The sequence below is a fragment of the Lactuca virosa genome, chromosome 1, assembly GCF_052849685.1.
Source record: "Lactuca virosa cultivar CGN04683 chromosome 1, Lactuca_virosa_CGN04683_v6, whole genome shotgun sequence".
In the NCBI taxonomy this organism is placed as follows: Eukaryota; Viridiplantae; Streptophyta; class Magnoliopsida; order Asterales; family Asteraceae; genus Lactuca; species Lactuca virosa.
The window spans coordinates 148,037,177-148,109,265 of record NC_136426.1 but is presented as its reverse complement, the minus strand read 5'-3'; the positions used below and the strand labels follow the sequence as shown (position 1 = coordinate 148,109,265).

General features: G+C 34.5%; 3 protein-coding genes across 3 annotated transcripts; 1 reads left to right on the top strand and 2 right to left on the bottom strand.

Annotated features, from left to right (window-relative positions):
• The first annotated feature begins 50,434 nt into the window (after positions 1–50,434).
• On the top strand, positions 50,435–51,577 carry LOC145159916 (transcription factor MYB7-like). Its single transcript, XM_079078976.1, has 2 exons — positions 50,435–50,825; positions 50,988–51,577. Exons 1-2 carry the CDS (start codon positions 50,563–50,565, stop codon positions 51,472–51,474), a joined length of 750 nt encoding a protein of 249 aa, XP_078935102.1. The 5' UTR covers positions 50,435–50,562; the 3' UTR covers positions 51,475–51,577.
• A 513-nt stretch (positions 51,578–52,090) lies between these two features.
• LOC145159906 (20 kDa chaperonin, chloroplastic-like) lies at positions 52,091–54,016 on the bottom strand. Its single transcript, XM_079078965.1, has 6 exons — positions 53,867–54,016; positions 53,491–53,667; positions 52,928–53,107; positions 52,678–52,833; positions 52,510–52,587; positions 52,091–52,420 (listed from the first exon to the last, which is right to left on the bottom strand). Exons 2-6 carry the CDS (start codon positions 53,656–53,658, stop codon positions 52,247–52,249), a joined length of 756 nt encoding a protein of 251 aa, XP_078935091.1. The 5' UTR covers positions 53,659–53,667; positions 53,867–54,016; the 3' UTR covers positions 52,091–52,246.
• Positions 54,017–54,213: 197 nt separating this feature from the next.
• LOC145159895 (RING/U-box superfamily protein) lies at positions 54,214–59,713 on the bottom strand. The gene is made up of 15 exons (XM_079078954.1): positions 59,508–59,713; positions 58,441–58,591; positions 58,235–58,332; positions 58,071–58,132; positions 57,840–57,931; positions 57,643–57,766; positions 57,482–57,568; positions 57,266–57,365; positions 56,902–57,009; positions 56,651–56,751; positions 55,789–55,854; positions 55,432–55,519; positions 55,016–55,076; positions 54,701–54,764; positions 54,214–54,455 (listed from the first exon to the last, which is right to left on the bottom strand). The coding sequence occupies exons 1-15, from the start codon at positions 59,563–59,565 to the stop codon at positions 54,321–54,323; spliced, it is 1,395 nt and encodes a 464-aa protein (XP_078935080.1). The 5' UTR covers positions 59,566–59,713; the 3' UTR covers positions 54,214–54,320.
• Positions 59,714–72,089: the final 12,376 nt, after the last annotated feature.

Below are 72,089 nucleotides of genomic sequence, written 5' to 3'. Positions count from 1 at the left end.
TTGATTTTTCAACCCATTTTCTTTGTGGTTTTTGACGTTGCAAAACATACGAATTCTTTGTTAAGTTGTTTTCAACTGTGCTTTGATTTGCGAAAAAACCTTCATCAGTTGTTTTTGAATTATCCTCTTCAACTAACTTCTTTAATTCTGGTTTAATTTTCTCAACATTTCCAGTAGTTACGAAAACTTGATTTGGAAAAATGACATCATCTGTACACTTAAAATTTGGATAAACCACTGTATTCGTTTCAAGATAGTGTTCACCTTTTTCATTCATCACTTTTTCGAACTTTTGTGTATCACCATACACCTGATCAACCACTATTCGTGGATTTTCTTCTTCCTTTAAAGATTTCTTTTCTTTTGAAATTTTCTCTTCATCTTCATCATCACTATCATCAGTTTGACTGTCTTTGAGATCCACGAAGTTCATATCACTAACTTTCGAAGTTGAGGGTATATCGGTTTCATTTTCAACCATCAAATCCTTAACTTTTTCTTTCCCTTTAGATGTTGATGCAACATTAATAACAGACAACTGAGAACAATCAACATCTTCAAGTTCACTAATTTCACTAATATTGTCAGAATTATCTTCAATATCAGCAAAATTAGATTGAGAATCAGATGTTGAATTCTCAGTCTTTTTCAAAATTTGAATTTGTTCAGATTTAGTCAAAGTATCATTCACGATGTTAACTAATTCTTTTGCATCAAGACATTCATCAATTTTGACAATTCCATATTTATATATATCATCAGGAACTTTGTCAAAATCAGCTATTATTTGCTCACAATCATACGAAATATTATCTACCTTAGCTCTTTCGAATGCTAGAAAAGGTAGTAATTTTCTATGTTGCTCTTTACTTATGTCACTTGAATGATGTAAATCAATTAATTTGCCATAAAGTCTTTTCGCAGAATTACAGTACATGTTTCTTTGTGCTAGCAAAAGTTTGACTTCACTCGTTAAAGTATCTCTATCACACATAATGTTTGTAATTTGTAATTCCAAACATTCAATTTTGCTTATTTTCAAGTCTAATCTCTTTTTGGTCACTAACAACTCCATGGACAATTTGTTGGCCTTATTACTAGCAGACACAACAATTGAATCAAAATAAGTAACCGTCTCATCAAAAGATATTAGTTCAGAATCATAAGCACGAGTAGGAATATTAAAAGATTCGAGAATTTTACGTACCTTTGTTGTCATTGGAGATTTGTCTGCCGCTTTGGATACGAAGCATCGTCCTTTTACTTCAAATTCCTCATCATCTGAGTCCACCTCCATTTTCGCATACAACGCTCCATGTGTCGGATTTCACATTTCTTCATCGTCTGATCCAGATGACCAGATTTGATAAGTTCCATCTTCATCCTCATGTTCACCCTTTGCAACTAATGACAAACTCTTAGCTTTCGCACGAACCTCTTCCAGCTTCTCTGCATAATACGCCTCCTCCTTGACTTTATTCTTCCTCTCATCTTTCTTTCGAAGCATACAGTCATTTGCAAGATGATTCGCACCGTTGCAATAATGACAATCTATTCCAGTATCACCTTTCAACTTTTTCTCAATCTTTCCTTCAGACATTTTTGAATCTTTCTTCTTAACTTTATTTTTCTCCTCATCAGCAGTTTTACTCACAACACTTCCTTTTCCCTCGGCAAGCTTAGTTTTCGGATTGAACGGCTTTTTGAAAAACTTCTTAACACGATTATTCGAGTAAAAAGCTATTGCCTCATCATCCGAATTCATGATGAATCCTTCTTCTTCCTCAGAATCACCATTTTCAGCTTCTTTCTCAGATATCTTTGATACCAGTGCCATTGGACCTCCCAAATTCAGCTTCGTTTCTTCAGCAATTTCATTTACCTTAGTTTCGTGTGTTTTCAACTGATTGTACAAATCATTGAGAGTTGATGTATCAAAACTTTGCTGATTCTTCACCATCATACTTACGCTTCTCCATTCTTTTTGAAGACCCATCACAAATATGAGATTGAATTCCATTGAAGTCCTGGTAATTCCATAGCGATTACAACGATAGATTAACTCGTTCAGCCAATCATAGTAGACTTCGATTGTTTCACCTTCTTTTTGTCTGAAATCTTTCAGCTCAACTAAACACTGTTTGACTGAATTGATTTTCGTCTTCTCACTTCCTTGAAACTTATCTTTCAGATTGTTCCAGACCTCCTTTGCAGTTGTACAACTCCTAATGTAATTGTACACAACTGGAGGTAAAGCACCTCGCAGTTCCCTCAAACACCTTTTCTCCAGTTTCTTCAGACGATCAGATTGATTATCACCACCAGAATTTGTTGTAGAAGATCCGATTGGTTGAACATTCACTGGAGCATTGACATTTCCAGTGATACATGTCCATAATTCTTCATCAAGACCATTCAGATAATCCTGCATACAATCAGCCCACTGATCATAGTATTCAGGGATTAGCATTGGAATTTTGGTTGATGAACCTAACAGATGAGAAAATGAGGTCATCGAATTGAGATTGAAACTCGCCATTGTTGTACGGAAGATGATTTTGAGAAGTTTGAAAAGATTTGAGAATTTGAAAACAAACTAGATGAATCAAATCGAATTGATGAGAATAACACTCGATTCAACAATTCAAATGCAGAATCGAATCATAGACTAAGATCTAGACAATTTTTCACTTTCAAAAAGTGCGGAAACTTTTGAATCAAAAAGTTGATTCAAAAACCTTTTGAACAGCGTGAAAATCAGATCAGATATATGATTCCTGCTCTGATACCAATTGATGAACTAATGAACCGAGTATTGAATTAATCAGAGTATGAATTCAAGTAAGAATGCGAGATTGAACACCGGATGTAAATATTATCTTGTTTCAGCTTGATTTACGCTTTCGAATGTTTATAGAGAAAATAGACAGGTCTGTAAAAACTCTTATCTAACTCTAGTAAAATATCCCTATTTATAGGGAACAGAAAGCGTACAAAAAATATACTAAGGCCTAGACACTTAAGCTTAGAATGAAAGTGCCCTAGTAAAATATGTTACAAAATATTCGAAGAGTTCAAAATACATTTCGACTAATTACAACAATTCGACCCTTACAATGGGGATGGGTAATCGGGTTAATTGTTTGATGTTTAAACATAATAACTATATTATTGTGGGTTGAAAACCCTATGTACTCACCAGGTTTTCCAACCTCACCCACTCAGTTTATTTGTATCACGGGTGTTGATATAAAGTTGCATTACACTGAGAGATTAAAGTGATGTAGATCACTAGTGTAAATGAATGTAAGTTCTGTTTATGCTTATGTTTCTGTATTGACGTTGACATCCCAAAGTTTTAAAATGAATAAAATACATTTCTTCGGAAATGCTTTGATAACATATTTATCATGTTTTTCTGGGAACAAAAATTCCGCAACACTTTTCTTTAAAAGTATACTCTGATTTTGAAAATGAAGCATAAACAAATCGGTCTTTTCTGGCCGTGAAAATGGGGATGTCACAGTTGGTATCATAGAATTAGTTTACGTGAACTAGGAATTTGTAGGATTTCTAGACTTAAACTAAGAATGCTAAGCGATGATTGTGAGATGAGTGTCTGCTACGTTTTAGACACAAGCACTAGATTATTTTAGGAAAGATGCCTAAAATACTTTTAATGTGCTAAATGCTTTATGTTATTATTTGTTCGGGTCCATGGTCTGTTGCCGACCGAATCTGGAAACCTTACGTGTTTAGGATTCTAAGCGTTCGATTATGATATTAGAACTAGCATGTAACATTTCGGAGTGATAAAGGGGATTTAAACGTCAATCGCAAGTAAAGATCTAAGTTCACCTACTTTAGTGTATAGATCAACATGGTGGGAACCCGAAGCGAAGCTAGAAATGCTAATGAAAACAGGAATCAACAACCTCAACCCCAAGTGATTGAGCAGGTGCCAATAGTAGAAGTTACACCTGATCCAGTCACTATGGCTGGAGTACAAGCCATGATACGAGCTATGATGGCTGAACAAAGGGAAGAAATGAGACAACGAGACAACTATTGCTGAATGACAGGGACGAACCTTCGATGCCTGTTGAACAACCAGAACTAAATGACGGACAGTCAGAGGAAGGGAATTACAGTCGCAATGTCAGTCAAGTGGAACCCCCAGTGGTGAGAAGGAATGACCCGGAGAGGGAAATCGACAAAGATGGATGTATGTATAAGAACTTCTGGGGTGCGAAACCATCGAGTCTTTCCGGAAGTCCAAAGCCAGTAGAGATTATGGACTGGATCTCCGAAATGTAGATGGTATTTGAAAGTTGCAACTGTAGCGATAAGCAAAAAAACCGTCTTTGCATTCAGACAATTAAAGACCGCAGTTTTAAGCTGGTGGAAGTTATTAGCAGATAGAATGCCACAAGGAGAAGCTCTGAAAATGTATTGAGCAATTGAAGATGCAGTACTGCTCCGAAATAGATCTGATAGATCTAAACAATGAGTTCCAGAACTTGAAGAAGGGGAGAATGAGTATTGATGACAGTGCTACTGCATTCACCGCAAAGATGAAGTTATTTCCATACCTGGTGCCGACTGAACTCGCCAAGATAGAGAAATTTGCTAACAGATTACCATCAGACTTTGGCCCAACAGTCAAAATGGCAAGCACGTTGAAGGCAGCTGTTAGAGCAGCCAAGAATGTTGAGACCCAGTTAAGAGAAAGGGGTCTAGAGGAAACTAAAGTCGGCGAGAAAATGAAGTTCGATGGATCTTCAAGGTCTAACGAGAAGAGAAAATTATCAAAGTATGGTTTGAAGAAGTTTGAAGGAGGAAACGGTGAAGTGAGATGGTGTGATAAGTGCAAGAAGAAACACTCTGGAAAATGTGGCGATGAGGTGACATGTTTCAAGTGTGGGAAGAATGGGCATTACGCCAATTAGTGTACATTCAACAAAAGGGTGTGTTATGGATGTAATGAAGAAGGGAACTAAAAGCAAGACTGCCCAAAGAGGGAAGGAGCTACAAAGCCAAATGCACTGCCAAAGGCAAGAGCATTTCAGATGATCCTTGATGAAGCAGGCGACGATGTAAGGAATTAAGAGGAAGGATATATAGAGTATCCGTATAAATAGGATCATGTGATGTAGCCTAATATACGAGGCATAGTCTAGGGTGAACATGAACATCTTGTTGGATTAATGTCTAAGTCCATAACTATATTTGGTATGTACTTGACCCGACCCGGCATGGTCCATTTGGGTTGCACTTCACCGACACAATTTATATGGATAGTCTTTTGAGAATAGTATATTTATGATTTATATTAATATATTATAAGTTCTAATATATTAATATATAATCATATTATTTAATTAGTATTGATCAAGAATTAATTTATAATTAATTAAGTGATCAAAAGGAACTAATTAAATATGGACTCTTAGATATATATATGTGTAGTGGGCCAAGTTCATTTAGGTTGGGCTAAGTCTTCATGGATAGTCCATGGAGCTTTAACCCATGGATCCTAGGAAATGAAAGGTCATGGGTATTAGGGTTTAACCCTAATCCTCCACACTATATAAAGGGTCTTATGGTTCATGAAATTAGGCTAGTGGCTAGTGTGGATACACTAAAGAGGGCAATAACTGATTTCATAGTGTGAGCCAAGTATCCATATTCTCTAAAGGTTTTCCAAGGTGTTTTGGTGATTTGTAATTCCACTTGAGGCCTCCACACTATTGGGGCTAAGCTCTTAAAGCTTGAAGACATCAAGCTACATCAAAAGGTATGTCATCTAACTAGAACTTTGTAGTATAGGTGCTTCATAATATGCTAGTTAGGATGAAACTTGGAATATTTAATATTTGCATGTATAATAGAGAAAACATAGATCCAAGGTTTATAGGGTTGCATGTACACCATAGGAGTGTTAGAATGCTCAAAACCCAACACATATATGTAATCGTTTTAGGAGATAATATAAAACCTTGGTTTTGCCATCTGATATGTTAAATGATTGTGTGAAATTCTTGAATGGTGACTTAGAGAACTGCGAGACAATACTTGGGACGAGTATGAGTAGGTGTGAATGGTAGTAGAGGCCTATACTACCGGAAGCACATGACTCACACTTTGATCAGGGAAGGTCACAAGGTTACCAAGAAGCTAGTAAATGATTCCGTTTTGTTCATGTCTGTCGCTACCATCATTTCAGTAATGACTAAGAAGATGATTTTTATTCCGACCATAGTGGTCATATCAATTGAGTCCGAATAGGATGAGTATGTTACGTGGTGCATAGAACCAAGTTCGATGTAGCATCTGATCTAAGCCAGAAGATTGAAGTAAAAGATAATCGAAACAATCAATAAAGGTTGTCATAACGATCGTGGAAAGCATCAATAAAGCTCGGGAGGAAGCTTCATAGGAGAATGACCGAAAGGAAGAACGTATAGGCAAAACATTGGTGTTCGGTACGAATAATCAAGGATTGAAGGTATTCAAAGATTGGCGAAGTAAGAGATCTTCTGATGGAAGGAGCCACAAGACCATGTACTCAATTCATCCCGGCAGCAATAAAATGTATAGGGGTCTAAAACCCTACTACTGGTGGCTGACGATGAAGTTCGATGTTGCGAGGTATGTGGCCGAGTGTGTGACATGTGTGAGAGTTAAGGCACAACACTAGAAACCGTATGGGAGTTTAGAATCTTTACATGTACCCGTGGGTAAATGGTAAGACATCACTACAGATTTTGTCACTAAACTGCCCACAACAAAGGACGGTCACGACATGGTTTGGGTAGTCGTTGATCGGTTCACTAAAAGTGCACACTTCATAGCAGCCAATGAAAGATAGTCTATGGATGAGCTCGCCAATGCTTACGTGAAGGAGGTAGTAAGACTTCACGGTGTTCATTTAACGATTGTATCAGACCGTGATAGTCATCTCATATCAAGTTTTTGGAGGAGTGTACAATAGGAAATGGGTACGAAGTTGTGTCTAAGTACAACCTACCATCCACAGACCGATGGTCAGAGCGAAAGGACGATTCAACCACTGGAAGAAATGATAAGAGCATGTACCCTAGAGTTCCAAGGTAACTAAGATGAGCGCTTACCTCTGGTAGAGTTTTCCTACAATAATAGTTACCATTCGAGCATCAAGATGGCACCTTACCACGCTATGTATGGACAAAAGTGTCATATGCCGTCTTGTTGGCTTGAAGCTGGAGAAAAGCAGTTTATGGGCCCCGAGATAGTCCATTAGACCGCCGAAAAGTTGAAAGTAATTAGCGAAAGGATGCTGGCAGCTCAGGATCGTCAAAAGAGTTATGCTGACAAGAAGAGACGACCAGTGGCATTCGAAGTTAGAGACTCGGTTTTGCTTAATGTCTAACCATGGAAGGGACTTATAAGAGTCGGGAAAATAGGAAAGTTGATTCCAAGATTCATTGGACCGTTCAAAGTTCTTCAGAAGATTGGGAACCAAGTCTACAAGCTAGAACCACCAGAAGAACTAGATGGTATTTATAACACTATCCATGTGTGCTATTTAAGGGAGTTCACGGGAGAAGTTCCCGACATAATTCCAATTTTTTAGTTAAGGATGGATGAAAATAAGAGGCTAATTGAAGAACCGGAGGCGATTGTTGACCGTAAGACTAAGAAATTGCGACGCAAGATGGTCGTTATCCGCATTTGTTTGCTGATGCATGATTCCGGGAGGGAATCATCCTAAGGGGGAGAGAATTGTAACACCCGTGTTTTGAGGCTAAGCATTGATGCGCTAATGTAATAGTTATGTTCAACAAATATAACTCATTTTGAAGTAATAAAAAAAGAATTATTCGAGTATTATGTGAATTATGTGAATTTATGTGTTTTATGCTTGTTTATTATGATATAATAAATCAAGAATGAAAATAAGCGCCAGAAATAATAATATAGATAGACCTGATATCTATGAAGAAAGTTGTAGTGGTCGTGACAAGGATTCCGTGGATATAAAGAACGCCGAAATCCGAGTTATAACGAAGAAGCTATGGTCTGTCGAAGTTTCGAGACAGAACCGACACGACACTGCGTGACAAAGATAGTGAATTTATGATAGAGGACTTTTTAGCCTTAATAATCTAAAAGAAAGTCGTAGCATACGTTAAATCGAGATCGTGCATGAAAAGAACGCCCAAATCTGACTTCATATGAGGAAGTTATGATTTTTCTAAGTTTCGGATTAGCAGTATGCAGCCCGGAGTTCGAATATTAGACCGACCGATTTTTAGCCGACACAACCTAAACGAGAATCGAAGATCTCGTTAATAGTAGCGTAACGGTAAAAAGACAGACGAAAACGGTCGTCGGATGAAGAAGTTATGAATTTTTAACGGACTTTCCCTGTCCCGGCTTGTTAAAAATAAAACTTTAAAAATAAAGTCAAAATTAGCCGACGGAGTCCAAATGAAAATTGTAGAGTACAGTCCTGCCTACGCGTGGATATAAAGAACGTCGAAAACGGAGCTTGTATGCGAAAGTTATGAATTTTAGAAGTCGGGAAATGAAAATGTGTGTGTTGTCCGAAGACTACGCACCGCGTAACCGAGGAACACCTCACGTTCGGAAAGCGCCCTGCATACGAACACGGAGCGTGCAGCGTACGCCCAACCCTCAGTCTCGGATCGGCCACGAAGACCCAGCAGCTTTCGGACACGTGTTCGTACGAGCGCTGAGCGTAGCCGAGAACGCCCTGCGTCCGAGGAACGCCCAGCGTACCCTCGCATGAATGCGCAGCGTTCCCAGCAGGTCTCGGCCTATAAAATGAATGTGAAGTCTGCCGCTTTTTCTCACAAATTCACCACTTCTTTCTCTCTCTACTCTCTCTCTCTCTCTAGCCACCCTAAACCACCCCGAAGCCTAGGGAACCTCCCTAGCACTAGAGGAAAGCCCCGGAGCGCCCGAAGGCTCCGAGAAAAAGAGTTTTTCGGTTTGAAACTCTGTCCGCGCGGAGCCCAGTTTTCAAGCAAACTTCCCGGATTCGTCAAAAGTAATTATTTTAAGAAGCGAAGCACTGTCCGAATCACCCCCTTATCAGGTGAGTGCATAGTTACTTTCATCTTACACATAAATATAAAGTATTTTATATAGTTACGTGCTATGTGTGCATATTTACTTGAGATCTGTGCTAGATGAAAGATTTAAACTTCTTTGTTTTTCAGATCTAAACCGTGTATGTAGTTTGTTCTAAAATCTGAACCTTTTCTTCAGATCTAGACTATAGAAGTACTTTCTTTTCAGATCTGAACCTTTTTCTCCAGATCTAAGTTCTACATGTATTTTATACTTTGAGATCTATGTTGGATGAAAGATCTGACTTCTTTCTTCTTCTTCAGATCTAGGCTGTAGATGTATTTTGTTTTCAGATCTGATCCTTTTTCCTTCAGATCTAGGCTGTAGATGTATTTTGTTTTCAGATCTGAACCTTTTTCTTCAGATCTAGGCTGTAGATGTACTTTGTTTACAAACCTGAACCTTTTTCTTTAGATCTGGACAGTAGATGTATTTTGTTTTCAAGATCTGAACCTTTTTCTTCAAATCTAAAGTTATAGATGTATTTTATATCTACAAAAATGTTGGGTAGAACATGGGTAGATAGATGATGAGGTATGAAAGATGATATAGATGAATATTGGTAGCCGCACCACAACCTGTAGATGATTTTGAAACGTGATGTACTCTAAACATCCTAGCAGATGCGCCTATAGGATAATATCGGCAGTTGCGCCTAATAGAGAACATCATAATCCTGGTAGCTGCGCCTAATAGATGATATTGGCAGTTGCGCCTAGTTGAGAACAACACAATCCTGGCAGTTGCGCCTAAAGGATAATATTGGCAGCTGTGCCTAATAGATGACAATAGCAGTAATGGACTTCGCGCGTATTCCCTAGGATAAACCTTAGGAATGTATGAACGAAGGATAGCTGATTCTTAGGGTAGATCCTTAAGAATAAAGAAGATAATGAGGATGGGTAATCGGGTTAATTGTTTGATGTTTAAACATAATAACTATATTATCGTGGGTTGAAAACCCTATGTACTCACCAGGTTTCCCAACCTGACCACTCAGTTTATTTGTATCACATATGTCGATATAAAGCTGCATTACATTGAGAGATTAAAGTGATGTAGATCACTAGTGTAAATTAGGGGTGAGCAGAAACCGAACCGAAACCCAAAAAAACCTAAGTAACCGCATAAACCGAAGCCGAATAACTGAAACCGAAATAAAAACCAATGGTGCGGTTTTTAATTTTGAAAAAACCAAAAAATTGCGGTGCGGTTCGGTTTTATGTTGAATAAACGCACCAAATTAACCGAAATAACCGCCTAATTTAATGTATAATTTAAATATTTATAATAATTATATTTAATTAATAAAAACAAATTAGCTGAGAAATTGAAGGAAGGCGCATCTTTCATTTGACGAGCGGAACCCCAAAAAAATTGAATCAACTCTCACTCATTTGTCTTTTCCTTTTGATCTAGCATTCGCCGCCCAAGCCTCCTACGATGGTGCGGTTTTGAATGAAATGAATTTAATATAACATAATAAAATGCAACTTGAACGAATAAAAATGGACAAAAATTGTGATTTATTTGCAATGAAAATCTAGAAATAAATGAAAGTCGACTAAAACTTTTGTTTTGAGGATGAAAAACCGCAACTTTTTAACTGAAAAACCGCACCACCTCATTTTGTGGTTAAAAACCGAAACCGCACCGAAATAACCGCAAAAATAACCGCAAAACCGAACCGAATCAAAACCGCAATTTTCGGTTTTTGACTTTAAAAAAAACCGCAATTTGCGGTTGCGGTTTTATACAAAAACCGCACCCAACCGCACCATGCTCACCCCTAGTGTAAATGAATGTAAGTTCTCTTTATGCTTATGTTTCTGTATTGACGTTGACATCCCAAAGTTTTAAAATGAATAAAATACATTTCTTCGGAAATGCTTTGATAACATATTTATCATGTTTTTCTGGGAACAAAAATCCCGCAACACTTTTCTTTAAAAGTATACTCTGATTTTGAAAATGAAGCATAAACAAATCGGTCTTTTCTGGTCGTGAAAATGGGAATGTCATATATATATATATATATATATATATATATATATATATATATATATATATATATATATATATATATATATATATATATATAACACATCAACGTGTTGCGTCCATGTGTTTATCTGAGACTATGCCACGTAGTTTGTTCCCTTGTAACGCATCCCATTCTCCTACCATGTGTCACGTCGCTGCTTACATGTGTCCATCAACTAGGACACATTGGCGCTCCTCGTTTTAGCTTTTGACCATTGTTGACTTGCTACTTTGACCTACACATTGTGCCTAGTAATACATGCGTTACATTCTCCTGTGACATATCATGTTTAACTTAAAGTAGATTGTCATTCTTAGAATGGAAATCGACTTTAATATCTACACCAAGATTGGTTCTATGTACGAAATAGAGTATAATCAAATAATCAAATTTCCAGGTCATTGGAAGGTAATCTTCATACAAAAATCCTGAATCCAAATCTAGGAACTCATTTCTCAAGTTTTTTTCCTTCTTCCTCTCAATGTTTTTAAGTTGATGGAAATGATTTTTGGTTACAATTCAAGAAGACGGCATGGGTCCATATGTTTTCCGAGTGAGCATTCAACCTTGACAATACAATAATGAACAACGAAAAAAGTATCAATGTTCGATATGTTGCTTTGGTTGATTTTGCAGCAGAATATAAGTTCTTGCTGGAAGAGGTTTCTACCATTAAAGCTTGAAAACATTATGGGTTTTTATACATACACAAATTAAAAAAAAATGTGTGTTTTAATTGAGGTAAGATATCTTGTGTTTTGTCGATTAAGGAATAGAAAAAAGGAGGTGTCAGGCATCGTCTGTGATTTTGATCAAATGGTGAACATGTTATTAAGAGAGAAAGATGAGGATGGGAAATAGTAAAAGGGAAGCGGTTAAGTGAAAGATAAAGGGTTGTGGGTCTATTTATTATTTAATTGAAAATAAACAAGATAAAACAAAATAGGAAAGGGCATAAATGTGTTTTACGTTGCTAAGGACCATTCACGCAAGTTTTGAAAACCACAATGACCATGTTCGTAAAAAAAAGTTAGCGGAAACTGAGTTTGTGACATTTGGTAAACCACGGTGATGTTATATATATATATATATATATATATATATATATATATATATATATATATATATATATATATATATGTGTGTGTGTGTGTGTGTGGGGGGGGGGGGGGGGAGTGGAGTGGTTCAAAAACGAATCGCAAAAGATTAGGAGCCCCTATTTCATAAGTAAATATGTATTGAATACTTATCAAATATGTTAAAATCCTTTTTTTTTTTTGTCTTTTTGGTAATAAAATGGTAAAATCTTAATTTTTATAGTCTAATATTTCCATTCATATTTTAACACAAAAAAATATATATAATACACAACTTTATACAGTTCATTCATAGTTTAGTAGACAAAATTAACAACTTAATACAATCTATTATACACTAATTCATAGATTCAGAGAAGTTAAACTCAAAATCTACCACTATCAACAACAACTAACATACACCGCCACCAACCACTTGTGCCAACATATCAACCATCATTTCTTACAAATCATATATGTATATAAAATCATAGATTGACAGCTTAAATACTATATTCACAATTTAATAAATCAATTAATTCATTAATTCAGAAATAGCGAAAAAAATATAAAAACTAATACATTCGTACATATTTATCGAACACAAAAAATAAATATATTCACATGAAAATTTATAAACATTCATACATAAATCATTCGTATTTTGACACAAAATTAATAAAAACTTCACAACTTAATACAGTCAATTCAAATCTTAATACATTCAGTTCACAATTCAATATATAAAAATTAACAGTTTAATATAATAAATTTAATACAAAAAATTATACAATCACAACTATATTCTCTACTTAAAACTTATATTTATACATTCAGATCTTGAGGGCAATGCATCTTTAAAAGTTTAATTTATACAATATTTAAAGTTTAAAATTTACATTATTCAAAATTAGAGAAAACCATATCTATGTATAATGCTTCTTTTATCTCATTTTTCTGGAGCAAACACTAAATTCATAAAAAAATCACAGATTAATACAATTACTTCACAACTTATTGAGAAGCTTTCGTTTACCTTTTTCTATTTTTCTTTGTGCTACAAGTATACCATATTTTATAGTATTTGAGTCTAATTAGGATTTATTATTTGTTTCCTTTTTCTAATTTACCTTTCGGCTATATATAGCCTTTTGTATTCATCAGATTTTGAGAATCAGAAAAGTGAATTGTTTTAGTTTCTTTACTTCTAAATTTTACATGGTTTCAGAGCATACCTAGGAATAATCAATTGAAGCTATGACCGGAGGAGGAGAAAAGTCTAAAGGTTAATCAACCAAGAAGACCACCATCAACATAATTACTCCTTACTTCCTTACCGCTTCTGATCATCCATGTCAAAACTTCGTCGAAGATAATCTTCTCCATGATGGGAACTTAGTGATTGGCAATGCGAGATGACGAATATCTTGTTTGCCACGAATAAAATAGGATTCGTTGATGGTAGTCTTCCAATGTCGGATGAAAACTCAACCGACTTGATGAACTGGAAGAGATGCAATGCAATGGTGAGAGTTTGGTTAGTAAGTTCGATGGAGAAGGATATAAAAGCAAGTGTCAAGTATGCCACAACATCTCGAGACATACGGCTTGATATAGAAGAAAATTTCGGAAAAGAAAACACTACAAGAGCATACGAACTCAGAAGAAAAGTCACCACCATTTGACAAGAAGAGCTAACTGTGTCGGCTTACTACATCAAACTTAGAGAAGTTTGGGATGAAATTCAATACATAAATCCTACATTGGATTGCACATGTTATGGCTGCACCTGTAACTTATCAAAAGAATTTGCAAAATTAAGAGAAAATGAGAGACTATATGATTTCTTAATGGGATTGAATGAAGAATATGGGGCTGTCAAAACACATATACTAAGTACAAAGCCACTACCCAAACTAGGAATTTATTATCATTTTGTTAGTCAAGACGAAAAAAAAGACAAATCGCCACCTCTCACGCTTCCAATAATGATTTGGTTTCCTTCCAAGCCTATGGAAAATCCAACTCAAAACCCACAGGAAAGTTTTCAATCAATCAACTGACAAAAGAAGACTATGATAAGCTCATCAAGCTTTTGTGTGGCACACAAATCAATGACAACACTCGAAAACGAACTTCAACTAAAAACATGACAAGTAAAGTTTCTAATTTTCATGATCCTTGGATAATAGATTCAGGAGCTAGAAATCATATTACACATCATGAGAAATTATTAAACAATATAAAAAATAGTGTTGATTGTTTTTCTGTTATCATTCCTAATGGTAAAATCATGGATGTTAAGAAAGTTAAATGTTCACTTGTCTGATAAGCTTAAGTTATGATATGTATGGGGTGTTCCATAAATCAAGTGCAATTTGTTATCGGTAAGCAAAATTACACAAGATTTAAACTGCTTCTTAACCTTTTACCCGGATAAATTCTTCATTCAGGACTTACCTTCGAGGAACCTAATTGGGATGGGTCTGAATTCAAATCTAGTTACATGTTGGGATTTTATAAAGAACGTGGAATCTTATTGGAAACCTCTTGTCCTTACACCCCACAACAAAATGGGGTTATTGAAAGAAAACATCAGAATTTGTTGGAAATTTCTGGGGCACTTCGATTTCAAGCCTCTCTTCCAATCGAGTTTGGGGGTGACTTTGTATTGACTGTTGCTTACATTTTAAACAAATTACCAACACAAGTTCAAGAGAATAAAACACCTCATGAACTTTTTCTCAGAAAGGTTCCATCATATAACCATCTTAGAGTTTTTGGTTTCTTAGAATATGCCCATGACAACGCTAAGAAAAATGACAAGTTCAGAGAAATAGGGAGTGCTTGTGTTTTCGTTGGATATTCAATGGGACAAAAGGAGTACAAACTCTATGATTTAAAATCTCATAAACTACTAACCACTCGTGATGTAACATTTGTAGAAAATGCTTTTCCTTTTGGAAAAAAATCATGAAGAAAACAGGTATATTGACAATGAGACATTTGTAGAAGCGTTAAATAAGGTTGAAGAGTTAATTATCACTTTTGACTCAACCGTAGAGGATCTAGACTTCGGGAGCAACCAAGATGAAGGAAGAGAAGAAATAGAAAATGATGTATCGGGCCGAGACCAATGAAGAAGAACCAAGCACCCACTTTCATGAATCACCTAATCAAGATCACGGTAAGACTCGTAGATGTCTCCACACAGAAGACCTTCGGTCCTCTACACATGTTACGTCAAAACCAAAATACCTAGAAGATTTTGTCACTAGTCTTCCACCTTCAATCGATCAATCCACAAATGCAAGCTCATCAAGACCACACTCCATGTCATAATTTGTTACTTATGATAAGTTCTCTCATTCTCATCATGCTTTCCAACAACTATTACTTCAACTAAAGAGCCCAAAAGTTTTTTGCAAGCTTCAAAAGATCCAAATTGGCAAGAAGCGATGAAGAAAGAAATCCAAGCATTAGAAGAAAATGGCACTTAGATCATAACCAAGCTCCCTCCCGGAAAAAAATAAATTGAATCAAAATGGGTTTATAAGATAAAATTTAAACCTAATGGAGAAGTAGAAAGATACAAGGCACGGTTTGTAGCAAAAGGATACGCACAAGTTGAGGGTATAGATTTTCATTAAACCTTTTCTCCGGTTGAAAGATCTAATATGCTCAAGAGTCATATTTGAATGATATTTCTAAATAACATGTGATCCTAAGGGACATACTAACAACAACTTGATACAAGTTATTATTCCTTAGAAATTGATTTTAATAAATATTCATAAACTCTTATAATACATTAGGAAAATATTTATTTCATGGAAATAATTATTTTACAATAACAGGTAACATATTATTTCATATGGTATGAATTGATAAGTCATGCACAACCTTTTGGACTAGTTGAATCCATTTTTATCCTACTTAAAGACAAAGTTTATATTTTATAAATTTTGAATTAATAAAAATAAACAACTCTTGTCTTTTTCTTCTCTATGGTCGAAGATTGCTTAGGGCTTGGCTGGATTGTATTTTGAATTGTTTAATCAAAAGAAATGGGCATGGGTTGTAAGCACAGAGGGACAATCTAGCTAGTAGATTTATGGGGCTTAATGGTTAAAGACTTGTGTGTAATGTTTATGCTTTAAGGGATGAGATAAAGGCTTTTATTTTGATTCATTCTCACTAGCAAAAGATGAGATCACCTCTTGTTTTTTCTCCATATCTTCTCTTGTCTTGAATACTTGAAGAATTGTTACTTGGTTTACACTCTCTTGGATCAAATACTTGGGTATTTGTTTCCAGGCTTAAGAGCTTATAAAGAACTAGCATTCTCATCAAGTTGGTACATTGTTGGTGTCTCAAAGGTTCAACCATCTTCATCAAAACTCAAGCCTCCCAAGAGGACTCAATGGATAACAAAGGTTGTTATCATATTCTTTTTTCTATGGTTGTGTTTTTATCTTTCCGTTACTTGCAAGATGATCCTTGGTGGGTTGTAACATGCTTATTAAGTTCGAAATTTTAGGACTTTCGTTGCCATTTTCATGAGTTTTTTGAAACTAATTTTGAACTAAAACCCAATAATTGGTATCAAGTGCCACCTTGCAAGTTTGGTTAGATTTTATGATTTTTGGAAATCTTAGTTTTTGGAGAATATGGATAACTTGGTTTTGTATAAAAACAAGTTCATACATATTTTCTTTGACAACTTCTTAATTGTTATTTTTACGTGACAAAAACTTATATGAATTTTTTGTCACTTAAAGTTTTCTTAGAAAAACAAATGTTGTTTTATGTTTATATGTATTTTAGAGTGCATAAACAAGCCTTAGACCATTTGTGTTGTTGTTTGTATGATTTGGTTAAAAATTGTTTGTAATATTCTTTTATTCATAAAGTATGTAATAAAAGTAGCTAGTTTTTATTCTTGGTATTTTTATGTAATAGATTAGTTTTAGACTAGATTTATTTTATAAAATATATAACAAGATGAATATGGAGGCCATTTTTGAAGATATCAAGAGGAGGCCATGGTTTTGTAAATATTTTATAAAAGTGATAACTTTTATAAAGTTTTTATAAAATTGTAACAAAGTTGGTTGTCATTGCAAGTGGGAGCTTGAAGATCACATGTAGAACAAGTTGTAATATTTTGTCCCTTTGTCCCTTAGGAAGGACTTAACACTATTTTGTTGGGTCGATCACAAAAGTGTTATCTAGTTTAAGGCTTGTTTATGTCAAATGCATGTTTGTGTTGTTTATGTAAATATTTTGTGTGGTTGATAATTTAGATTTTCGCAAACTCAAACTATTTTTTGGACAAAATAAACATAACATGGAGTTTGTTTTTCAATTTGCAAAATGAGAACATATGATGATACAAGTTATAACTTTAAAATAAGAACCGGTTTTATTAAATCGCTAATAACGGCAAATTTTAAAATAGTATAATTTTTAGTCTAAAATTGTGATTTTATAACTTATTCAAACTCCGAAATATTAATAATAAAATGAACTTTTATTAAGTAATATAATAAGGTTCCACATGGCTCAAACTCAAACTTAATATTGGATATTATCGTTAAAATTGAACTACACCAAAATATAAAAACCGGGCTTTATATTTGAACCGTAAAAGTGATTTTTTTGAAAATTGATACCATGATTTATTGGATGCATGCAATTATCATGATATCACGTGTTTTAAAATTGAATAATTAAACATACAAATTCATTTTCAAAAGGCAAGTCTATGTCATCCAACTTGAGAAACATTTGCACACCATTTGTATAATGCTTGTGGGATAAAGGATACCTAACTATTTGTGTTATCTTTTGGTGGCCAAAGTATTTTTGCGATTTCTATAACCAAGTTATAGGCCAATTATACAAGTTTTTCTACTTGGATGACTTGATTGGAAACCTCTTGTGATAAAGGTCACCTAAGCAAGAGTGTTCCAAGGCGTAGATGAGACCAAACATGTCAAATTAACAAATGGATTGTTAAGGGTATCATACATCTAGGAATTACAAGTGGTGTAATTAATAAAAGCTATTTACCTTGTTAAAATTGAGTAAGTGGGATAATAGGTCACCTAACCATTTATTTAATTTGTAACTTGGATCCTAGACTTTAAATAAATAATGTTTTTGGAAACAAAAGGGTATTATTTTTAAAGAATCAAATACTAAATAAGACTTTGTTAAAATTTTGTAGATGGCTCCACCAAGTACTGTAACACACCGCCACCCAATGAACAATCGATCAAGGCTTTACAAAGAACCGGGCCACTCCAACTTTTTGGATTGACACAAAAATTTAAGAATCGTTTAAAGCAATAAAAGAAAGACTATGTCCTTGAATCACAAGTTCTGGAAGAACCACCTTTTGTCCCAAAGGCTACACATGATGCTTGCCTTAAGAATGTGGATGATTCACTTGATGTTTCATGCCTTATGCTTGCCATAATGATTCCTGATCTACAGCGGGAACTGGAACTCTTCACTACCTTTAACATAATTGAACATCTCAAGCAGATGTTTGGTCAGCAAGTTAGGACTGAAAGATATGAAACTGTTCGAGCCCTTCATGCCTGCAAGATCGAGAAAACCGGTAATGTGAGCACTCATGTTTTCAATATGAAAATCCATCTGTATCGATTAGAGAGATTGGGCTATCCATATTCATTGGACTTGGCCACAAACATAATTTTGAATTCATTGCCCAAGTGCTATGATACTTCCATCATGAACTACAACATGAATGGGTGGGATAAACCTATCTCTGAGTTGCACAGGATGCTCAAAACTGTAGAGAAAAACATCCCAAGAAAAACACCCCAAGTGTTCATGATCGAGGAGTGACAAGTCAAAAAGAAGAAACAAGGCAAGAACTCCAAAGGGAAGCCACAAGCTGTAAAGGGCAATGGGAAGAAAGCTCCCCTAAAACCGCCACCCAAGAGGAAGGAAAGGGTTGTTAAAGATGACACATGCTTTGAGTGGGGTGTTGTGGGGCATTAGAAAAGGAATTATCCTAAGTACCTTGTTGATTTAAAGAACAAGAAGGCCAGGGAGGGCACTTTAGGTATATCTATTTTCATGATTGAAATAGGATTATTTACTTTTTCATCAAATACTTGGGTATTTGATACTTGTTGTGGAACTAATATATGTAATTCGTTGTAGGGGTTTCGAAAGAGTAGGGAACTGAAGATAAATGAGATGGTTTTGCATGTTGGCAATGGAGCATGTGCTCCAGTCCAAGAATTAGGATATTTTGATTTATGCTTACCATATGGTTTGTACGTTACATTAAATTGTGTGTGTTTAATTACTTCTTTCACTAGAAAAATTATTTCAGTTTCACGTTTAAGGAAATCTGGTTATGACTTCAAATTTGTTGATGATAATATTCATTCCTTCTTGAATGAAATATTCTATTTTGAGGCTAGACCAATAAATGGAATTTATAAATTAAACCTAGATGACACTTAGAACAATAAGTCCCTTTATCATGTTAACACCAAAAGGATCAAACAAGGTTTGAACCAAACATATCTATGGCATTGTCGTCTTGGACACATAAACAAGAAGTGTATATCAAAAATCCAAAAGAGTAGACTTTTCGGGGGAAATGACACTGAGTCATTTGACATATGTAAGTCTTGATTATGTGGCAAGATGACAAAGTTCCCGTTCTCTGGCACTAGTGAAAGGGCAAGAGTTTTATTAGTCATCATACACACCGATGTATGTGGTCCTTTCAAATCAATGTCAATATATGGTGAAAGATATTATATCGTCTTCACTGACGACTTCAGTAGCTTTGGTTATGTGTATTAGATGAAACATAAACATGAAGATTTTGAAAAGTTTAAATTGTTTCAATGTGAATTTGAGAATCAACTCAATAAAACAATCAAAATCCTTCATTCAGATAGAGGTGGCGAGTACCTGAGCCAAGAGTTCCAAGATCATATTAGGAGTTATGAGATTATCTCACAACTTACTCCACCCATAACACCACGTCTTAATGGTGTGTCTAAGAGGAGAAATCGGACTTTAATTGATATGGTATGATCCATGAGTAGCAGGAGTACTCTCCCTTTATCCTTTTGGAATTATGCCTTACTCACCGCAGACCGTATCTTGAATATGGAACCAACTAAGAAGGTAGAATAGATACCTTATGATATGTGGTATGGAAAAGCTCTATCATTATCTTATATGAAAGTTTGGGGTTGTGAAGCCTATGTTATAAAATAGGCTTCCAACAAACTCGAGCTTAGGTCTACCAAGTGCATCTTTGTAGGATATCCTAAAGATTGTTTAGGATATTACTTCTACATCCCTAGTGAGAATAAGATCTTTATTTCACGAAAAGTTGAATTCTTGGAAAGCAAGTTTATAATGGATTAAGAAAGTGGGAGGCACGTGGAACTTGAAGAGGATCAAGAACCACAACCCGATGCAACTCAAGTTGGCACTAGTACTAAACAAGAGGTTATTGAAGATGAATAGATCATTACTCTTCAACCTTTTGAAACATAAGGCGTTCATAGATCTGGTAGAATTCGTCAAGAACCCGAGAGATATGGATTTATCATTGATGAATGCTTCATGATGATGAATGTTGATGAGCATGTTACCTACCAAAATGCAATGGCGGATCCTGAATCTAACAAATGGCTTGAAGCCATGAACGCAAAGATGCAATCCATGAGAGAAAACCATGTATGGGATTTGGTTGAACTTCCTCCCCAATGTAAGACTGTAGGTAGTAAGTGGATCTTCAAGAAGAAGAATTAAATGGATGGTAATTTGCACACATTAAAAGCAAGACTTGTTGCTAAAGGATTCACTCAAACCTGAAGGGTTTATTATGATGAAAAATCTTTTCACCAGTTGCTATGATTAAATCTATTATGATACTGCTTTCCATAGCTGCATATCATGACTATGATATATGGCAAATGGATGTCAAAACCACTTTTCTAAATGGACATTTGGAAGAAGATGTATATATGGTTCATTCTGAAGGTTTTGTCAACCAAAATCATTCTAATAAGGTGTGTAAGCTCAAGAGATGCATTTACGGGTTAAAGCAATTATCTTGAAATTGGTTTTGTTAGAAATGAAGATGAATCTTTTGTTTACATGAAAACTAGTGGGAGCTCGGTGACCTTCTTGGTCCTATATGTGGATGACATACTTCTCATGGGAAATCACATTCCAACTTTCTGAGGTGTAAAGGCTTGTCTTGGAAAGTGCTTCTCAATAAAGGATCTCGGTGAGGATCAATATATTCTTGGAATCAAAATCTATAGAGATAGATCAAAACGATTAATAAGTTTAAGCCAAAGTACATATATTGATAAAGTCTTGAAACGGTTTAAGATGGAAAACTCAAAGTTGGGATTTGTACCTATGGCACATGGCACAGTACTAAGTTTATCCCAATATCCTAGCATAAAGGTTGGGTTATACAAGATGAAATATGTTATATATGCTTTGGTAGTTGGATCCATCATGTATGTCATGAATTACACTAGACCTGATCTTGCTTATGCTATGAGCATGACAAGAAATTACCAGCAAAATCCAATGAAGAGTCATTGGATAGTTGTGAAGAACATCCTCAAGTACTTGCATAGAACTAAGGATATGTTCTTCGTCTATGGAGGCATAGAAGAAAGCATAAGTGTAAAGAGATAAACTGATGCTTCCTTCACAACATATCGATATGATTGCAAGTCGCAATCAAGATATGTGTTCATTGTCAATGGGGGTGTAATGTGTTGGAAAAGCTCTAAGCAGAGTGTTGTTGCACAATCCACTACATTGTCAAAATACATCGTTGCTTCAAAAGTTGCGCAATAGGCTATTTGGATGAAGAAATGCATTGGAGATCTAGGTGTGGTTCCTTCCATTCAGGATCCCCTAGAAGTCTTATGTGACAATAAGGGAGTTATTGCTTTGGCAAAATAACCTAGATCACACAAGAAGACCACGCATATTAGCCGTAGATTCAACTTCATTCGGTATAAAGTTAAAGATGGTGAAATCGGTATTCAGAAATTTCACACTAATCAAAATTTGGCGTACCCTTTCACAAAGCCCCTTCCTCAAGCAAAGTTTGAAGTACACGCTCGAGGAATTGGACTTTTCTATTCTAGTGATTGGCTTTGATCTATGTACTAGTATTGAGTATTGGAACATTTTGTAGCATCATCTATTATAATAACTATAATATATATATGGCATATGATCTTTTCATTAAATATTTGTTGATTTCTTTATTAACATGTTTAATCATTGAGTAAATTTTATTCACTCTAAAATCCATAATCGGTTATTATTGTGGGAATAATTATGAAATTAGACTAATATGAATTGGAATGGTTGACAAAGTGTTGTAACCAGTTTCATAGGTACTTGATAGAGAACAAGTATTGGATTGACCCATTCAAGATCACTTCATGGATCACTGTCATGAATGATACTTGATGAAAGGTAACATTTATATATCTTTAACACCTGAGATACATATATGTGTCTTAATGTGGGAGTATTGTGCTATGATATAGTCAAATGTTGTTCTTTTATCAAGCAGTTATAAAAGATATTATCATGTATGATATGAATCATGCAAGAGGCATATGTAGTAAAAATGGGATTTGTTCCTCTTATTCGTTGAGAGTTAGACATCTACGGCATGATGTAAAGGTGAACACTTATATGATATTGACTGTGATCTATATCTCATGTTCAACATGATGTCTATAGCAAAGGGATAACTAATAAACTTACCTTATACACCAATTGTAGCCTCGGGCTTCTGGGAATCGGGCATTGATAGAATGACACAAAGTCGTATGTTGATAGGGGCAGTGAAATGTTGATAGACATTCACCATTTTCTATATCAATCTAATACGAGTCTTGCGCAAGTGGGAGATTGAAAACTCTAATATGCTCAAGAGTTATATTGGAATGATATTGCTAATTAACATATGATCCTAAGGGTCACACTAACAACAACTTGATACAATTCATTATTTATTATAAATTGATTTTAATAAATATTCATAAACTCTTATAAAAGTTGGAAAAATATTTATTTCATGGATATGCTTATTTTACAATAACAAGTAACATATTATTTCATATGGTATGAATTAATAAGTCATTCACAACCTTTTGGACTTGTTGAATCCATTTGTCTTTTACCTAAAGACAAAGATTATATTTTATAAACTTTGAGTTTATAAAAAATAAACAATTCTTGTCTTTTTCTTCTCTATGGCCGAAGATTGCTTAAGGCTTAGAGGGATTGTATTTTCCATTGTTTAATCAAAAGAAATGGCCATGGGTTGTAAGCATGGGGGACAATCTAGCTAGTAGATGCATGGGGCTTAATGGTTAAAGACTTGTGTGTAATGTTTATGCTTTAAGGGATGAGACAAAGGCTTTCATTTTGATTCATTCTCACTAGCAAAAGATGATAGTGCCTCTTTCTTCCCTCCCTCTCTTATCTTGTCTTGAACACTTGAAGAGTTGTTACTTGGTTTATACTCTCTTGGATCAAATACTTGGGTATTTGTTTCCAAGCTTAAGAGCTTATAAAGAACTAGCATTCTCATCAAGTTGGTGCATTGTTGGTGTCTCAAAGGTTCAACCATCTTTATCAAAACTCAAGCCTCTCAAGAGGACTCAAGGGATAACAAAGGTTGTTATCATATTCTTTCTTCTATGGTTGTGTTTTTATCTTTCCATTACGTGCAAGATGATCCTTGGTGGGTTGTAACATGTTTATTAAGTTAGTAATTTTAAGACTTCCGTTTGCCATTTTCATGACTTTTTGAAACTAATTTTGAACTAAAACCCAACATCGGTTGCAAAGCTGGTTACGGTCCAATGTGCACTTGTTTTGGCCACCAAAATACAATGGTAAGTGCATCAGTTAGATGTAAACAATTCATTCCTACATGGTGATCTACATAAAGAATTTTACGTGAAGCTTCTTAAGGATTTATGAAAACTAAAAAAGATCACGTTTGCAAATTACAAAAGTCTATATATGGTTTAAAATAGGCTTCCAGAAATTGGTATGAAAAAATCACTAAAACTAAGACCACATATGTGGTTGCCCTTATATATGTTGATGATGTTTTGCTTATGGGAAATGATATCGACAAAATACAAGAGGTCAAGAGTAACCTGAAATAATATTTTAGCATCAAAGATTTGGGCCCACTCAAATATTTTCTAGGAATTGAAGTAGCTAGGTCTTCAGAAGGTTTTGTAATTAGTCAAATAAAATACACGTTAGATATCCTTGAAGATTGTCGACTTTAAGACTCTCTCCTTAGTGTCTTCCCCATGGAACAATATCTTCATCTTGCAAAAGAGGACTCTACTCCTGAAGTTGATCATTTGAAGTATAGATGTCTTGTTGGACGTCTTATCTATCTTACTACCACTATGCCTGACATATCTGTGACATCCCCAATTTCACGGCTAGAAAGACCGATTTCGTTTATGCTTTTTAAAATAAAATCAGAGTAATCATTTGATTAAAAGTGTTGCGGAATTTGTTCCCAGAAAAACATGATAAAAATGTTATCAAATTATTTCCGAAGAAATGTATTTTATTCACTAAAACCATTGGGATGTCATTGTCAATACAAAAACATAAGCATAAACAAAACTTACATTCATTTACACTAGTGATCTACTTCTCTTTTAATCTCTCAGTGTAAAGCAACTTCGTATCCATACCTGTGATACAAACAAACTGAGTGGGTCAGGCTTGGAAGCCTGGTGAGCATATAGGGTTTTCAACCCACAATAAATAATAAACTCTTTAAGTTTATCAATCAACAAATAATTTATTAAGTTTCATCAACCAAAAACAACCCTAATTACCCATTCCCGTTATCCTCACCTTACGTCCCTAAAACAACTATCACAAGGGACCTAGCCTAAGGATTTTCACTAAGGGTGACAACATTGCTTCGGGGGTTCCTCAGCAATTTATGTCAAATAAGACAACCAACGGGGTGACAACATTGCTTTCCTCAGCAATTTATGTCAAACCAGACATCCTAACAAAAAACAACCAATAAGGTGACAACATTGCTTTCCTCAGCAATTTATGTCAAATAAGACAACCAATAGGGTGACAACATTGCTTTCTTCAGCAATTTATATCAAATAAGACAAACAATAAGGTGACAACATTGCTTTCTTCAGCAATTTATGTCAAAGGGTGACAACATTGCTTCCTCAGCAATTTATGTCAAAGGGTGACAACATTGCTTTCCTCAGCAATTTATGTCAAAGGGTGACAACATTGCTTTCCTCAGCAATTTATGTCAAAGGGTGACAACATTGCTTTCCTCAGCAATTTATGTCAAAGGGTGAAAACATTGCTTTCCTCAGCAATTTATGTCAAACAGGCACGAAGTCACATCGTCGCCAAGGTTTATACAACAGGCACTAACAACGTCGATCCCCACATACTGATCCTATACAGTGATCTTACTAGATCTAGCCTAAAGGATTGATATGAATGCCTAGGCTGTAGTCTGAATATCGTGAGGTATATAACCCCCAGACTCACCCCTATCCGGCATCGGAAATGAAAACACTGACTAATGCCTAGGCTGTGGTCTGAACCTCCAGACTCACCCCTATCCGGCATCGGAAATGAAAACACTGACTAATGCCTAGGCTGTGGTCTGAACCTCCAGACTCACCCCTATCCGGCATCGGAAATGAAAACACTGACTCATGAAGCTCGTCCGATCACTTCACAAAAGAAACGAAGACTCCAAAGCTCTTCAAAATAAAAGCATAGGGAAAATACTAATAAAGTACTCCCGTACGCTCCCGTACCCCGACACGTAATAGTGTCAAAAAGAAGAACTAACGGATGAACACATAGTTCAAAAACACCTAAGGAACATATAGTTCAATAACACTTTATGAACATATAGTTCAAACATACGTACCGATTACAAGTCTACTAAAGTTCCACTGGACTATCTAAAATAGTCTGTGGTCGTTATCTATACTCTACTAGATGACTAGACCATCTTAAACATCGATACCTCTCATCACTTTTATTTCATCACACATCATCTAATTCATCTACCCATGTTTTACCCAACATATTTGTAGATAAAAATATATACAGTTTAAAACTTGTATAAAACATCAATTCAGCAGTCACCTCAAATAAACAATTAATATATTTACACATAGCGCGTATTTTAAGGTAAATACTTCATATATATGTGTAAGGTGAAAGTGACTATACACTCACCTGATTTAATGAAAATCGGGCAGCAATTCGTTTCCTAAAACGATCGTTTCTAATAAAACCGGGAGTTTTATTGAGAAACCGGGCTCTGCGAAGGGTCGGGCTTCAAAACCGAAAAGATAAATTTTCCGGCTTCTCGGGCACTCCGGGACGTGTTCCGGGCATTGGAAATGATCTCGGGGCATCGGGGGAAGCGAAAATGGCTAAAATATTGAAAAATGGGTGAAAAATGACAAATTTGGAATTTCCCCCGGAAGATCTCGCAAGCCCTCTATTTATAGGGTCAGATCTGAAGTCGGCCGAGAGAAAGTAGTCAGCAGCGAGGACACGAGGCAGCAGGAGGCTCGGACACGTCTCGCATGCGAGGCCACGCATCAAGCTTCGGACGAGCCTCATCACCGGGTGACTAAGCTGCTCGGACACGGAGGTGCACACCCGTCGGATTCTCACTGGGCCGCCTCGGATGACTCAGCAGCATCGGACACGCGTCATCCCTTCGATCGTATCACAATCCGACACGCGGCTACTGTTCATGCGAGGGAAGGCAACACGTGGCTCGCATGAGTCACCAATTTCGGACACGTGGCACTCTTTCAGCGAAGGTGACGTGGCAAAAACGTGACTATGCGAATTTTCTCGATTTTTGTGCAAAAACTTCTAAAATCCATAACTTTCGCATATGAGCTTCGTTTTTGACGTTCTTTATGTGCACGCGTAGGTAAAATTACGCTCTACAACTTCCGTTTAGACTTCGTCGGCTAATTTTGACTTTAATTTTTATATTATTATTTTTAACAGACCGGGACAGGAAATCCGTTAAAAATTCATAACTTCTTCATCCGACGTCCGTTTTCGTCAGACTTTTTACCGTTGTGCTACTATTTACGAGACCTTCGATTCTCGTTTAGGTTATGTCGGCTAAAAATCACTCGATCTAAAATTCGAGTTTTTAGCTGTCTACTGCTAAGCCGAAACTTCGAAAAATCATAACTTCCTCATACGAAGTCAGATTTGGGCGTTCTTTTTATCGAACTTCTCGGTTTAACGAATACTACGAGTTTCGTTTAGATCACTAAGGCCAAAAAGTAGTTTATCAAAAACTCACTTTTTACGACATTCGGCACCGTGCCGGTTTGTCGCGAAACTTCGACAGGTCATAACTTCTTCGTTATAACTCGGATTTCGGCGTTCTTTATATTTTCGGAAACCTCGAGACATATACTACAACTTGGTTAAGATTAATCCTTCTAATTAATCTTCCATCAAAAAGTCATTTTTTTGATGCTTATCGTCTCTAAATTGACTAGCCCGGATCTACGGACGTTACAATTATCTCCCCCTTAGGATGATTACGTCCCGGAATCATCAACGAAAATAGGACTTGTATAATGATTCCATACGTTATCTTTCCATCCTAAGTAATAACCATGATGCTCAATCTTACACCTGCTCTTCGTACTAGGTTGGACTTTCAATCGTAACCAACAAGTTACAAAATAAATCCTTACTGAGGACTCCTTCTTCTTCTTAGGATAAGTACTTCCCCTTATCTATTGTAACAGATCGACGGGTCATGTTCTAATGACCTTCATCGGATGATGCAACGTCTAGACTCAAGTCTCTTTGAGTCAGATTCCAGAATGGAATATACCTTCGTTCGTATCTTAATGTGATATAATAACATTTTAGCATATAGCATTTCCAGCTACAAGCTTCATTAACAACGAGCGCGATGTTATCGATCGCATTAATTTCAACCTTCTGACTTTAGTCAGATGCTACATCGAACTTGGTCCTCCGAACCATGTAACAAACTCATCGTAGTTGGACTCAATTTGATATGACCACTAGGGTCGGAATAACAACCAACTTACTAGTCATTACCAAAACAAGGGTAATGACATATCCGAATAAAACGGAATCAATCACTAGTTTCTTGGTAACCTTGTGACTTTCCCTGATCCAAGCGTGAGTCTTGTTCTTCCAGTAGTATAGATCTCTACTACTATTCACACCTACTCATACTCGTCCCAAGTACTGTCTCGCAGTCCCCAAGTCCTAAAATCACAAAACAATTTAACACATACGAATGTGTCCAATTAATCATAGAATTTTCCTAGACTCTACTAGGACTTCTTCCACGACTATCTTCAATCAATTCTACTTCAACTTGGTTGGTGATGGAAATTCCAGACGATGGGACAACTTCAAGAATTACACCAACCATTCATCATCCTGCCAATCGGAGGTGTACTTCAGACGTACCGTACCCCTCTAAACGTTTTGTTATTTTATTAAACATATTCTAAAGACAAGATACCACTCTTACGATATCTTTTGATAGGTATCATTCACTATCGTAAGCTTTTCGTTTCCTCCATCTACTCAATTCTCTACGAGTCTTCACCATAACGTTTTGTACACCCAAGCAGACGTTCGGTGTACCAGGCGAGAATTTAAGATAAGAAAGCTTTATTTACGATAGACGTATAAATCTCCTTATCACTTTGAAACGTTTACATGCTAGTTCTAATATCGTAGTCATACGTTTAGAATCCTACACACATAAGGTTTCCAGATCCGGTCGGCAACAGACCATAGATCCGAACAAATAATAGCATCATTATAGCTATAACACAAAACATTTAGCACATAAAACATTTTAGGCATCTTTCCTAAAATAAACTTGTGCTCGTGCCTATATTATGGTAGACACTCATCTCACAATCATCACTTAGCATTCTAAGTTTAAGTCTAGAAATCCTACAATTTCTTAGTTCGCTTAAACTAATGCTCTGATACCAACTGTGACATCCCCAATTTCACGGCCAGAAAGACCGATTTTTTTTATGCTTTTTAAAATAAAATCAGAGTAATCATTTGATTAAAAGTGTTGCGGAATTTGTTCCCAGAAAAACATGATAAAAATGTTATCAAATCATTTCCGAAGAAATGTATTTTATTCACTAAAACCATTGGGATGTCATTGTCAATACAAAAACATAAGCATAAACAAAACTTACATTCATTTACACTAGTGATCTACTTCTCTTTTAATCTCTCAGTGTAAAGCAACGTCGTATCCATACCTGTGATACAAACAAACTGAGTGGGTCAGGCTTGGAAGCCTGGTGAGCATATAGGGTTTTCAACCCACAATAAATAATAAACTCTTTAAGTTTATCAATCAACAAATAATTTATTAAGTTTCATCAACCAAAAACAACCCTAATTACCCATTCCCGTTATCCTCACCTTACGTCCCTAAAACAACTATCACAAGGGACCTAGCCTAAGGATTTTCACTAAGGGTGACAACATTGCTTCGGGGGTTCCTCAGCAATTTATGTCAAATAAGACAACCAACGGGGTGACAACATTGCTTTCCTCAGCAATTTATGTCAAACCAGACATCCTAACATAAAACAACCAATAAGGTGACAACATTGCTTTCCTCAGCAATTTATGTCAAATAAGACAACCAATAGGGTGACAACATTGCTTTCTTCAGCAATTTATGTCAAATAAGACAAACAATAAGGTGACAACATTGCTTTCTTCAACAATTTATGTCAAAGGGTGACAACATTGCTTCCTCAGCAATTTATGTCAAAGGGTGACAACATTGATTTCCTCAGCAATTTATGTCAAAGGGTGACAACATTACTTTCCTCAGCAATTTATGTCAAAGGGTGACAACATTGTTTTCCTCAGCAATTTATGTCAAAGGGTGACAACATTGTTTTCCTCAGCAATTTATGTCAAAGGGTGACAACATTTCCTTCCTCAGCAATTTATGTCAAACAGGCACGAAGTCACATCGTCGCCAAGGTTTATACAACAGGCACTAACAACGTCGATCCCCACATACTGATCCTATACAGTGATCTTACTAGATCTAGCCTAAAGGATCGATATGAACAACCAACTAACAAAACTGCTTCAGAAATCCCCTAGCAGCAAACAAGGATCGATAAAGATATCGAATGAATGGAATAAGTTTAACCACGAACCTTTGTTCGTAAAAGAAAGAACCACAAGACAATTAAGTCAGGGGTAGTTATCAATGCCTAAGCTGTGGTCTGAATATCATGAGGTATATAACCCCCAGACTTACCCCTATCCGGCATCGGAAATGAAAACACTGACTAATGCCTAGGCTGTGGTCTGAACCTCCAGACTCACCCCTATCCGGCATCGGAAATGAAAACACTGACTCATGAAGCTCGTCCGATCACTTCACAAAAGAAACGAAGACTCCAAAGCTCTTCAAAATAAAAGCATAGGGAAAATACTAATAAAGTACTCACGTACGCTCCCGTACCCCGACACGTAATAGTGTCAAAAAGAAGAACTAACGGATGAACACATAGTTCAAAAACACCTAAGGAACATATAGTTCAAGAACACTTTATGAACATATAGTTCAAACATACGTACCGATTACAAGTCTACTAACGTTCCACTAGACTATCTAAAATAGTCTGTGGACGTTATCTATACTCTACTACATGACTAGACCATCTTAAACATCGATACCTCTCATCACTTTTATTTCATCACACATCATCTAATTCATCTACCCATGTTTTACCCAACATATTTGTAGATAAAAATATATACAGTTTAAAACTTGTATAAAACATCAATTCAGCAGTCACCTCAAATAAACAATTAATATATTTACACATAGCGCGTATTTTAAGGTAAATACTTCATATATATGTGTAAGGTGAAAGTGACTATACACTCACCTGATTTAATGAAAATCGGGCAGCAATTCGTTTCCTAAAACGATCGTTTCTAATAAAACCGGGAGTTTTATTGAGAAACCGGGCTCTGCGAAGGGTCGGGCTTCAAAACCGAAAAGATAAATTTTCCGGCTTCTCGGGCACTCCGGGACGTGTTTCGGGCATTGGAAATGATCTCGGGGCATCGGGGGAAGCGAAAATGGCTAAAATATTGAAAAATGGGTGAAAAATGACAAATTTGGAATTTCCCCCGGAAGATCTCGCAAGCCCTCTATTTATAGGTTCAGATCTGAAGTCGGCCGAGAGAAAGTAGTCAGCACCGAGGACACGAGGCAGCAGGAGGCTCGGACACGTCTCGCATGCGAGGCCACGCATCAAGCTTCGGACGAGCCTCATCACCGGGTGACTAAGCTGCTCGGACACGGAGGTGCACACCCGTCGGATTCTCACCGGGCCGCCGCGGATGACTCAGCAGCATCGGACACGCGTCATGCTTCGGTTGGGCCTCCCTTCGGTCGTATCACAATCCGACACGCGGCTACTGTTCATGCGAGGGAAGGCAACACGTGGCTCGCATGAGTCACCAATTTCGGACACGTGGCACTCTTTCAGCGAAGGTGACGTGGCAAAAACGTGACTATGCGAATTTTCTCGATTTTTGTGCAAAAACTTCTAAAATCCATAACTTTCGCATATGAGCTTCGTTTTTGATGTTCTTTATGTGCACGCGTAGGTAAAATTACGCTCTACAACTTCCGTTTAGACTTCGTCGGCTAATTTTGACTTTAATTTTTATATTATTATTTTTAACAGACCGGGACAGGAAATCCGTTAAAAATTCATAACTTCTTCATCCGACGTCCGTTTTCGTCAGACTTTTTACCGTTGTGCTACTATTTACAAGACCTTCGATTCTCGTTTAGGTTGTGTCAGCTAAAAATCACTCGATCTAAAATTCGAGTTTTTAGTTGTCTACTGCTAAGCCGAAACTTCGAAAAATCATAACTTCCTCATACGAAGTCAGATTTGGGCGTTCTTTTTATCGAACTTCTCGGTTTAACGAATACTACGAGTTTCGTTTAGATCACTAAGGCCAAAAATCAGTTTATCAAAAACTCACTTTTTACGACATTCGGCACCGTGCCGGTTTGTCGCGAAACTTCGACAGGTCATAACTTCTTCGTTATAACTCGGATTTCGGCGTTCTTTATATTTTCGGAAACCTCGAGACATATACTACAACTTGGTTAAGATTAATCCTTCTAATTAATCTTCCATCAAAAAGTCATTTTTTTGATGCTTATCGTCTCTAAATTGACTAGCCCGGATCTACGGACGTTACAATTATCTCCCCCTTAGGATGATTACGTCCCGGAATCATCAACGAAAATAGGACTTGTATAATGATTCCATACGTTATCTTTCCATCCTAAGTAATAACCATGATGCTCAATCTTACACCTGCTCTTCGTACTAGGTTAGACTTTCAATCGTAACCTACAAGTTACAAAATAAATCCTTACTGAGGACTCCTTCTTCTTCTTAGGATAAGTACTTCCCCTTATCTATTGTAACAGATCGACGGGTCATGTTCTAATGACCTTCATCGGATGATGCAACGTCTAGACTCAAGTCTCTTTGAGTCAGATTCCAGAATGGAATATACCTTCGTTCGTATCTTAATGTGATATAATAACATTTTAGCATATAGCATTTCCAGCAACAAGCTTCATTAATAACGAGCGCGATGTTATCGATCGCATTAATTTCAACCTTCTAACTTTAGTCAGATGCTACATCGAACTTGGTCCTCCGAACCATGTAACAAACTCATCGTAGTTGGACTCAATTTGATATGACCACTAGGGTCGGAATAACAACCAACTTACTAGTCATTACCAAAACAAGGGTAATGACATATCCGAATAAAACGGAATCAATCACTAGTTTCTTGGTAACCTTGTGACTTTCCCTGATCCAAGCGTGAGTCTTGTGCTTCCAGTAGTATAGATCTCTACTACTATTCACACCTACTCATACTCGTCCCAAGTACTGTCTCGCAGTCCCCAAGTCCTAAAATCACAAAACAATTTAACATATACGAATGTGTCCAATTAATCATAGAATTTTCCTAGACTCTACTAGGACTTCTTCCACGACTATCTTCAATCAATTCTACTTCAACTTGGTTGGTGATGGAAATTCCAGACGATGGGACAACTTCAAGAATTACACCAACCATTCATCATCCTGCCAATCGGAGGTGTACTTCAGACGTACCGTACCCCTCTAAACGTTTTGTTATTTTATTAAACATATTCTAAAGACAAGATACCACTCTTACGATATCTTTTGATAGGTATCATTCACTATCGTAAGCTTTTCATTTCCTCCATCTACTCAATTCTCTACGAGTCTTCACCATAACGTTTTGTACACCCAAGCAGACGTTCGGTGTACCAGGCAAGAATTTAAGATAAGAAAGCTTTATTTACGATAGACGTATAAATCTCCTTATCACTTTGAAACGTTTACATGCTAGTTCTAATATCTTAGTCATACGTTTAGAATCCTACACACATAAGGTTTCCAGATCCGGTCGGCAACAAACCATAGATCCGAACAAATAATAGCATCATTATAGCTATAACACAAAACATTTAGCACATAAAACATTTTAGGCATCTTTCCTAAAATAAACTTGTGCTCGTGCCTATATTATGGTAGACACTCATCTCACAATCATCACTTAGCATTCTAAGTTTAAGTCTAGAAATCCTACAATTTCTTAGTTCGCTTAAACTAATGCTCTGATACCAACTGTGACATCCCCAATTTCACGGCCAGAAAGACCGATTTCGTTTATGCTTTTTAAAATAAAATCAGAGTAATCATTTGATTAAAAGTGTTGCGGAATTTGTTCCCAGAAAAACATGATAAAAATGTTATCAAATCATTTCCGAAGAAATGTATTTTATTCACTAAAACCATTGGGATGTCATTGTCAATACAAAAACATAAGCATAAACAAAACTTACATTCATTTACACTAGTGATCTACTTCTCTTTTAATCTCTCAGTGTAAAGCAACGTCGTATCCATACCTGTGATACAAACAAACTGAGTGGGTCAGGCTTGGAAGCCTGGTGAGCATATAGGGTTTTCAACCCACAATAAATAATAAACTCTTTAAGTTTATCAATCAACAAATAATTTATTAAGTTTCATCAACCAAAAACAACCCTAATTACCCATTCCCGTTATCCTCACCTTACGTCCCTAAAACAACTATCACAAGGGACCTAGCCTAAGGATTTTCACTAAGGGTGACAACATTGCTTCGGGGGTTCCTCAGCAATTTATGTCAAATAAGACAACCAACGGGGTGACAACATTGCTTTCCTCAGCAATTTATGTCAAACCAGACATCCTAACATAAAACAACCAATAAGGTGACAACATTGCTTTCCTCAGCAATTTATGTCAAATAAGACAACCAACAGGGTGACAACATTGCTTTCTTCAGCAATTTATGTCAAATAAGACAAACAATAAGGTGACAACATTGCTTTCTTCAGCAATTTATGTCAAAGGGTGACAACATTGCTTCCTCAGCAATTTATGTCAAAGGGTGACAACATTGCTTTCCTTAGTAATTTATGTCAAAGGGTGACAACATTGCTTTCCTCAGCAATTTATGTCAAAGGGTGACAACATTGTTTTCCTCAGCAATTTATGTCAAAGGGTGACAACATTGCTTTCCTCGGCAATTTATGTCAAAGGGTGACAACATTGCCTTCCTCAGCAATTTATGTCAAACAGGCACGAAGTCACATCGTCGCCAAGGTTTATACAACAGGCACTAACAACGTCGATCCCCACATACTGATCCTATACAGTGATCTTACTAGATCTAGCCTAAAGGATCGATATGAACAACCAACTAACAAAACTGCTTCAGAAATCCCCTAGCAGCAAACAAGGATCGATAAAGATATCAAATGAATGGAATAAGTTTAACCACGAACCTTTGTTCGTAAAAGAAAGAACCACAAGACAATTAAGTCAGGGGTAGTTATCAATGCCTAGCCTGTGGTCTGAATATCGTGAGGTATATAACCCCCAGACTCACCCCTATCTGGCATCGGAAATGAAAACACTGACAAATGCCTAGGCTGTGGTCTGAACCTCCAGACTCACCCCTATCCGGCATCGGAAATGAAAACACTGACTCATGAAGCTCGTCCGATCACTTCACAAAAGAAACGAAGACTCCAAAGCTCTTCAAAATAAAAGCATAGGGAAAATACTAATAAAGTACTCACGTACGCTCCCGTACCCCGACACGTAATAGTGTCAAAAAGAAGAACTAACGGATGAACACATAGTTCAAAAACACCTAAGGAACATATAGTTCAAGAACACTTTATGAACATATAGTTCAAACATACGTACCGATTACAAGTCTACTAACGTTCCACTGGACTATCTAAAATAGTCTGTGGTCGTTATCTATACTCTACTAGATGACTAGACCATCTTAAACATCGATACCTCTCATCACTTTTATTTCATCACACATCATCTAATTCATCTACCCATGTTTTACCCAACATATTTGTAGATAAAAATATATACAGTTTAAAACTTGTATAAAACATCAATTCAGCAGTCACCTCAAATAAACAATTAATATATTTACACATAGCACGTATTTTAAGCTAAATACTTTATATATGTGTGTAAGGTGAAAGTGATTATAAACTCACCTGATTTAACGAAAATCGGGCAGCAATTCGTTTCCTAAAACGATCGTTTTTAATAAAACCGGGAGTTTTATTGAGAAACCGGGCTCTGCGAAGGGTCGGGCTTCAAAACCGAAAAGATAAATTTTCCGGCTTCTCGGGCACTCCGGGACGTGTTCCGGGCATTGGAAATGATCTCGGGGCATCGGGGGAAGCGAAAATGGCTAAAATATTAAAAAATGGGTGGAAAATGACAAATTTGGAATTTCCCCCGGAAGATCTCGCAAGCCCTCTATTTATAGGGTCAGATCTGAAGTCGGCCGAGAGAAAGTAGTCAGCACCGAGGACACGAGGCAGCAGGAGGCTCGGACACGTCTCGCATGCGAGGTCACGCGTCAAGCTTCGAATGAGCCTCATCACCAGGTGACTAAGCTGCTCGGACACGGAGGTGCACACCCGTTGGATTCTCACTGGGCCGCCTCGGATGACTCAGCAGCATCGGACACGTGCCATGCTTCGGTTGGGCCTCCCTTCGGTCGTATCACAATCCGACACGCGGCTACTGTTCATGCGAGGGAAGGCAACACGTGTCTCGCATGAGTCACCAATTTCGGACACGTGGCACTCTTTCAGCGAAGGTGACGTGGCAAAAACGTGACTATGCAAATTTTCTCGATTTTTGTGCAAAAACTTCTAAAATCCATAACTTTCGCATACGAGCTCCGTTTTTGATGTTCTTTATATGCACGCGTAGGTAAAATTACGCTCTACAACTTCCGTTTAGACTTCGTCGGCTAATTTTGACTTTAATTTTTATATTATTATTTTTAACAGACCGGGACAGGAAATCCGTTAAAAATTCATAACTTCTTCATCCGACATCCGTTTTCGTCAGACTTTTTACCGTTGTGCTACTATTTACGAGACCTTCGATTCTCGTTTAGGTTGTGTCGGCTAAAAATCGCTCGATCTAAAATTCGAGTTTTTAGTTGTCTACTGCTAAGCCGAAACTTCGAAAAATCATAACTTCCTCATACGAAGTCAGATTTGGGCGTTCTTTTTATCGAACTTCTCGGTTTAACGAATACTACGAGTTTCATTTAGATCACTAAGGCCAAAAAGTAGTTTATCAAAAACTCACTTTTTACGACATTCGGCACCGTGTCGGTTTGTCGCGAAACTTCGACAGGTCATAACTTCTTCGTTATAACTCGGATTTCGGCGTTCTTTATATTTTCGGAAACCTCGAGACATATAATACAACTTGGTTAAGATTAATCCTTCTAATTAATCTTCCATCAAAAAGTCATTTTTTTGATGCTTATCGTCTCTAAATTGACTAGCCCGGATCTACGGGCGTTACAATATCTTTTCGTGTTAATTCGTATAACCAATTTCTCAATTGTCCACGTCAGTCTCATATGGATGCAGTTTTCCATGTCCTTTGCTATTTAAAAAGCACTCCAGGGCAAGGTTTATTTTTACCGGCTAATGGTAACCGAAAATGGGTTACTTATTGTGATGTTATTTGGTTAAGCTGTCATTTCACTCGACGTTTATGTACTGGATATTTCATTAGCCTCGGAGGTTCTCCAGTTTCTTGGAGAACAAAGAAACAAAGTGTGGTCTCCAGGTCTTCCGCGGAAGCAGAATATTAAGCCATGGCTAGTACTATTTGTGAAGTAATATGGCTTCGATGGTTACTTTAACATTTTGGTGTTGGTCAAAAAGGTCCTACGACATTGATGTGTGATAACGAAGTTGCTCATCATATTGATGTCAATCTTGTTTATCATGAACGTACGAAACATATCAAAATGGATTGATATTTCAGTCGAGAACGGGTTATGAGTGGTGAAATTCAAATCAATTAAAATAGAACAGCATCCTTCAAACTTATTTACTAAAGCGTTGGGTGCAAAACAGTTCCAGTTTTTACGCGACAAGTTGGGTGTTCGTGATCTTCACAGTCCAACTTGAGAGGGAGTATTGAGAAGATTTCATTTACCTTTTTTTCTATTTTTCATTGTGCTACAAGTATACCCTATTTATTAGTATTTGAGTTTAATTAGGAGTCATTATTTGTTTTCTTTTTCTAGTTTACCATTCGACTATATATATAGCCTTTTGTATTCATCAGATATTGAGAATAAGAAAAGTGAATTATTTTAGTTTCTTTACTTCTAAATTTTACACAGCTTAATACATATCCCAATTTAATAAAGTACATTCACAAGTTAAAACATACATCTAGTGGTGTTTGGAGGTTGTATTAGATAGCAATTCAGACACCCATCACAATTCACATCTTAAAAAAACTAAAGTCACATTATTTAATGAAACACTAACATAATAACATATATTCTAAATATAATTCACATCATAACAACCATAAAACATAAACTGTGAATAACATTTTTAAATAAAAGTTATAAAAGTTCATGCATAGTAAACTTATATTCTTAATAAAGAAGAAAGTTTTACATAGACGTAGCGGCCTAGCGGGTAAACGAGCAACAAGTTGTGCCACAACCCCTTTTTGGATGGCAAAACTAATTCTTTTAAAAACAACATCTACAGATCTTGGAGTCATAAAATTACTATGCATGACCCGTTGAACTCTATTGAGTAGCTCTACAGCTTCTGGCGCAAGAAAACCGAAAGTATCAAATGCAAAGGGTATAAACGTGTGTTGATTTTCCATGCACGCTTTCTCATGTTTTGTCACTTTGCTGGATGCAGCTTTTTAAAGCAGCTTTTAATGCTTAAAACTTATAATAATTCATGCATTCATATCTTAAAACTTATAAAACAATCATGCATTCAGAACTTAATACTTATAATATGCATCCACATCTTAAAACTTATGTTTTCTCATTAAAGCAGCCAAATATGTATAGAATTTGTGCATTAATAACTTATTAATTAAAAAAACACTCATTCCTAGCTTAACATACTAGTCCAGACATCCATCCATAGCTTAATAGACTAGTTCAGACACTCATCCATATTATTCACAACTTAAAAACATACCTTTTTCATTGAGACATTTCATCAAACACCTTCAATGCATATTATTTCCAGATTGGAGATTGTATCCTAACTTCAAACCCATGAGCACCGGTGGTAGGGTAACAACAGCGATGGTGTGACGTCATGGGTGGTGTCGATGGAGTGACATCAGCGGTGGTAGCAGTGGTGTGACAGTGGTAGTGAACATTATGAAAGCATAGATCTAAATGACATTAGATGAAGAAAGAAGCAGATGTAGATGAGACTAAACATCTAGAGGAGAAAAGAGCTTCACGCTTCGTCATATATGTTGTTCTGACAAAGCAAAATGGAGAATTTGTCTCATATTTCGTCAGATCTGGAGATGAAGCAGATGTGGACTTCATAGTAGATTGCGACGTTTTTTGGTGTTTCGATGAAGCACAATAGATGATGGTAGGCGGCGGTGGGTGGTGACAATATTGAAGATGGTGACATGAGGCGGCAACTCGACGGTGATGGCAGATCTGAAGGGTGATGTTCTAGATGTGAATGTGGCAACTCCAAATATGAAGGTTAGAAGATGGTGATGGTGAGATCAACATCAGTGATGTTAGCAGTGGTGTGAGATTGGCAATAAACATTATCAAATCATAGATCTAAATGAGATTGGTTGAAGAAGGAAGTAGATGTGGAGGTGTTCAAACATCTAGAGGAGAAAAGAGCTTCATGCTATGTCATATATGTTGATTCAGCAAAGCAAATTGAAGAAGTTGCCTCGTACTCCGTTAGATATGGACATTGTAGATCTGGAGATGAAGTAGATGTGGACTTCATAGTATAGTGTGACATTTTTTGGTGTTCCGAAAAAGCATAATAGTTGATGGTAGGCGGTAATTGGTGGTGATGAGATCAACGATGGTAACAGGAGGTGGCAAATAGATAGTGATGGCAGATCTGTAGGGTGATGTTCTATATTTGAAGGTGGCGACTCCAGATCTGGACATTGGCGACCGGTGATGGTAATATCAACATCGGTGGCAAGAGGTAGTGGTGAGGGCGATGAGGAACGTACCGATGGTGGTAATAAGTTTAGTCGGTGGTAGGAGGTAGCGGCATGGCGGAGACGATAGGTAGCAGTGGTGGATAGTCATCAGAGGTAGGTGGTGGCGATGTTGTACAGTTGTCGGAGATAGGTGGTGGTGGTTGTTGTAGAAGAACGAAGTGTTTGAAAGTTGAGAGGATTTGAAAGCTCATGAGAGAGACTGAGTGTATGAGGTTTGGTGAGAATGTTCAGATATGATGATGTATATATGTTGATCTTAAATCAGATGTTAAATGATAAGAAAAATGTAGGGTGACCAAAATACCCTTAATGAAAGTGGTTTGTAAATGGTTCCTAACCTTTAATGGTTATATATATATATATATATATATATATATATATATATATATATATATATATATATATATATATATATATATATATTAATTGAGAACCATAAAATGTTAGGAACCCTAGGAACCACTCATATTTAACTTATTATTACGATTGTTATTTTATTTATTTTTTTGTATTTTCTGATATTTTGATTTTTTTAAGCTTTTATAAATGGTAAAAAACAACTAGGGCATAATGGTCTTTTTTAAAAAAAATCTATTCTATGTGTTATGATTTTCATTCTCTCGTATTTGTCTAAGAACAAAAACTATCTTATACATTTAGAAATCAGCTTCTCAAACACTCTCAACCTCTCCCACCAAACTTGAAGAACTACCACCATAAGATTCACAAGCTCCCATTGGTTCCAGATCTATGATTTCAGCCTCATATATATGATTTTTGACTCTAGATCTATGATTTTCTCCTCCAGATTTATGAGGTCTGACGAGCGGCTATAATTCACCATCGTCTTCGGTTGATGTCACTGTGACTCCCCTCTTCCCTGTCTCTACCCTACCACCTACGAAAACACACGTCTAACAAGATCTAATGAAAATACCTCTATATTTCGTCGAACCTCTAGTGGGTTTTTCTTATCTTTGACCATGTTCCTAGTCCAAATATGGTCAAATATAGAACCTTCACCTTCATATCTCCCATCACCGTCGCCTATGCCTTCGGATCTGCTACTTTTCTTCTTCATAACACTAGAAAACTCCACACTATGCTTCATTGATGATAGATCTACGATCTTTAGCAAAAAAATCTACAATATTCTCTTCTAGATTTACGAGCTCCGATGAGATTGACGAGCCAGATCTGAAATGCCCATCAACCGCCACCACTGCAACTACCTCATCGCTCTGATGGTTAGTTATGCTCTTTTATGATTCATGTATATGTTTTTCTTTTGATGTTTACTTTTGAAATATGAGATGAAGGAAGCATGGTAATGGCACATATATGATTTTATCTAATTTTGAATAAAGTATATAAATTTAAACTGGGAATATCGTGTAAATAAACTTTGAAAGAAGCACTAGCCTCCGGATCCGAAGGTATAAATGTAAGTTTTAAGTTGAGAATATGACGGTAAATGTATAACTTTTGCGTATTAAACTGTGAATTTATTATATGTAACATCCCAAAAATACTGATATGAATTTCATTTTTCAATAAAGGAAAAATACAACCAATTTTTTCCAAATCAACCATAGTATAAATAATTCCAACATCAGAGTGAAATCAAATAACAAGCGGAATAAAATTGAGGGCATGTTGCACGATCACGCCGAGCCCTTCCCTTTGGAACTGGAAGTACCTGAAAATGTTAAACCACAAAACCTTAAGCATAAAGCTTTGTGAGTTCTCCAAAATATGACATACTATACATATCAATGGGTCCATCCCTCACCTTGGGCCCAACCCATAATATTGAGCCCAACCCTTCATACCAATATGCCCAGCCCCACATATCAACGGTGTCACACCCCCGGCCAAGGCAGAACACGTCGGGAGCGGGACTAAGTTCATGGATCACGGATAAACTGAATATATAGCACAAGTACAACGATAAACAAAACTGCATTTGTATTCCATCATTAAGTTTGAATACATGGTTCTTACAGATAATAATAGTACAGTAGTTGCCTTAAACAGGTAAGCAGATAACAAAAACAAGCTAGCTAGGTCGTCTACAATCCACGGCTAACCTTCTGTCTGAACGCCTGTCTGATGATCCCCTAAGAATACATGTAAGTTTGAAAGTCAACACAAAGGTTGGTGTGTGTCACAGGTTTTCTGCTAACGCAGTAATACTTTTAATAAGTCTAAAAAGTATTATATTTGTATGCATAACAACAGTTAAAACAGTGTTTGCAATGAGTCTTTAAAAGCCAAAATGTATAGTTTGTATAAGTAAACCCATACGTAAAACTGTGTTTGTAATGAATCTTTGAAGCCAAAACGTTATGTTCCATAAGTAATTCCATACTTAAAACTGTGTTTGAAAGCAACCAAATCCATGGTTGTACGGGTAACGAATAAAGTTTTATGCCAAGGTTGTACTCAACAACCGTAGATACGGATAAACAAACATATGGATATACGGATACAGTTATCTGCCAAGGTTGAACTTAACAACCGCAGATACGGATAAACAACAAGTATATTTGATAAGCATACACGTAAAGTGTACGATACTTGTTTAAACAGTTGACAAAACTTAGTATAGTGTACACAAGCACATGTATGAGCCTAAGATACAAGTTCTATAACTTGTATAAATGCATAAACCTATATATTTATGTCATAAACAGACATACGGATATACAGATAAGGTTATCTGCCAAGGTTGAACTTAACAACCGCAGATACGGATAAACAGGTAATTGACAAGTATATTTGATAAGCGTACACATTAAAGAGTACGATACTTTTTTAAACAATTGATAAAACTTTGAGTACAAGCACATAAATGAGCCTAAGATACGAGCTCTATAACTCGTAAAAATATATAAACTTATATATTTTTGTGTATGTATGAGGTATAATGAAACTACCAAGTTGATAACTGGCTATACAGTCATAGCACAATTTTAGTTGGAACGTATATGTTATTTTTATTAGTTGTATTATCTTTAACAACATAACATATGTAGCTATTGAGGTTTAAAACGATTTTGTTTACTTAACATGTAAACGTTTAAACAATTATTTCTAAAACTAGTAAAGTATTTACACAAAACAATGATATTTTTTGTGTATTTTATATGATAAATATTACTTAGTACACGTACTATCATGTACAGACGAGGGCCAGACATGAAACACCGAGGGCAGGACCATTTTGGCATTATAGCACTTCTGAAATCCAGCAACCCATTCGGCCCTTCAAACCAGATTCCCCGTACCGTAAATAGTAGCGTAATAAATACTATTTCCGTGTGATTTATATTTCATAAAAACGGTGGTGTTGTTTGTTTAAACAAAGTATTTATAAAATAGATATATACTAGATATACAAGTACTACATGTATTCCCCCGAAAATATGTAAAAGTAGGGCCGTAACACTCACCTTAATGGGTGGTTGATGATTTGTTTCGAGTATTTGATGCGAGAAACCGAGAAGTGTCGCTTTGATAACGAACCGTCGAGATTTATTTAGTTTCCTAGAAATATTAACTTAAATTAATAAGTGAAAGGTTAATTGGTATTTTAACTAAAGCACATGACCCACCTGCTAATTTAAATAATTTAAATGAGACTAAGTTTGTTAATAATTTCCAAATATGGGTTAAAATGATTTATTTAATTTCTATGTTTGTCGTTGGATTTCTTTTGTAAATAAAACCCATGAGAGGGTTGCAATGTAAATAAATGAAATGAAAATTAATTGATCTGGACTTATTTTCACAGTTTTTAGAGTGAGCGTAGGTTGTGAATTTAAAGCTTTTGGACTAGATTTGCAAAGGATTTTCGAAATGGCTATATTGAATTAATTTGGAAATGCAAGTTTGGTATATGTTTGAATCACTTACTATCAAAATCGATGGCATGTATTTAAAACAAAATCGATGGGACCAATTTTGATAGCAATATCCAAGGGAGGGTGTAAATAATTAATTTGGAATGGAAGAAGGACTAAAAGTGTTTATTTTAAATGCAAGTTTGGAGTTTCTACTTGTTTTGTAAAGATTTTTCAGAGAGGGGCTATTACAATTAATATGAAATGAAGTTTTAACGCGGTTTGATCACCTTCCTGTGATCAAATGCGTATGTATCATACAAAAAAAATTGATAAAAAGAAAATTATGATATTTGTTTTATGATAGTTTACGAACGAGAAACACAAGGGACGTACAAATTAAAAATGGTGGTGGGGGTGATCGTTACTTACAGCGGCAGCAAAAAAAATAAACAGGAGGTGGCGATGGGTGGCAGTGTGGTGGCTGACTTCGTGTTTCTTCCTCCTGTTGATCTGGAAAACAGTGAGGTAAGGAGGCTAAGTGTTTGTTGATGAACAAGGGGTTATAAGGAGGGTTAAGGTAGTAGAATGATGGTGAATTGGTGGTGTTAGGATGGTGTTGTGGTGATGTTTCAATCCAAGGAAATAGAGAGATATGGAGGGAGAGATGTAAGGAAGAAGAAGCTGGAGTTTGTGTGGATTGAGAGCTACTAATGGCCTCTATTTATAGCTAAAAGGTATACACTCATCCATTTTTAGCCATACTTAAAAGACCATACTTGTACCATCTTGGAGAAGCTTGTACACAAAGGGAAGGAGAAGGGAGAAAGCATGTCCACGTGGGTTTGGACAGCCAAGAAGAGAGTGGCTGGTCAATCTCTTAGACAAGACCTTGGTGGGCCCCACATAGGGTATACCCCCATTAATTGTCCAAAACACACAAAATCGGGTGTATCTAGACCCGTGCATCGCGAATTTTTTTTTTTCGAGAATACCGGTAGATAGAGTTAAATTCAAGGATTCCAGAACATTAAACGGATTAATTTTTGGAGTTACGGAACTCCGGGAAATCGCATTCAAAGTTTTGCGTTTAACGGCTCGTAATGTCCGTTTTCGCGACTTTTGTAAATATTTTCGTAAAAATTATTTCGAGTGTAAAATTAAATAATAGACTATAACCTGAGTCCAAAAACGCTCTCGGAAATCCCGTCGGCAAAGCGTAAGTACCTCAACGGATTGATTCGGTTTTGCGCGATTAAAGAAAAACAGTGTTTTACCGCTTGTTTTCTTAAAACTGTCGTATCTTTTGCATACAAACTCTGTTTTGGACGTTCTTTATATTTTCGGAAACAGGTAAACACGTACTATGAGGCTAAAATAATTGCTTCACTTAAAATGACTTTTTACGGATTTTCAGTTTTTCAGACGTATTCCTAGGGTTGCAGTTTGTGCGGTTTGATTCGTCTGAGATCTTATACATTTGGAAGTATGATATCATCAGGTATCATATAATAGTTAAAATGAACTTACTTTTCCTTCTTAAGATGCACTAAAACTCAGTAATTCGGATAAACAAGAGATTCACGGATAAATTGGCGGTTATAATAATATCCCTAAACTCCGAGTTGTCACAAATGGGTCCAACCCAGCATACAAATGGGCCCATTCCAACAAAAAAATGGGCCCAACCCAAAATGCATACAAATGGGTCCAGCCCAACACACAATGCAATAGTCACAAAGACAGCTAGCATCTTACATAGTATAGTGAAAAGACTCACCTCAATTCAAAGACAGACAATTCTCACACTTGAGTGGCCGATACCGGAACTTCCTACACTAATCAATAAACAATAAGATCCTAATTAGAAATTAAGGTAATGATTCCCACTCAAAAGCCTTATCTCATAATATCTTTCTCTCTCTGGGGTAAAATACCATTTTACCCTACCAAGTCAAGAACCCACTCCACTTGACCCTAAATCCAAATTGTCCAAAAATCCCATTTCTGGTTCAACACCATGCGTACCTATGCTCTACGCCCTGAGCAGAGCCTTATAAGGAAAAATGGGGCAATTTCATGCTACGTCCATAGCTAGGTTTACGCCATGCATAATGTCATGTTGTGCCAATTTCTTATTAAGCTCTTAATGCAGACCAACCATCCAATTCTCATATTTGGACCTAATAAACACCCTAAGTGATAAAGTTTTCAACTTTATGCCTTTTCATGTCCTAAAAGAGAACAATACTAAAACCTAAGTCCAAAACACACCCCAATGCCTAAATACTCATGCATGGAAGGATGTGAGTGACCAAGCTCCCATTTTTATCACTCTCCAAGTTGAGAAATGATAGAAAATGCCACTCATGAGGTCTAGAGAAGCCCATACTCACTAAACCAAAGGTTAAGGGACAAAAGCTCATAAAACACATAACTAGCTAGATGTATCAAATGAATTATCAAGGTTCAAGCTTTATACCCCTCCTAGAGAATGTTGAAGAATAGTAGAATCTGGATCTACAAGATATGGACTCCCAAGCACACCTTCAATGAACTCCTTCTTCACAAAACACAACAGGAATCACTTAAATGCTTCAAAATCCTCACAATATGGCTAGGGTTTCAAGGTTACTACAAATGAGGGTGGAGGTTGAGCATGCGAAGGCTCCCAAGAGTTTACAACCTTTAAATAGGTCTCACAGCCCCTTAATTAGGGTTTTGGTCAGCAACGGCTATGCCCTACATAGTTAAATCTACGCCATGCGTAGATCATTAAGGACGCGTTCCTCCATCAGCCACTACGCCATGCATAGCTACAATACACCCTGCGTAGGGCAAAACTTCTCTCTTCCCGCTCAACTTCAAACAACCATAACTTCTTCGTTTCAACTCCAATTTCGGCGTTCTTTGTATGCACGGAAAGGTATTGACGAATCCTTACAATCCTATCTAGTTACTTTTGGCTTAACACATGTCGATCTCAAAACCATAATCCACGCAAGAAGCCCGACCTATAACTTTCATTTTCTACCCTATGGTTCCAACACGCGAATCAAGGGCTTAGATTTCTCAACCAATATTATTAACTTTAAATAAGGTCCAAACTTTACTTTCTCAAAGCCCAAAGTCTTTACATGATCGAATTACAACCCACAAACCCTAAATTGAATGTATTAAGATATGAAATGACCATATTAAGTTGTAACTTTTTTATGAATTTTAAGTTAAAATATAAATGATTTATGTATGAAGGTTTGTAATAATTTTCTTGTGAATATATTTAGATTTTGTGTTGTATAAATATGTAAGAATGTATTAGATTTTATAATTATTTTTTGTATTAAGCTAGGAACTAGTGAATTAATTGGTTTATTAAACTGATGATGTAGTATTTAAGTTTTCAATCAATGATTTTACATATAGATCTGATTTGGAAGGAATGATGATTGCGACGGTGGTACGAGTGGTAGTTGGTGGTGATAGAGTTGTATTGGATTTCTTTGAATATGTGAATTAGTGTATAATGCATTGTATTAACTTGAAAATTTTATGTATTAAATTGAAAATGGATTGTATTACATTATGTATTTTATATAAATTTTCTGTTAAAATATGAATGAATATATGCATAAAAATATTAAAATATGAATTAGTAAATTAATATGTTTATTAAACTGTGAATATGGTATTTGGAACTGTGAATATGTCTTATAAACGATACATTTTTTTAAAGATATCTATAATTTAAAAAAGAGAAAACTGAATTTGTCAATGCATAATTCTATTTTTTTATGAAATTTTGTATATTTAGCTGCAAAAATGAAAATGTATACGTTCAAAAGTGTTACCAGACAAATGGAAGCTATAATGTTTGTTCTATTAAACTGTGAATACGAACAAAAAAAATGTCACTAAATTTGTTTTTAGTTTGGTGGTGGTCTAACGACAAGTGACAATTGGTTGTAAACTAGAAACGTGGAAAGTTTGATTCATATAATATTAACTAGTTGTGAGACCCATATACTACATGAGTTTATTAAAAAAAATAAAATAAATAAAAAGATCTAAAAATTTAGAAAGTTTGAATGTATAAGGAAAGAAAGAAAAATATTTAAGTATTAAAATTGAAGTGTTCATTTCTGTTTTGAATTTAAACAAATAATTTTGATAATTAAAAAATAGAAATAATTGGATTCAGTTTTGAGATTTAAAAATTATAAAGAAAGTTACATTAATGAATTTAATATGCATTTATTATTATATTTATTACATTTAAATATCATATGGATTTTAATAAAATAGAAAAAACCACAAAATGTGATTTGAATATAATTTAATCTAAAATTAACATAAATTGTAATATGTAACATAATGTGTGAGAGAATAACAAGTTATATAAATTATTTTTTTTATTAAAGTAGATATTTGATTTGTCCAAAATGCTTTTAATGAAAAAAAAATGTTTGTAGAGTTCTTTAACTTTTTTTGTTTTCATTTAAACCATTTGGTGTATATATATATATATATATATATATATATATATATATATATATATATATATATATATATATATATATATATATATATATATATATATATATATATAGGGTCCGGTTCCTGTGAGAATTCATTTTAAAGTAAAAACTCGTGAGGACACCTTAAAAAAATTGAAAACAAATCTAAAAAAATACAAATCATAAAATCGAACATAGATCTATGTCCGGGAGAAAAAAAATTGGAAATTTTTTTTTTGCCTCATTAAAATTTAAAATTGATCAATGATTCAAATTTAATTTTTTATTTTGCATTATTATGATCCATGATTCAATTTTAATGATTCAAATTTTTTTTTCCAATTTTTTTTCTCACGGACATAGATCTATGCTCGATTTTATGATTTGTATTTTTTTAAAATTTTTTAAGGTGTCTTTCACGCGTCCTCACTTATATATATATATATATATATATATATATATATATATATATAGAGAGAGAGAGAGAGAGAGAGAGAGGATGAGGAGGAGGAGAGTTCAATTGAAAAAAAAAAGATTGAGATTGAGGGAATCATTCTCAGCCACACATTTATTTTGCCGCAAAACACTTAGAAATACCGGCGGAATGTGTAACGGATACATATATGTTTTTCCAACCAAACATGTTTCTTTAAAGTATGCTAATCACTACCTTAATATACACAAAAACATTTTTTTTTTGTTTTTTTTATTTTTAGAATGCTATTTTTATCGAAAATTTATTTTAAATATATCAAAATTCATTATTTTTTATTCTCTATTAATAGACATCCATATTAATATAGTTTTAATATAAAATAAAAAAAATTAGAGTTTCAGCTATCGTTATTCATAAGTGAATAAAACGTATCAGATTTTTATTACAGTACATTCGTTATTCACTTATGAATAAAACGCATGCTTAACTTTTTTACAGTTTAATTATCATTTATATATGAATATAACATGTTATAAAGTTTTCTTACCTAAAATATATTTTTTTACATCATCTTTCGTCACATGTTATATTTATATATGAATAAAACGTGTATTAATTGTCGTTATTCATATATAAATAAGTAATATGTTAAAAAAAGATGAAATGTTCTGAAATTTTGAACTACTTATTAATATAGGAATAACAAATGAGATGTAACAAAATTATGATAAATGTATTCTTCGTATATAAATACAACTTGTGAGATCAGTCAATACATGTTTTATTCATATGTGAATATAACATGTTACGAGAGTTGATATAAGCTGTAAAGATTGTATTATATGTTATATTTATATATGAATGATACTTAATATGTAAAAAAAATAATCATATTTTTTATTCATAAGTGAATAACGAATGTGTTGTACTAAAAATCTTATACATTTTTATTCACTTATGAATAACGATAGCTGAAAATATAAAAAAAAAATATTTTATTTTAAAACTATATCAATATGGATGTCTATTTGTAGAGAATAAAAAATCATGAATTTTAGTATATTTAAAATCATTTTTCGATAAAAATAGTTTCTTAAAAATTAAAAAAACAAATAAAAAAACTATGTTTTTGTATATATTAAGGTAATGATTAGCATAGCTTAAGGAAACATGTTTTGTTGGAAAACACGTGTATTCCTTTCCTATTTCGGTTGGTACGACGGAGGCTTTTGCGACAAAAATAAATGAGTGGCTGAGCATGATTCATTCATTCTCAACCTTTTTTATTTTCTCAATTGAACTTACCTCTCTCTCTCTCTCTCTCTCTATATATATATATATATATATATATATATATATATATATATATATATATATATATATATATATATTTTAATTAATTTATTTAATTTTTGAAAAGAAAAATATAATAAATAGGATGAAAAGGGGAAGATGGAAAGTAGGGTAGAGAAGTACCTACCAAATCCAGCACTAACTTCAATCACAACCACTCTTTCTCTCTCTCCCACCAACTCCTTATTTATTTCCCCACTCAATTCCCCATCATCAATCTCTCTTCTTTGTTCCTTCTTCTTCCTCTTCTTTCCTCTGCAATGGTGCGATCGCCTTGCTGTGAAAAGGATCACACCAACAAAGGCGCATGGACCAAAGAAGAAGACGAACGTCTCGTCTCCTACATCAACGCTCATGGCGAAGGCTCCTGGAGATCTCTCCCTAAATCCGCCGGTTTGAATCGCTGCGGCAAAAGTTGCAGGCTCCGATGGATTAATTACCTCCGACCTGATCTTAAACGCGGCAATTTCACCCCACAAGAAGATCAACTCATCGTTAGCCTTCATGCAGTTCTCGGCAATAAGTACGTCTTCTTCTTCATTCTATTAATATTCTATTCTTTATTAGGGTCAAAAAAGAGGAATCTCGCTTCATTATCCTCTTTTGAAACCATGATACAAATGAACCCATTGATATTCTTCACTAAATATGTGTAATTAAATTTACGTATTTACGTTTGTTACAGATGGTCAATGATTGCGTCAAGATTACCGGGAAGAACAGATAATGAAATCAAGAACTACTGGAACACCCACATCAAGAGGAAACTGGTTGTCAACAGCCATAAAACCACCACCAATGTCGTAAAAACCATCGAGGAAACACGTCCGGCACCACCGGAATATTCGACAAAGATTATTGATACATCAACTAGCAGCGGCGGCGGCGGCGGTGGTGGTGGTGGTGTGAGTAGTAGTAGTACAACTAGCGGGTTATCCAGTGAAGAATCCATACCAGTGACGAATATCACACACCCTGACATCAACCTTGAGCTTTCCATTGGTCTACCAATGGTTTCTGATCGGAAACCAGTGGTGGTGGTGCAACCACCGGTTTCTGCGTTTTCTTTGTATAAAGAAAGGATTGGTGATGGATGTGGAGAGACTGTGAGAAATAGTGATGAACACTTGTATGTCAAAGAGCATAGTATTGGTTTTAGTTGGTTTTGGTAGGTTTGATTTTTTTTTCAGCAGATGTAGATGATAATCATATTAATTACTGTATGTAGCTAATTAGCTATAAACTTTTTAGCCGATTTTTTTTGGGCATAAACAATTTTGATCTAAAACCATATCGGAACATATCCGATATCACACAACTAAAATATGTTACATAGTTATCCAATATTAGATGACTACTGTAACATATGTAACATATGGTATAGTAATTCGATCTTTCGATATAATTATTATTGTTATCCAATAGCATTAATAATGAACGGATTAACCTGTTGGGTGGTCCTCGCTAACTCGCAAGGTTGACACGTGGGCAGACCATGCATTATTGATTGGATTAAATGCGTGTGTACCATATTAAATTTGTTAGGTTCGACCTTGAGCCGAATTAAAAGTCGACAAAACGTGTTAGGTTGGAATTTAAGAACAACCGAAAGATTGATAAAACTTGTTAGGCTAAAAAATTTAAAGACCAATTAAATGTGATTCTGATTGATTCATTGATGGTTGAACCTGACATACGTTTTGATCAGGGAAAATGGGAAATCACTATTTTACTTTTTACCTTTAAAAACATAATAAGTTGTATACACCAACCATTAATTAAATGAAGTTATTACTCGCAAAAAAGTACCGAATTATATTGAACATAATCTTTTTAACGAAAGGAGGTCCAGAAAATTGTTGATTTTTCAAGAAATGATTACATTGCTTCAATGCTATGTTTTCCTATTTCGAATTTGCATCACATGAACATGGATTTTTATGACTATGAAAGAACAGCCATGACATCAGAAGCACGAAGAGCAATATACTCAGAGCCATCTGTTCCTTTGAAGTCGTTCCCTGCATATTTTGAGTAAAGAACAGTGTTTCCTGGAGACAATGGAAGCTCTTTTCTTTTTCCTTCTTCATCTAAAGGACCAGGTCCTACTGCAATCACCTGTAATCAAGTCCACATTAAGCATCATTAGACGCAAAAGAAAAAAAAATTAATTTTAAGAGTTGAGTAATTTGACAGGTGTCACTCACAGTGCCAATAGAGGGTTTTTCTTTGCTTGCTTGTGTAAGCAATAAGCCGCCAGCTGTCGTTTCCTCAGCTTCCTCAACCTTTTATACAAAGTAGAAGATCAAATTAAGAGGATTCTATTGTCATATTTATGGCCCAAAATACCCCTTAAGGATACAAGGGTTACTAACCTTGATAAGAACTCTGTCATTAAGAGGTTTCAAATCCTTAACATCTTCTGTTTCAAGAATACCAACAATGTCATCTTCCTTCAGTATGAGATGATTGGATCCATTAAACTCAACTTCAGTCCCTGCATACTTGGAGTATACAACTGGGGTACCAGTCTTCAAAATAATTATACAAAATAGTCAGTTAAAATTATTTCAATACATACATTTAAATCTTAAGTTCTTTTAGCATTAACAAAATAACTATTACCTTGACACCAATTTCCACCTTGTTTTGACCAATTGTCCTGCCTTCTCCAACTGCAACAACTTCACCACCTTGAGGCTTTGTTTGTGCAGTGGATGGGAGTAATATACCACCTGCACTTTTCTGCTCAGCAGCCTTGATTTTTACCAACACTCTGTCACCCAATGGCTTCAATGAAGTGTACTGCAGGATGAAATGAAAGACAACGTGTATCAGAAAGTGTTTTTGGAATGAATGGAAACAAGTTTGCATTTGTAGACGCCAAGAAAAAGACTCACAAAACCAAGTTTGTTAATTAAACTTCATAAAAGAGAAACTAATAAGTCATTAAGGTGGTTTATCAGTATCAAACTTACTACAGTTCGAATATCAACTTCAACAAAAAGAAAAACTAAGGTATACTCGTAGTGAAAGTGATTGGTTGCCAAATGCCAATTAAGAACAAGTATTTCATTTCCTTGAGCCTTTTGTAGGAATCATTACTAGTGGCTATTATACAAAGCAAAAAAGCAGATACTGTATAAAGAGTAGGTATAGCAGAACTAAAAATTGGTGCAAGAATTGACCTTGGGAGCAACGGTAGTAGCAGATTTGACGACCAGACTACGGGTTGACCTGAGTGTCGAGCTTCTAAACGGAGAAGACACCACAATCGATGAAACTTTGGATGTTGAAGACTTCAGACCTTCAAAAGACGGAAGAAAGCAGGTCGATGTCAACTGAGCAGCTGCCATTTCCTAAACCTAAAACAATCCACAAGAAAATAAAACCAATTCAGTAAACCATAGGCACAGATTCGTTCCGATTATGCAATTCGCAAGTTAATATTCAACGTTAAAGCCGATATAAATTCAAGGCTACTGTCGATTTTGAAACTAAACAGCAATTAATTTACATCAATCAATTACAACAAATACAAGTTGTTAGAGAGACAATTCATACCTTGGGGAGAGATTAGGTGGTTGCTGTAGTAGTGACTGAAAACGGAGAGGATAACAAAACCCTAGAGACGAAATGATGGGTTTTATATTTACAAGAGACGTTTCCAGAAGGTTTGTTTATCTTCGTTTTGTTTCTGGGAACTACTCCAAACGACGTCGTTTTGACAAACTTGTTTGGTTGTTGACAAGATGTGTTACATTTTGTTACATGATTGGATAAATTTTTCAGGTTTATTTTGTAAGATTAAGATGACAAGGGCATTAACGTATTTTACACAAAGATGCAGCCTCTGTCCTCACTTTTGGGATAAGAAATTATTAATTTAGTTTCACTGCCATCAGTCTCAATGGAAAAAATAAAATGCAATGGTTTTAAAACACACGTTTAGTTACATTACCTTCAAAATTATTTTACAAAAACAAAGAAAATAGATGCTAACGATTTCAAATTGCTACTAATTTCCAATACTACCCCTCGTGGGACGACAAACATGATTCCTTTTACGAGCATGATCTTCACTATGATGTTGTGTTCGACAAGTGTAACCGTACCAACAATCCTCCCTTTGCACTGCATCCGCAGGTAGAAGCTACAAGAACAAATTCTCATGTCAGGATTTCACACAGACTGTATTTGTTACATAGGACATGACAAGCTTTCTAGAGATTTCCCAATCATGAATTCAAAAAGTCAAATCACCTGTAATCACAAAATGATGTCTCCAAAAATTTTGACTTTTGAAGTCATAAATTTCGTCCGATTATGAAAAAAAAGGTAGTTTGACTTTTGTGGTCAAAGATAATTTACAAGTGATTGAAATGTCGATATACGTACATGTTTTGGTATGCTGACTCGATACCAATACAAGAGGAATGACACTAGCTTATCAAAGCAATCACTGCACGAAAACACAAATCAATCAATTTCAAAAATTAGAATCATTTTCCAACTAAGTCAAAGATGCTAAAAACTATTTAAATCCAAGGCTAAATGCAAGAAACAGCAATACACTTTCATTTATTTGTATAGTATAGCATCCTACTTCTATTTCATTCTATTACAACAATTTATTTGTACATTGTAATAAAAGCATGTTGCTATTTCTTGTATTTAAGCCTTGAATCTATTGTGCAAACTCATAAAACATACTTGCAAACATGTGTTCCACTAGTAATCATCTCGGTGTGATTCAATGGCATCCTTGTACGATCTGCAGTGTTCATAAATTAAGCTCTTAATAACCACATTTGACTTTTGATTGTCAAATGTTTGACTTTTGATTGTCAAACGTGTTACTTTTAACTCCAAAGATTGATAACAACTTAGCTTTGACTTATAAACCACATTGGTTTTCAATTTGAAAGTAACTAGTTTGACCTTAAGACTCAAAAAGCATAACTTTGTTGCATATTTTGGTCTTAGAATGACACTTGGTTGCACATTTATATTTGAAAAACCATTTTGTTGCATAAATAGGAAAAAGAAATGTGAAAAGTTGTTGCATTATTTTGCATTTAACCATTTTCTAACTTTAATCATCATAATTCATAAAGCAATAGCTTTACCTATTTCTCGATTATTCAACTTTGTAATCCATTCTGAGACAACATTCTGTAGAGTTTTCCCCATCTGTCTTATACATCTTTCAGTTATCTGAAAAATATGCTAATAAGTATCAATTATCAAATTCCCTTAATGTTTATAAACTTAGTATGTATCTCATTAAGGTTCTGTTTATATGACTTAATCTGATAAACTATATATGAATGTTGTTTTTTGACTGATGGAGAAAGAACTTAATAGAGAAAGTCAGGAATATGAGGTTTTATTTTACAAAACTGCCCTCATGTGAATGTTGCCATTTTCTAAAAAAGCTTTTTAAAAATATTTTTTATGTAGAACAAAAGAAAGTAGCTTCTTACATCTTGTTCATGTCGATTCCTTTCATGTGCCAAAAAAGGAATTCTTGTTATAATTCGTTCTGCAATCTGTAGAACATTTTTACAGGTTGAATTACAACAATTTTTTAATCTAAAACAAAAATATTATATGGAGAACTTCCAATCATGCTTTCAAAAAATATACACCATGAAAGCAACATTGATAAATAAAGAGAAACATAAGAATCGAAGTAATAGAATAAGCAAGGTAATGGAATGAGTCATTACATTCCGTGGTTCATCTGTAGGAATGGAATGAAGTTTCATATGAAAATTTTATATTATATGTAAATATATATTGTATATAGTTTTACTTTTAACTCTACTTTATACATTAGTTGATTATAACTAATGAAGTTTATATTTGCAAAAATAAAAGATTAAAGATAACTAAAGCTCATTAGAAACAAACGATTGTATCATTATAATAACAAAATATATTCTAGCTATTTTTTGAAAACATAACTTCGAATTATTTAAAATACAATCTATGGTATTGACTTTACATTATACGTTATTTTATTATAGTTACTGAACTTTTTTATTTAAGAAGAAAATATTAAACATAATAAAAGCTCATTAAAAACACATATAAGATTATAAAATATACATATTTTCTAGCTATTTTTTGGAAAATAGAATTGTAAATTTGTAATTCAACTAAAATCATATGAAGCCTCAATCCCATTTGATTCCATCACACAAAGCAAACATCTTTTTTTTCATTCCAATGGAATGAACTATTCCATTCCATTCCTTCCCTGATTCCATCATTCAAAACACTACCAAAGTTTCATCTTCCAAAAAACCAAAAGAGAAAAATGAGAAAATATCAATAACTTACTGGTTTAAAAGTCTCAGAAGCACACATATGAAATGAATCACTTCTTGTAACTTGTTGAGAATTCCAATAAGCACCACAAAATGCTCGATCACACCCTATGCCTTCAAACATATGGAAAACATTAATCATTTTCACAACATAAACAATCATGATTTAAATAATAAACTCCAAGATGAAACTAAATCGAATTATTTTACAACACTTCAATCGAACATTTTGACCATGAGTTCACAAGTATGTTGACCACTCACAGTGTTGTGGTATATTAATATCTGTTCTTGAAGGCATCATTCCTCCACATGCATGACATTGTAGATGCACTGTGTTTTGATTGCATCGAAATCCTGCATATTCTGTGCCTAAATAATATGTAAAAGAATCAGTTGTGTATAAATGTAGAAGAAAGATTAGTGATTTGTTATTATTAGCACATGAAATTCAATAAAAAGAGATCCAATTTCAACTTCCAAGAATTGAAATGATAAGTTTTTAACTTCAGAACTTTTGTGGAAAGATCTTGACAGATTCTATAATCTATATCAATTTTGTTGTTTAAAAAGTACTAAGGCCATGTTTCTTTTTTTACACCAGATAAATGACATTTTATATATTTACCACATTGAGCACATGCAAGATTTGTGCCACTATTACTACTATCTTCTTCAGACACTGAATGTGACCTCTTTCTTCTAGGCTTCTTTCCATTGTTAATCACCTAATAATCATATAGTTCAAGTATTATCATCAGAAGCAATAAAGATACTTTACATAATTACAAAATCTCATGAAAACAAACATATGAAATACAACTATACGAGTGATTTGACTCACAAGAGGTGATTTTATTAGTGAATAGGTGTTTAAAACCGCAAGTTCTTCATCACTTCGCCTTAAAGAAGAATCACTTTTGAGTATTTCCTACAAATAAGAAATGTATATGTATAATATGAATAAATTTATTCATAGAATGATATTCAAATCTCAAATGATACCTCTTCAATGTTGTGGAGGAAGTGGTTTCTTCCTACAAATTGTACAACTGCTCTACAATGGGGACAAAGAACACTTGCATGTTTTGCTTGTGACCTTTTTAACCACTCTGAGAAGCATCCATTGCTTTAAATAACAAAACTAAAGAATTAATTGAAAGTTTATTTCTTTAAGAAAATGAAATTGTCAAGAAATTTACCAAAAGTTGTGGAGGCAAGGGGCAACTGTGACAACATCATGCCAAATATTTAAACATATGCTGCATTTTGCATGGTCTGAATCTAAAGAAATCTAGCATAAACAAAACACATGTTCATCACTTATATGATAATTGAAGTATTGAACACTTAGTGTTTTCTGAAGAAAGTGTTTAAAAATATTTGAGAACATAATGGGACACTGAATCAAATAAATGAGGGCATATTTATACCTTTAACACCTTCTTGGAAGGCTCATCCTTTGGCATCACTTTGAATCTGTAACTCAAATAGCCTTTCAACATCAAAAGAAATCAAAAGATTACAATTGGCACTTAACTTTTCCAAAAAAATAAGTAAAAGGTTTCTCTTATTAACATGATGTTATATAATATACCTTCTGAAACATGTCCAGGAATTATCTCACTTCCACAACGAATCATGATTGTATCTTCAGTTGAAACATCAGTCCCATCAACATAAATCACATTTAAACTGCATAATTTCAAATAACAAATATTCATGTGAGGCCACAAATTAAATAGCACTTAATTTCAATATCATAGGACTTTGTTTTTGTAACAAAATTTAGTAATTAAGTACCTCTTATTTTGTAATGTTGCAGAAGAGAGATCTGAATTTCTTGTAATTTTACACCATTGTTGCTTTTCGAATGAAGAGATTTTAACCTCTGAATTTATCTCCACCTCATCTAACCTCAATTCAATATCTGAAAATTTGTTGTTTGATGGAACTGGGACATGATTGTAACAGTTTATCAGGACTTATGTTGCAGTTTACTCTTCAAAATAGTAGAAATTATGAATCAAGAACATTTTAACTTTTTACCATCATTTAAAAGATCCAATTTTGCAATAACTTTTGTATAGTTGCTACACGAATATTTGGCAACAATCAGACTGCAGAACTAAATGTCAAGTTATGAGTTTAAAGAAAGCTGATAACTTGATTTGGTACTTATTAGTGTAAGTGAAAATTTTGATTTCTTGAGGTTTTCAAACCCTAATATGGCTAAAAGCTAATATCCAGGAGGTTGTCTCCTTAATCATTATTCATTAATGAGTAAAAGTTTGATTTCAAGAGACTCCACATCAGGTCATGTACAATTCACACTTTGTTCATCTGTTATTAAAAATTCCTTTTTTCCAATATTTAGCATTTCATGTTTAGATTACAAAGTAGGTCAGCAAAGTATTAAGTGGGTCTTGGATGAAATACCCCTAAATCAATCAAATGTCAAAATTACAGTGAAAACAAGAGATTGAGACAAGAAAACTGATTCTGGTAAATGTAAGATTATTTATCTATCATTGACTATTATTGATTATGCAATAATTTGATTACTGAAGTCACGATAATCGCTTTGATCCTACACATTTAACACCCCCTATAATAAAGATAGGAATACCCATAAGGGTAAATTTGAAATGTTTATTCGACTGTCAGCAAGAAACCCCAGAAAGGTTCAAGATTTTAATGAAGGAGCCACGGAATCCTCAGTGGCAATCACATACGCAAATCGATAATGTGGTTTACGGATGATTCCTTTGAGAAATATTTTCTATATGCGACAGTAAACGGGGCATGTAGCAATTGAGAAAAAGGAGAAATTTTGAATGTTAATTGAAGAGCAGAAAAAGAGGGAATACCAAGTTTGGACCAAATTTCATCAGATGGCTTTGAACCAGAACCCTCGCCTTGTTCCATTTCTCGCTTTTCTTTGCCTGCTTGCCGTTGCCTTCGCTCTCCAGGGTTTTAATTTCACAAGGTGTCTTCCTACGTGGTTGCTTCTAAAAGGAGAATAGAGAAGAGTGCTAAACACGAAGGATTTTGACAAAGATTGTTTTTGTAAATTTGGATAACTACATGGACGTTTTGATGTTTTAGACTTTTAACTATTTACTTAATAAAATATATTTTTTCCATTGATTTATGTAGTAGTCTTTTCTAGGTTTTGGATTTTCGAAATAATTTATTGACTTATTGGTTTTTATCATTATAAAATTTAAAAACATCAAACAACGATGAGAGAGAAAAAAAAAATTATATATGGTCACGGGTTTGTTTACATGGCTACAAACAAGCGACTATGTGTTTATGTCCACCCTAGTAATAGTTTATAAGAAAAAAAAACGAAAATTTTAAGTTTTTCTGTTTAAACCAAAAGTTTATTTTACCAATTAAAATAATTTTTTTTTTCATTTTGCTAGATTAGTTGCAGGTTACCTTAATATAATATGCAAATAAAAAAATCAAAAAAAATATACATGTTAGGATATAAGGTTATTCAAGATGATAGGGTGCATGTCATGCTTTAGTATCAAAATGTTTCTCATTGTCTCATGAATATGGTGTTATAATGATATTAAAGTTACATGCAAATGTTGAGGTTAATCGGTGGATCCACTTGAAGACATGGTTTTTGTACTTTGAGATGCTTCCAAGAGGTTTTAACTTTTTTTAGGATTTCTATTATAGATAACTAATTTATTCATGTAGTGTTTGATAGCATGATATCCAACCATAAACTTTAAAAATACCATAAAATTTCGAATTTAACCAGGATTTAGTATTATTGCATATATGATTGACTTTTTTGCATATAAACAATGCACTGCATTACTACCAATTATGTTCAAGGAAGGTCGGGAAAAGCCTTCACAATAATCCAAGGAAGCTTGAATTTTTTGGATTGAGTTAAATTGTTAGATATGGAATTATTGATGACCAAGGGTAAAACTGGATATTTGATTAAGTGTTGAGTTGCAGGAATTACACGAAGTGTAATTATTAATTTACATGACACATAAAACCAAGTTAAGGCATGTGTTGATGTAAAACGTCAATGTACATTACTATATTAAGAAGTAATTATGAAAAGATGTGTAATATAATAACAACGCGATGCGTCCGATAGTATGATGATAATATAGGAAACCAATGTGATGTGTCAAGAACAAAGTCGGTTAATCAGTAAATGAAGATAAGGAGTATAATCATACACTTTCTTCCATTTTTGATTCATACGCTGTAAAAGTAATCAGGGGTGATTTTGGGAGATTCTTGTAAGAACTTGAAGTTTTAGGATAGGGGGCACTTCTACTTGAATCAAAGGTATCATCTCTTCTTGAAGCTCATTTGAACTTTAGTGATGAAATTGATTGAGGTGATCTAACCTTAATGCTTGAATTAAAAGAAAGTCATTATATTAATGATGTAGAAGGCTCATTAATCATATTCCAATCACTTTATATTAAATTTATATCTTAATTCTCATATATTGAAAGAGATGATTATGAACCCTAATTTGGTGAATTGTTAGATTAGTGAAATTGATATGATATCTTAGTAGATTAAGTTACATAAATAAACTATACATGAAACATAACTAGTTTTGATGTGGAAAAGTTAACCATGAGATTAAGTCATATATATATATATATATATATATATATATATATATATATATATATATATATATATATATATATATGAATTATACATAGAGCTTCAACTGTAGAAATGATGGAAATAAACCTATGTCTTAATGAATTAAGACATATTGATGAACTTGAACATCGACACTCAAGGTGATGAAATGATGATTTTAGTAGGACTTAATCTACGTATTAATGAATTAAGACACATAGACAACTAAGTTCATGGATTATAATCAGTTGTACATAGGAGGGTGTATAAACTTGATGAAAACATTGAGTCAAGAGTGATAGACAAATAAGTTATATCTTGAGTTGTAATACTCAAGAGTTATGTGTTTATTTGATAGTGTTTGGGGTTGTGAAACAGGAGACAGGGACTGGGCTGTAAAAGTTGAAGACTAGTACATGTAAATTATTATAAAGTGAGTAATTATACATCCTTCCACCTTGATAGTTAGTAGTTAACTATCTATTCATGTGAATATGAATGTGGTGTTTGGAGAACATCAACAATGGGGGGGGGGGGGGGGATAATACCTAGTAGCCTTTGTGGCTTTAATATTATGGTTTGGGAAAATGTTAATTTTGGTGATAGCCTTTGTAGCTTTAATATCACGAGGAAGCATTATATGGGTATGGTAGTAGCCTTTGTGGCTATAATACTATCATTGAGGAAAACTAACAAGGCATTGGTAGCCTTCGTGGTCGTAACACTATATGAACTTAGAAGCATGTGTATATGTGTTATTTGAAAGGCACAATGTGAATAATTGCTATTAATGTTTTCATTATTACGAGGTTATAAAAAATGTTCGACATTAGTTAGACGGGGATTAAGTAGGGACCCTAAATTACTAATTTGTTGAATTTTAAAAAATTAAATATGACTAATATCATAAAAAAGTTTTTAAATACCACTAATATCATAAAAAAATATGTTAATATAATTAATACGACACTAATAACTCCTCAAATATTTATATTGAGATAGAACTTCTTCAAAGTGTTCAAATTGCATCGTTTGCTACTGTTTTGCTCATTTTGTAGGTAGGGATTAATTGTTAGGCGTCTTCTAGTCAGTTAGGTAGCACATAGGCAGGGGCAGACGTAGGATTCTGTAGTAGGTGTTGTCGGTTCGTAGTAGGTGTTGCCGGTGGCACATTTTATTGTAGAAAAAAGAAAAAAAACCGAAAATTTTGCACTACGTCTGGAAAAATTAGGTGTTGTCGGTGCCACCGTTAGCACCATAGTAGATCTGACATTGCACATAGGGACTAATCAAAGAATAATTGAGATTTTTACAACATTATTATTATGATTGTTATTGTGATATTATTATTTAAGGATAATGTTGCTCACTAAGCTTTAGGAGTTTATATGTTGTTTATTGATGTGCATTTGAGAATCTAGCGAATCCCGAACGAGTTAAGGCCATAGCAGAGAAAGATAACTAATGTGGAGTAGTTATATAGTTTTGCATTTTGGTTGCATAATATTTTAATACCCGGCTCGGTCTTTATCTATTATTTATTGATGTTTTGTATTGTAAGTAATATTGTGATAACTACTTATATTTTGCAAATTTTAATATGAATGTAAACCTTGTTATTTTGTAGAAAGTGAAAAAAAAAATGAGTATACTTTGTGTTAAATTATCGGGGGTTGCATTATTTTCAGAAAATTGATCTCTAATACATCCTGTGTAAGTTCGTATCTTCAATTGTCAATTTTCAGTAGCTTGATTTTACATGTTTCAGCTATATTTAGGGTTTTTTGATGTTTTTCTTTTGTTTTTTTTCCTATTTTGTTTTTTTTTTTTGTTGTTTTTAATTCTTTATTATTATTATTATTATTATTATTATTATACCCCTTTCCTTTTTCAATTCCACCCCCTTGATTTGATTTTTTGTCTTTTGTTGTTTTTTTTTTGTTTTTTTTTCCTATTTTGTTTTTTTTTTGTTTTTTTTTAATTCTTTTTTAATTATTATTATTATTATTATTATTATATATTAAACTTGTGGAAGAAAGGAATAGTAAACTTGGGATACTTTGTCCAAGTTTGGTCCTTTGATTTACATATCCGGTCCCTGTACTTTTTTAATTAATTTATTCATGTCCTTTTGTTTGTGTTCCATTCAACTTCCCATTTTTTTGGCAGAATTGGTCCCTGTATTATTGTTGGAAGTTAGGAATACTAAATTTGGATGTTTTTTGGCAACTTTTGTCATTATTCTTTACCCATTTTGACACTTTTGGTCCTTGCAATCAATATTTTTACACTTTTTTAGAACCTTTTAATATTTAAAGTTTGGCCACAAAATTTTAACGGTTTGACAACTTTGATCTCTTTTCTAAAAAGTTGCTAATTTCTACCCCTTTAATTCTTTAGCCATTTTCACACTTCTGGTCCTTACAGTCAAAACTTTTATATTTTTTGTCCGGGGCAAAGTCCGGACTTTTCATCCTTGCACTTTCTATGTCTGTCATATTTATCAATTCGGAAACAACATTGAAAGCTTCTGGCCCCCGCGTAACGGGGGTAACCTTTCTAGTTATTATTATTATTATTATTATATTTTGATTATTATTATTATTATTATTATTATTTTTATTATTATAAATTTCGCACAAAATTTTAACATTTGGAAGACATTATAAATTCAAACGGCTATATAAAATCGGTTTTTAAATATTTTTTTTATATTTTTTAATTACGGACAAAAAAGTCGTTCAAATTTTATAATGTCGTGCGAATTTATAATGTTTACCGAATTTTAAAATGTCATCCGAATTTAATAGTAATAATATTAAAATATAAAATAAAAGGAAAAAAAAATCAAAAACAAAAAGGAAAAAAATATTAATAATAATAATGTCAAATCAAAAGTAAAAAGTTGATTTGATTGATGTTAGAGGGGGGTAAAATTGGTTAAGGGGGTACTTATAGCACAACCCCTATATTTATCGTCCTTCATTTTAATCGTTATTTTATAAATTTGAAATCTAACAAAACTTGAAGATCAAGTTGAATAAAGAAAACAAAATTCTTTATATTCTCTATATAGGCATGGGTATTGTTTGATAATATGGAAAATCTTGATAACATCACTCCTATTATGATTCCATTTAAAGCGGAATCATCAACAATGATATGCCGAGGCGTTGTGTGAAAACCAAAATGAGGCCCCATAATTATTTTTTGTAAAACATTAGTAAGTAATTTTGTTTCCGCTAAATTCAAAACTTAAATTTGTTAACAAACAACTGGTAAATTCACTACCACAACATCATGTCTTCACTCATTGGTAATAAGTTGTAACTACTACAAGCAACTTTAAAAAAATATATAAAAAAAGTAGTGGATTATTATTTTCTAAACATTTATCTTTTAGCATTTTTAGAAGCAAATTCATCTGTCACACTGTCATAAATAATATTATCAAGTAATTCGTTCTCAATTGAAATTAAAGCCAAATAATTTAATCTCTTTTACGGTCTAGCGCAAATAAGATTTTAAAAGCTTTATTTTTGAACAACTTTTTTTTTGTTGATGCAACTGTAACGAGAATAGTCAACAATATTATGTAGCCTAGACAAGAAATTGAATAAGTGTTATCATTTTTAAGAAATTTAGTATTCCATTAGCTGTATTATTTTTAACTGATAAATCTTTTCGTAACAACTTTAGTTTGTTGGATAAATCATCAGCTTTGATGTCTGAGATATGACCATTTTGCAACTTCTTTTCAGGATTTTTGCAACTTGCCTTTAACTCACTAGTATTTAATGACATCAACTTTTTTGTTGTGAATAAAAAGCCAAAAATGTCTTCATATTGTTTGTATTATTCAAACCTCCACTCTAATGAACCAGTAACTTAATTACGTATACAAAATACTAAATCATAAATGACTCTTGAGGTGAAAGTTCATGTACCGGTTCTAATGACCCGGCATTAATATCGTCAAAATATATTTTTTTTAATTCTTCTTAGATCATTATTGTTTTCACACTTTCATTCATACTTTCCCACCTTGCAGCTGACAAAAATTTTAAAGTGAGATTTTGTTTGGGTAAAGTGTATTTTAGAATTTATGATTAGATTTCGATTTTTATATTAATTTTTTATAGGTAAAGTGTATTTTATAAAATATGAAATCGTTTGCTAGAATTTATATTAGAAACATATTTATATTTTTCTTTGGATATAGACATTTTCCTTAAGTTGGTGATAATTTCTAAAATTTATGATTAGATTTTGATATTTTTATTTTCTTTGATTTTTTTATAATTAAAATGGCTTCAAGATTGCAAACAATGTTACATTATGTATAAGTAACCGACACGACTAATTTTTTTTAATGATAACACACACAAATATCTTGTACAAAATAACAACACCATAACTATAAATGTGTCCCAAAATCCAGAGGCCACCTAAATCGGAGGCATTGTGCGACCACACTGCCCGCATATCCTTAGGGTCGCCACTACACAATGAGTTTGAAAATGCCAATAGGGTAGATGTTAACCCTATGTTCCATTTTAGGGGGAATAATAGGAACCTAAAGAGCATGAAGACAAGCTTAGGATTGGTATTGCATTAGCTCAGTACAAATAGATACATATGTTAAATAAAATGCCCTACACTATACAATATGAACAAATCAATACATAACATTTAACACACCCTCAGTTGGAGCATAGGGTTTCCAAATGCTTAAAGTATCTCTACAGTCCATATATAATTGTGTAGGTAATCGTTTTGTGAATATATCTACAAACTGATGTGCGGACAAACGTGTATCTTATGAACTGGACCAAATAACATGTTTCCTAACAAAATTAAATCGATTTTCCATTTGTTTGGTAGTGTTGTACTAGGTTAGAGGTAAAATACATGGCACTTACATACAAACAAAAAAACAACAATACTATTGGATAAGATACAACCTAACTCGATGAGATTTTGGAGCCAAGCAACTTTGGCCACAACATTATCTACCCCGGTACTCAACTTTGGTGCTAGACCGAGAAACAACATGTTAACGTTTAGGTGAGCACGAGATGAGGTTGTCACCGAGATAAAAACAAAACCCAAACACGGACCGACGTGTCTGAGGACAACCATCCCAATAAGATACAAACGATCGGTATGAGATAGACGAATCGAAAGGTCATGCGTAATAGTTCCTTGAAGTAGTCGGAATACATTTGAGGGAAATGAAATACAATTCTCGTGGATCATGCATGTACAGGAAAATTTGTTGAACCGCATAAGCAATAATCAGGACAAGTGAAAGTGAGATATTGTAGTGTGTTAGAATTTCAGGGTAATAAAGGCACTTGGATATTCTAAGAATTGTGATTTCACTATCAAATCAAAGTATTGGGTGGTACTCCTAATCTTTGATTGGATAAGACTCGGAAGAGAAAAGAATAGAGAATGAGATATATGAATTTCTTAAGTACTAGAAAAAACTGACCAAAATTGGTTAAGTACCTCCTTTGTCTGAAAACTGTCAAAACTATCATAAAACAGTTTGGTAACAGTCAAAAAAACTGACCAGCCAGGGGCTCTGCCCCTTGGACCCCGCCAGGGGATGCCACCCCTTGCACCCCGCTCCCAGGGGCGCTGCTCCCGGACCCCCGTTCGTTCAGAGGCTTCGCCCCTAAATGACAGTCTACTTTTAATCTTGAATAAAGTGTGCACTTCACACCTTCCTTACTTGTTTAATATTTATCAAGATCACTTTTGGTCAACAAAGTAATCCCATTACACTTTAATCACATTAGTGAAACAAATCACCAACATAGTGTGTCAGCGAGACTTTGATAAAGCGTCGGGTCCGAAATGGGCTTGCCTTCAGAAGGGAGCTTTGGATTAGAGTCGGCAGGTATCCTGCATGGGTTGCACGTTTTCATGTTAACACGAGCAAGAATCAAGCAAAGGAGGACGGGTAGAGGAACAAACTAGATGGGGTCGTGGTAGTAGCATTACAAAGAGAGAGAGATCCCAAGTCAGACATGATGAAAAAACCCAATATGGTTGGGAAAGGAGGATCTAATCACAAACTTGGGAACAATTCACAATTCTGGAACTTCAGATACTTTGTTTGGACATATATCCAAAATCACATAAGACAATTATTATTTTTTTCTTTTTTAAATGTCTAATCATGTTCTAATTCTTTCTTCTTGTATGTAGCTTTCGTAGAGAAAATGAAAACAAGTGGTGATCTTAATATCGTTGGTGAATTTGGTGTTGGTATTCTATTATGTATATCGTGTTGCCGATTATATGGATGTCATCAGCAAACACAACAATGACAAACAATGTCTTCATTGTTCTATGCATTCCATTATAATTGTATTTCTAGAGTCTTATTTTTTTACTAATTAGATTTCATGAACATGTAACCTTTTAGGTATGTTTGGGAGTCGAAGGCTTGTGGTTTAAACTGTTTACAGTCACATAATGATACAATGTGAGGAAAAATGTTTTTTTTGAACCCTTAGGTCATTTGGGAAAACTTTAGGGAATGTAGTTATTTATTTATTTATTTTTTCTGAGGGAAACATATTAATAAAAGGTAACCTGCAAACCAACCTGAGCAAATAAAATTTGTTGGCTTAATTTACAACGAAAAAAAAAGTAAAAGTTTTAGGTCTTTTTTAAAATTAACCATATCAACAAACATAGAATATGAATTTTATCAAACGTATGATAATGTCAAGAATACTATAGCATTTGGCTTACGAAATACCAGTTATTTCGTGAACAAAAAATTTCGTGAACAAAAATTAAACAGGAAGCACGAACAAATCCAACACCTAATCTCTCTCATCAAATGATGTATGTAGAATGAATCTGCACACAAAAAATATATTGTTTCCATTGCTTTACTCAGTAGTCTTTTCGTTTTGGGTTTTCAGAATAATTTATTGACTTATTGGTTTTTGTCACCACAAAAGTTAATCCAAAATATGGTCACGGGTTTGTTTACCCCTTTCGCTACAAACAAGCGACTATGTCCACCCTAATTAGGGTTGTGCATGGGTCGGTTTGGGACCCAAACCCAACCCAAACCATAAATGGTCGGTTTCTGGTTTTCAGAACCCAATAGAATCGGTTTCTGGTCGGTTCGATTTCTCGGGTTCTGAGGTTGATTTGGGCGGTTTTTAGGTTTCTTGGGTTCAACCCATACACTCACGGGTTCTGGGTTTAAACCCATGAGTTTTGGGTTTTAACACATTTTCTACAAATGAAGCAACAAATTCAATACTTCAAAAAACACCAAATTGAAGTTAAATACTTCAAAAAACATGAGTCTTACAACAAATAGTATATTACAAGTTACAACCAAAGCCCGAAATAGTCTATTACAACCAAAACAAAATCAAGTATGGGTGGTTTCTCGGGTTGGATGGGTCGGTTTCTTGGGGTGGTTTGTCGGTTGTAAGTATGAGTCAGTTTTACGAGTTGGATGGGTCGGTTTCTAGGTAAAAACCGAAACCGAACCTGATTTTTCGGTTTTTAAAAAAATCAAACCCTAACCGTCGGTTTTGCTTCGGTTTCGGTTTCGGTTTCGTCGGTTTTTTGGTTTGGGTTTGCACGTTTTGATGTTTTAGACTTTTATCTATTTACGTAATAAATCACCATTAGCCATGAGGGCATGTTTATATATATATATATATATATATATATATATATATATATATATATATGTTATTGTCACAACCCGAAATATTCTATCTTGTAAGGTCAAACACATCAACTGAAGGTCAAATTTATAGGTTTCTAAGCCTAGTATAAGTCAGGGTTGTGTGTTAGGAAGTGAACCACTAAGGAAACGAGTTGGAAGTATTGCATTCGGGCCATAAACCTCAACAAATGAGGTTCACAGCCACAAGCAATGTTCACGACCGTGAACTCTTTGCATATGTATGAGTTTGGTTCACTTTTCCTTCACTTTTTCTTCCTTGGCCGTGAACCACCCCATTCTCTCTCAAGTATCATCCTCAAGAACACTATTTTCTTCCCTTAAACCTCCCTTTCCTTTTGTATCTTATTGGAATACAACAAAGGGTCTTTAAACACTTGTAAAACAACAAGATCTTCAAGTGTTCTTCACACCTTTGGGCCGTGAACCCTTCATAGGGCTGTGAACCTTCATAGGGTCGTGAACCCTTCATGTTTGGGCCGTGAACACTCAAGTGTTCTTGGGCTGTGATCACCCCATAGGGTCGTGAAGTCCATTTCAGCCTCCTAACTTGCTTCTAACACTCCTTTGGTGAGTTATTCTTGCATCCTAGGTTGTTTCCTAATCGCCTTTGTAGTTAGATTCACTAATTTCTTGCCTATATGTATCATTACATGCTATTTAGGACTCGTTTGTGCTTCGGGACTTCACTCATGGAACTTATCATTCTATATCGAATCCTCAATTAAATCGCCCACATAAGGTGAGTTCATACCCCCATATCTTTCCAAACTTTTTAATTGTTTTAGGGGGAGAATGCAAGTAAAACACATGGAATGTTGTGTTTTAAAATATAAAGTGCTTATTATGTCTTTGTACCAATGAACTGTATTTAAAACATGAAACTTGTTAAAACATGGAAAATAAGCTTATAAGCTATAAGTTAGTTTATGAAACAAATGAATCTTTTTACAAACTTATCTGTTAGTTATCAAAAGGGTTTTCCGTATTATTACTTGTAAAGTCGTTAATCTAGCTTGTGAGACACGTCTTTGAGTACTTACATAAGTACCAATGGAAGTATACCCTTATGACTAGAGTATCCTGGAGGGAGAGCGTGAGTTTGTGTATAGATCTATATCAGACCAAAAATCTCACACCCTTACTGTTAGCTATAGTTGGACCGACAGGTCTGCGGGTGACAAAGTCATAAACGATACAGGTGTCTGTATCACGTCGTATCATTTAGTATGGTCATAACACTCACAAATAGATACTAACGATATATTTACGTAGTAATATACTATTACTAGGTTATAACTCGTGTACTACACGGGATAACTTAAAACAAATTTGAAATTTAATAAACCTTAAAAATAATATTACATTTGCAAACATTTGTTTTTTAGAAACTTAGATGTTTAATTTGTCCGTAATTGTATGGTTGTTAATTTAAATTAGTTTTGTAATGTGTTTTTAAGATAACAACGTTCTTTATATCTAAATTTATCTAAATTAATGATAAACGATTATGCTGTATAATAAGATATGTAATTATAAAAATTGTAAAAAAAAATTGCTTGAAGTAGGAATAAATGCAAGAAATGTTAAGTACCGACATAGAATTCTTAACATACAACGAAATTGTCCTAGATTGTCAAAAAATAAACGGCGAGTAATAAAAGAAAAAAATTATCTGTAAAATAAACCTAAAATATTGCAAGTGTTCTAGATTGACCTCCTACATGGGTTTTGGGACGGGGTTACATTGACCGCTCAGATGATACAATTTACCATTTTTTAAAACTCACCTCTATTATACTATTAACTAAATTTCACCTATCATCTTTATTACTTTCAAGTTACCTAACCTGATAAATTAATTTTCAAGTTTTCAAATTTTATAGGATCAAACTTTCAGTTGAGCTTCAAGTTATGATATCTAAGTACTTTTATTTATGAGTTTTACAATTTTAAAGTGTCCAACTTCAACTAATTAGTCCTAAAAAGATTGAAATGCATAGCAAACATATTGTTATATTGACATGTAACTGCCGACACATTTCAGTAGTAAAAGTGTATATCCATGAAAGGACCCCACACCAACCATCTCCAGTTGATCTATTTCATCTCTTGTGTTGCTAACTCCAATAACCAAACATGTTTATTTAAATAATCTTAACCATCTTTTGTCCAAATGACACTTACTATCCAAAACAACATTTTAATCCAGAAGTTAATTTGTCTATTGTTAAATATAGTTAAGTAATTTCATAGAACAAATAGAAAAGAACAAAGCTGCAAGCACAACTCAAGACAAATGATATTTCAACTCATTCAGTCATTCTCATCTATATTGGTTTTGTAATGTGATTAACAAAGATTAAATGTTCGACTTGTGCTTTTTTAAAGCAAACCTAACCTCAAAATTTCAAATTATGTAGACTCGTTATGCTAAAAAATCCAGGAATGATCAGCGGACTTCTCTTCAGGAACATGAGCTTTGTTCTCGACATCGGGTGGAGGAGGTGGCGACTCTTTGGGCACTCAAATTTAGCCTCTACCTTTATTGATTTTTCTGCTGCTATATCCTGTTGATATTCACCAGTGGTATTGAAGCAAAGGTCTTTTAGTGTGTGAGAATTGGAGGGAGTGGGTGGTTTCCGATAGTCGGAGTTTTTTCTTTTTAATTATGATAGTTATAATAAACCTGTTCAGATTCAGTGCTTTTCTTGCTTTCACCTTTCAAAGATCTCATCGGTCATTTTCTTTATAGTCACACGTTTTTCTTTATAAACCTGCACATCCCACATCAAAACTGTTAACTCCTAAAATTTATTTTATTATCAAAACAATCTCACATCTAAATTTCCAGGTTACTACCTTCTCTCAAATTTTGGTTTACTACGTGAGCTTGATAAAGCATAGAACATTTTAGTAACGAACTAAGAAAATCAAAAACCAAGATTTAAATACATTGTTATCAAAACAGTTTCACATATACACTTACAATTCCAAATAAAAAAATCCTACAAACAAATATTGTCTCTCTTTCGATAAGTCCTTAAACCAATATTGCCAGCTCATA

Coding starts and splice junctions, on each gene's coding strand:
- LOC145159916 (XM_079078976.1), top strand. CDS start 50,563: ATGGTGCGATCGCCTTGCTGTGAAAAGGATCACACCAACAAAGGCGCA. Junction 50,826..50,987: donor CATGCAGTTCTCGGCAATAA/GTACGTCTTCTT, acceptor CGTTTGTTACAG/ATGGTCAATGATTGCGTCAA.
- LOC145159906 (XM_079078965.1), bottom strand. CDS start 53,658: ATGGCAGCTGCTCAGTTGACATCGACCTGCTTTCTTCCGTCTTTTGAA. Junction 52,588..52,677: donor ATGACAGAGTTCTTATCAAG/GTTAGTAACCCT, acceptor TTTGTATAAAAG/GTTGAGGAAGCTGAGGAAAC. Junction 52,421..52,509: donor AAAAACCCTCTATTGGCACT/GTGAGTGACACC, acceptor ACTTGATTACAG/GTGATTGCAGTAGGACCTGG.
- LOC145159895 (XM_079078954.1), bottom strand. CDS start 59,565: ATGGAACAAGGCGAGGGTTCTGGTTCAAAGCCATCTGATGAAATTTGG. Junction 58,592..59,507: donor TGAAATTTGGTCCAAACTTG/GTATTCCCTCTT, acceptor ATCATGTCCCAG/TTCCATCAAACAACAAATTT. Junction 54,456..54,700: donor GAGTCAGCATACCAAAACAT/GTACGTATATCG, acceptor TTGTTCTTGTAG/CTTCTACCTGCGGATGCAGT.